Raw genomic sequence first — 72089 nt, 5'->3', positions numbered from 1 at the left:
AATGTACAATTTACCACATATTTATTATAACTTTAGCCATAGCTTGTTGAATTCAATCAGCAGATTGACCAGTACTATAAAGGTCTATTTTTATTTGAGCTGTTACATTAAGGTACATTAATTGATATTAAGCAGCTTATCTTTTGGACTATGTTCATGTTTCTGTTTAATCATATTAATAGTAAGGCTGTCACAAGAGTCTAACAAGTTACTAATGTGACGTATATTTGTTGTGTTGTTTTTTACAATGAGATTGATGTGAGTGACATGACCATGTGTGTGATTACTGTGCTCTGAATAAATGCAAAAAGACCTAAATCAATAAAATATCAACCATTTTTGTCCAGGTCGTGGTTTAAGTAGTAGAGCCTGTCAGCCATTTCAAAGGTATCCAGGGGTTGTGTGTGATGTCATTTGAAGATGTAATTGATTTCCGGAGCAGATCATTAGAGTTGGTGGACTTCAAAAACACGGAAGATGATATTGATAGCAGGGCGTTCAGTACGGAGAAGAAAAAAAACAGAGATAGTTAGACGACGCAACATTGTATCTGTCCCATTATGACGTCTGTGTGTGCATGGGCAGCACCAGTACCTCTGGTTCGTTCAGCCATTCCTATGTGGGAAATGAATGGGGTTTTGGAATAAAAAGCCAAAAATAAGGTTAACTCAGACTTAGAAGATCTGATCCACTGACTATACAAAACATTAAGAACACCTGCTCGAGACTGACCTTGTGAATCAAGGTGGAAGCTATGATCCCTTATTGATGTCACTTGTTATTTCCACTTCAATTCAATGTCGATGAAAGGGAGGGGTCAAGTTAAAGAAGGATTGTGTTGCCATTCAGAGGGTGAATGGGTAAAACCAACTACTTGAGTGCCTTTGAACAACGCATTGAGGCGGTTCTGGGGAGGGGTGCAACTCAATATAAAGGAAGGTGTTCCTAATGTTTTGTACACTCAGTGTACGTTTTGTTTTATGAGATCATATCAGTCAGTTAACATGACCTTTATGAATTATGAAGACTGTGCGCTTTGTGTGCTTGTTTTGATTACATAAATGAAGATCATTTCATAGAACAAAATATATAAGATTTCCTAAGCCTGTCTTTACCACAGACCTTTTTTTCCTGGGTTTAAATGAAACCATGCAACAAAAAACATTTCCCCATAGGCTTTGACTAACGGGCCATGGCGAAGTCAGCTTCTGTTAGTGCCCACAAAAAGACGCCATTTCTATTGCTCTCTCTAGAGGCCATCTCCATTTTTAAGAAGTCAATGTTATTTTCTACTGCTTCTATGAGTTGGTAAACAAACTGAAAGGTTGTATACTGCCCCCTGGAGTGTGTTGTTTGAACAGGTATAAAGCCAAGGTCGGAGATTTACTGCCCCCTGGAGTGTGTTGTTTGAACAGGTATAAAGCCAAGGTCGGAGATTTACTGCCCCCTGCAGTGTGTTGTTTGAACAGGTATAAAGCCAAGGTCGGAGATTTACTGCCCCCTAGAGTGTGCTGTTTGAACAGGTATAAAGCCAAGGTCGGAGATTTACTGCCCCCTAGAGTGTGCTGTTTGAACAGGTATAAAGCCAAGGTCGGAGATTTACTGCCCCCTAGAGTGTGCTGTTTGAACAGGTATAAAGCCAAGGTCGGAGATTTACTGCCATTTACTGCAGTTATGGAATGTTTGCTCAAACTAGTACAATTAATTGTCGGATCCCTCCTGATGACCTGGATGGAATCATGTGTTCCTTCCATAACCCATAGGAAGTCCCACCCAGTTGACTATTTCAAAATGGTCAAAGTCCTTAATGGTGCTGCCCATGCTAAAACAGGCTTTTGGGCAATAATGCCCTCTATTATTCTCTATGGGGGAAAAAGCAGGGTGAATTCGGAATAAGGGGGACACTTTTGCATTTTCTTTTGTAGTCTCTTGACATCTAACCAACATATTAGCCAAACACATGATACATTTCTGAAATCGTCAAGATGTTTTCCTTATCACACACAAAACATTTATATCATATTCACAGGTGGCATGAGTCAAAACCAACCATTTTCAGTTTGCATTTGGTAGACTGGGACAGCAGGTTAGATAAACTGGGACACCATTATTACAGTCCTAATTGTACCCCAATGACAAATATATTCAATTTTGTGTGATTAGGAAACATCTGAGGATTTCAGAATTGTATCATGTGTTGGGCTAATATGTTGGATAGATGTCTGAAGAGGTTACAGGAGACTGAAATTATAAAGAGTGTCCCACTTTTTCTGAATTCACTCCAATAACAGTACTACGATAACAAATGTATAGGATATAGTACTACAATAACCAGAGCCCTGTTTTACCTAAGAGGAGAGGGAGGGCCCCTATTGTAAACTGGATCTCTTTCCTCCACTGGAAAAGCCTCTAAGACTGTCCCATTTTAGCTGCTCCCATGCTGTCCTACTTTAGCTATCAGCTTTGGTTGGTAAAGCAGGACAAAAAAACAAAAAAAAAAAACAACTGAATTTCAAAATTGAAACATAATATTGGCAACTTTTTATGTATTTTGATGCACCAGTACATAGTATGCACATTTACATCACATTATTTATGACAGTTTCATAACCTCAACCACAGATGTTCCATTATATTGACCAGATATTCCATTGGCCACTATGACATTGAAAATCAATGTTTTCAAAAAGGCAGTTGGGGGGGGGGGGGGGTGCAAGATCAGCTGGGACCATTCTAGCCAACGAGAGGCCAGATTCGCGTGTGAACAATCACAGCGGTCAATGGTATCCGGGATCCTTTGGATTTTTCTACCCCCAATAAGGCTGACATTTAAAATGGTTAGCCAGTTAAGGTGACAACCGCTTTGCACTGGACCGTTTGTTTCCGATACCTGGAGGGGGTCGTAAGAAGAGCGGACCAGGCTCTCTTCCAGGTATGCTGACAGTGGCAGACGAACATCTGGGCCGAGGGTATGCTGACTTCCTCTTGCTCAGGGAAGAGCAGAGGCTGGTAACCCAAGGAACACTCAAAAGGGCAAGAGACCAGTGGCCGAGCAAGGAAGTGTGTTGCGGGTGTACTCCACCCACACGAGTTGCTGGCTCCAGGTGGTGGGGGTTGGCAGAGACAAGGCAACGAATAGTCATCTCCAGGTCCTGATTGGCTCACTCCGACTGGCCGTTAGATTGGGTATGAAACCCGGAGGACAGGCTGGCTGATGACCCAATGAGGGTGCAGAACGCCTTCCAGAATTGGGACGTGAACTGAAGACCATGATCGGAGACCATGTTGACCGGAAGTCCATGGATCCGGTAGACATGCTGTACCATGAACTGGACCGTTACCTTGGCTGAGGGTAACTTGGGAAGGGGAATGAAATGGGCGGCTTTGGAAAACCTATCCACTCCATAAGTATGGCGGTGTTGCTATCGGACGGAGGGAGTCCAGGGATATATGGGACCAAGGGTGGTGAGGAACAGAGTGGTTGAAGGAGGCCTGCTGCAACTTGCTGCAGAGTCTCACTCTGTGAGCACACAGTGCAGGCGGCGATGAACGTGGAGATATCAGGAACCATAATGGGCCACTAAAACAGTTGTCGGAGGAAAGCCACGGTCTGGTGGGAGCCGGGAAGGCAGATAAGGATAGAATGAACCCATTCCAGGACCGGGGACCGGGCAGATTCTGGGACAACCAGTTAGCAGCCCCCCCCCCATAGCCCAGTCGATCAGGGGGTTGTGACTCTGGAGCCATGACAATCCCAAAACCACAAGACTCAATGAGCAGAAACTTAATCGACTCACTGGGGTTACCTGACACTCGCAGGTTGATGGGAACCGTATTGTGACCCTACCAATAGATCGTCCGTCAAATGCTCTGGCGTCCATGTGAATGGAGAGGGGTTGTGTGGAGATGCCCAGCTCCGACACCAGGGTAGCATCCATAAAGCTGCCATTGGCCCCAGAGTCCATGAGCACCCAGAGAGATTTAGACGGGTCACCCCACAGCAGGATAGCATGGAGAGGAGTGTGAGTAATAGGAGATGGGAGACTCCCTGTATGGCCCACCAGCGTACTCGTACCTACTGATGAGCCTGGTATTTTACTGGACAGGTGGATATGTAATGTCCTGAAGTACCACAATACAGACAACTTTTGGAGCTCAGTTTGCGTAAACGTTCCTCAGGAGATAATCTAGCCCTGCTCAGTTGCATGGGCTCCGGAAAAGGCGAGGTGACAGTCCTCAATGATTCCCGGGGGAACTCGGGTGACATCAGATTCTCTCTGGAGTGCAGGTGCTGGGGACTTCCTGGATTCTTTGGAGGCGAGGGGGAACCCGTGGACGAGTGCGTGTCTCCGGGAACAGGCCTCTCCTTGCTGCGTTCCCGTAACCGCCCATCGATCCTTATGGTCAGGGCTATGAGGGAGTCGAGGTCCACAGGCAGCTCCCGGGCTGCGAGCTCATCTTCAATTTCCTCAGATAATCCATGAAGGAAGGTGTCAAACACTAGTTGAGTTGTTTAAATGTAATGTTGAGTTCTCTTTGTGTTTTTGTGCATACCCATTAACAAGAGTTCTGTCCGTGGTGCTGAATGCACAGTGTACTTTTCCCTCCGTGAGGTTCATTGCATGTTGAATAATGAAAATACCTACCAAAAGGAGAACATGGATGTGGTTTATTTCTGTGCATCTTAAAAGAAGTAAAATAAGTAGCATGTCTGGACATGATTTACAGTAGATATATCTGTCGCTCATACACATGATGTATAATCCTGTAATATGATTCTGGCCCGCGAAGGCAAATATATATTCTAACGTGGCCCACCATGGAAAATAATTGCACAGGGCTGCTATAGAAGAACAGACTTATCGCCATGCACCTTTCTTTGCATTATAAATTACTTTCCTAGCCAGCACTGTTATGCTATCCAATGATTCTTCAAAGTTTTAAAAGCATTATCACGATCATTCATGGCCTTATTACATGCTTCAGTCCACCGAGGAACTATCCCTCACTGGAGTAGCCAATAAGGCAGCATCTAACATGACTGAATTCACAGAGGCAGCAGTCTTCTACCGACCCTTACATTGACAATTTATGATTCTCCTTCTCACACAGTGTAAAAGGTTTCCCGGTATGCCTGGTCAAATCACCAATTTGTAACCAGTTCCCTTTTCTGAAAACATACGTCAAGATCTATGTTGCACATGACTGGGAAATGATCACTATCTATTGGGGATTCTATCTTCACATTCCACTCACATATTCCAGCAATGGGGGAGGACACTAACGTAAAAATCTAAAAATGACAAAGTACCTCTAGTCACATTTAACCTTCATTTATACTAGCAAGTCCCCTTCGCTCCATAAAACTTTCAACCACTAAACCATTGGCATCTGTGGTATTGCTGCTCCAAAAGCTGAAATCTCATCACCTTCACTGGATTTCACAACTATATCTAATTCAGATACAGAGTTGGGTTTACAAGGATTATAGTAAAAAACAATGTGATATTACCCCCTTCTCTCCACTGCCACACACTTATGTTCTTTGAAACCATGAAACCCTGGTGTTATTTCTGAAGGCTAAATTCAGTGAATATGTCCAGAAAATGGGCCTATGTCATGAAATGGAAAAATAAGATTGAATTTTTGTATTGTTTTATTGCTTATTCCTTCTTTGATAAATGTAGCACACCCTCACCCAGAGATAAAACCAGGAATAATATAATCCAATTAAGTTTAAGCATTTTTCTTGTATACACACCACGTCCGGTAAAACATCTAAATCACGTTTAAACTTCTTATATTCTTGTCAATTGGCTATCAAACTCCTAGCATTCGATTTAAGTGATAATGCCCTTGAATTGACTCAACACAAATCTCGGGTTGCTACCCAAGCCGGCTAGTCGTTTGTTCTATCGGTTCGGTTGCCAGAGTTGTTCAGTCTTTTTATTCTGCATCTATGTACGCGACCCAGTCGTATGTTCTAAATGTTTCATTGCCATACTGGCTGGCAACATTCTTATCCCTTGCTTGCTAGCCTGCCAACTACGGCTAACTTACAGTCACATAAAACAGTGCAGCCAGAATAACAACAGTAGCTGCATTTCCATTTGTTTAAGCTGTTTTCTAGTGACCTTTACTTGGATACATCCATAACAATGAGCTAATAAGGTGTGATTTATCCTGGCATAGAAAATGTGCTCTCTCTTCAGGATATTGTTGTTCAGCGGAGCTAGCCAACAACACAGCCAACACAATCACTTCAAACTGAAGCTGGAAAGACTGGAAACTAGCTGCACTTAGTTTTGTTTGACCTTTTTTTCAATTGAAATGTCTTTATGTCTTTATGTGTATATATATATATATATATATATATATAAAAAATGCCAGGTGATTTATGATTTCGACTAGCTGAGAAACACTGCCTGCCTGTCTGTCTCATCCCGACACGTTAATTATGGGACAGATGGAGATCAAATGTTAATATTGAAACAATGTTTCAAATGTCAGAGAGACAGACAGCAAGGTATATTCAAATCTCTGCTGTTGAAAACTACATTTCATTCTAAAAGAAATGTGAGATCATGTCTAGATGCTTCTTATAGTGGAGATCAAGTTTCTAAATTACCTGGCTGGGCTGATGAGACAGATTGTAGTCAGATGGAACAGAGTAAATAGGCCTTTTAACATCATAGATTTAGCCGGTGGTAACTTGTGGCATGGCAAAATGCATTTATTTAGTAAAACAACATTTTTAATTTAGATGTGTAGTTCCTTGCCTTACTGTGTTGGCAAACGGTTTATAAAATAAACAAGTCACCTCGGGGTTAGTGGTATATGGCCAATATAAAAGAGATGTGCGTTGTTAAGAACAACCCTTAGCGAGGTATATTGGCCATATACCACAGCCCCTCGGGCCTTATTGCTTAAACACGGGACACCATAATACTATTTATTATCCTGATCATCATGTAAACTTTGGTTCAGCATCCAATGTATTATTTCTACTGTAACTTCAGAAATCTCCACAATGTCTTTAGCTGCCTTCACTACTTATTTTACTTGTGCAGCCCTGCTCTTATGCAGAGCAGTCATATTGATTGCCCTACACATGAAGGCCAAGAAGTCTACATGATCTACTACCATGTTTCTCTCTAATCAAGCATTTATGCTCGCATATCACATTAACCAATCGGCTGAGGTTCCACTGCCATCCTCTGAGCAGCCACTAAGTTGTCTGGAGTATTTTGTATACTTGTTATTCACTTTCCGAACAGCCTCAGCATAGCATACATTGTCATTTTGTACTTCTGCGCTTCCGTGGCTTTTGTTGTACTTCACATCCTCCATACGCTGCACTATGTTCTCAGTCACAACATTTCAACTTTAGAGTCAGGCCCACATCTCCCATACTCATGATCCCCACCACACCCTGCACATCTCATTTGACCTTGGCACACATTAGCAACATGCCCCAACCGTTGGCACTTAAAGCACCGAAGTGGAGGCGGCACGTACTCTCTAACCTGATAAGTGAGTGATCCGAGCTGCACCCTATTCGGGCGATTCACCTCAGATTGTAAGAACACAGTTTTAGTGTCCACTCGGACTGCCACTCTTCTTGCTTTTCATCCTCTTCACATCGATAACTTTTCCTCCTTTAGGGCAAGCCTTAACGTCTTCCATGGTCATTTCCAATGGCATCCCATCAATTACTCCTCTCATTTTAATCATAGCACCTTGAATGTGACATTTCACCCGACCCCCATTTAGTGTGTTCAATTTCAAGACATTCTCCTACTGAATTGTACTATTTGCAATGATCAGGACCTTCCCATAACCCATTGGTTTGGCATCCTTAAATCAACCCAATCGCTTCCCTAATTGCTTTCATCAAATGCAAAGGATGGAAGTACCTCCTTACTGGTTCTGGGAACACTACCATGACTGTATAACCTTCTTCTCCAACCTCTTTGTCAAAGAGTGGTCCTGTTCTTTATTGGTCTAGTCTCAACACTACTCATTGTTTCCCCAGAAGTATTCATCAGGGGCACAACTTTCACTTGGGCCTTTTTGAAATTGCATTTTAATTTCTACCCATTTTTATAATTGGAATGTGATACAAAACGGGCAACTGTGTGCTTTAGGACCATGCGGGGGTAGGCTGTTTGGAGTGTTTATCTAACTGAAGAAAACAAAACAAAAAGTTCCCAAACCAAAGTTGCGCCCCTGGTATTAATTTCTTTGTCATGTCATTGCGATCTCTTACTCATGTTACTCCTATTTACAACATATGTAAATAGCTGATCGTCAGTGGTTTTATCATTATCAATAACTTTAATGCTACCATCTGCCTTTTTTTAACCTTTATTTAACTAAGGAAATCAAGAACAAATTGTTATTTTCAATGATGGCCTAGGAGCAAGTAACTGCCTTGTTCAGGGGCAGAACGACACATGTTTACCTTGTCAGCTCAGGGATTCGATCTTGAAACCTTTCGGTTACTAGTCCAACGCTCTAACCACCTGTCGCCCGACCCAAGTACAGTTATGCTAACTAACAAACAAACAAACAAACAAATTACAACTTCTTCACACTTTCTGGATACAACGCCAGCTGAGGAACGCTCTGCTGTCCTTTAAATATGTCACTCATTGCTTCAAGCCACACCCGGCCACACCCAGCAAACGTACCTCAATGTCTGTTCAAGAACGTTGATGAACGTTTTGGGGTAACGTGTCGTTCAGAACAATCCGTCACTCAACGTTGCAGACGTTTAATCAAATATAACGCACCCCAGGATGACCGATGACATTGCGCAAAACATGAACGCGAGTTGAGACGACTACCTGCTCTGGAACGTACCAAAAGTATAGCTGTCAGTGGTTGGTCACATGACTTTCTGAAGCTGGCCGCGCCCTGTAGGGGGCTCGTACAACATTCTGGATGACAGTCAAGAAGGAACCAGGCAGCAGTGTGCCACTGACGTCTAGGACAAGTGAACAGCATCTCTGAACTTATTCTTCCATTATAACATCAGCCCCATCATGGACAAGGACGATTTAATACTGTATGTATATTATCTGACTGTATACCTCGCTAGCTACTACTGTCTATGTAGCTAACGTTAAACCGACTAGCTAGCTAACCATTTAGTTCGTAACGTTATAAAAAAATGCAATCTACCACGAGGACACGTTTATTGCGTTGTTTGTGAATATCATGCTTGATATGTGATATGAGCTAGTTAGTTACCTACCAATGACCACGAGCAGCGGCATTTCTGTCAAATTAAACTATTGATCAGTGATGAAGATTATGTCAGGGTTCATAAATGGAAGCTACTACATAAAGCATTTATGTGACTGGCACCATGATGTTGCTTGAGAAAGATCTCACGATCATTTCACCAGCATCTCATTCAACCGTTGTTCCACTGTGTGCAGCTGATAACAGAAAGACGGACTTATCTTCTGTGATCACCTGCTCCTGTACAGAACACTGTAGTGTGCCCAACATGATACCGTGGGAGGGGAGGAGTAGCCCTACCCCTGATAACTAATTGTTAAAATTAGGAAGAATGTTACCGACTTAATGTGTTGTTATGTGGGTTATGGCTTTTGTTTATATCAATTTCTAAAACATTCATCTTTGCCATTTCATTTCCATTTTTAGCCCTAAAGACTTCCCCAAGCTGAAGAATGATGCATTCCTTCTTGCATGCCGTGGCCAAGAAACCCCTCATGTGCCTGTGTGGTGTATGAGACAGGCTGGACGTTACCTACCAGGTGGGCCTCACACTCTCATTAGTCTCTCTAGACACCCGGGTTGCCTCCCACAATTTTCAAATGTTCTGGCTTAACAAGTCTGTACGTAATAGAATGTCAGTTTGGCATACAGGAACTACATCACTGCCTAGTTTTCTATGTTTACCAATGACCTGCTACTGGCATTAAACACATCATGTGTGTCCATGTATGCTGATGAGTCAACCATATATGCATCAACAACCACAGATAATGAAGTCACTGAAACTCTTAATAAAGAGTTGCAGTCTGTTTAGGAATGGGTGGCCAGTAATAAACCGGTCCTGAACATCTCTAAAACTAGGAGCATTGTATTTGGTTCAAATCATTTGATAAATTCTAGGCCTTAGCTGAATCTGGTAATGCATGGTGTGGCTGTTGAACAACTTGAGGAGACTACATTACTTGGTGTTACCTTAGACTGTAAACTGTCATGGTCAAAATATTTAGATGAAATGGTTGTAAATATGGGAAGAGGTCTCTCTGTAATAAAGACATCACACTCTAAGTTCTGCAGACTCTATTTTTGTCTAATCTTGATTATTGTCCAGTCGTGTGGTCCAGTGCTGCAAGGAAAGACCGAGTTAAGCTGCATCTGGGCCAGGACAGAGCGGCACGTCTTGCTCTCCATTGTAATCAGAGGGCTGATATAAATACTATGCTGCCAGCTTCTCATGACTAAGAGTTGAGGAGAGACTGACTGCATCACTTATTCTTTTTATAAGAAACGTGTTGAACATCCCAAATTGCTCACCAGACATGCCATCATGTGTCTTTTCACATTCCCCAACGTACAGTATTATATAGAGCCATTATTGCATGGAACTCCATTCCATCTCATATTGCTCAAATGAACAGCAAACCTAGTTTAAAAAACACAGAAAGCAACACCTCGTGGCACAACGCCTCTCCCTTATTTGACCTAGATAGTTTGTGTGCATGAATTGATATGTAGGCTACGTGTGCCTTTCCTTTTTTTTATGTAGTTCTGTTCTTGTCTTAATGTTCTGTATTGTGTCATGTTTCATGTTTTATGTGGATCCCAGGAAGAGTAGCTGATGCTTTTGCAAAAGCTAATGTGGATCCTAATAAAATACCAAATCCCTCTTTATCCGCTTCAATAAAATACATAATTGTAGCTAGCGAGATGGAGATCAGAGGTTGTTTTTGCATTTCTCAAGAGGTTAGTTTGCATCAACTACCTTGACTTAAACCACTTTGAATTCGAATTGCAACATTCTGGCATGTCTGCCTCGTGAGTCGTCTGTCCGAGGTGGACCCACCCCTGATTTATTTCTATTTTTTATTGAAGTTGCCAAAAGGGTTTGTCATAGAAACCAGATCCTCGTCACTACTGTTGCCTAGGGTCGTATCTTCACTGGCCTAAGAAACACACATTGAACTAACACTACAAATATCAGGTTTTTGTTGAATGGACCTATCCATCTCTTAGTCTGTTGGTATTCACATGTAAGCTAACCTATTTGTTTGTAGAGTTCCGTGAGTCCAGAGCGGGAAAGGACTTCTTTGCAACATGTCGGTCACCTTCAGCCTGCTGTGAACTCACTCTCCAGGTAATCATTGCCTGTGTTAAACCAGCACGTTTCACTACTAAACATCTTAGCATAGATGGAGAACACTCACTTAATTTCTTCTCCTTACAGCCATTGAGACGTTTCCCATTTGATGCTGCCATCATCTTCTCAGACATCCTGGTTATCCCACAGGTAAGAGATGTCCTGTCTGGGGCAGATCTTTCTTTGCCTTTAGTTCAATCACAAGTGTTGTGCTTCCTCCTCTCTGCATACTAAACAAAGAGAGGACCTTCTTGCCAGCAGGTTATCTATTTGTGTAGTATATTGATAGGAGGAAGCACATAACTCAGAGACAGTATACGTTATGCTTCTAACCGGTGTGTGTGTGTGCCTGCTCTCAGGCCATGGGTATGGATGTCCAGATGGTGGCAGGAAAGGGCCCTACTTTCCCAGAGCCCTTAAAGGAGCCAGAGGACCTGCTGCTCCTGCAGTCCAAGGTGGATGTCAACAAGGAGCTGGATTACGTCTTCAAGGCCATTACACTGACGCGCCACAAACTGGATGGCAAGGTCCCGCTCATCGGCTTCACTGGTGCCCCGGTGAGATGGAACACACACACACACAGTGAGAGAGAACACTTTTCAATACAGAATGTATTGGTTACTTCGATAGTCAAAATACACTTTCTTTTCAGCCTTGTGTCATATCTTGGTGTTCTTAGACTCGAGGCTTCAGTAAAGTGACCCATATCATCATCTGTTTCTCCTGTAGTGGACCCTGATGGCCTATATGATTGAGGGGGGAGGCTCAACAACCCAATCCAAGGCTAAGCGCTGGCTGTACCGTCACCCTGAAGCCAGCCACCAGCTGTTAAAGATGCTGACTGACATCATAGTGGAGTACCTGCTGGGACAGGTGGCTGCTGGAGCACAGGTAAGCAAGGCACCATGGTGGATTGTGTTTCAGCTGTATCTTACTGCTAGCCCAGAGTTCTTGCTCATGGGGAAATGATCAGGTGAATAGAGGGTAGATCAGTTTATTTACAGCACTTAATTGGACATGGAGAAGATGTTCATGAATGGCATGAATGATCTGATAGCTCAATATCTGGGAACTGCTATAATGTTGATTTATTCATGTAGGTTTCTTTTAGGGCCCCTATCATAGACACATTATACAGGAGACACAGTCCTGTCTTGATACATGGCACATTATTGTCCAGTCTGTTCCACCTTCCCTGTGTTTCCCCAGGCCTTGCAGGTGTTTGAGTCCCATGCTGGCTGTCTGGGCCCAGCGGAGTTCCAGGAGTTCTCACTGCCCTACCTCCGAGACATCGCCCGTAAGGTCAAGGACCAGCTGAAGGAGTCAGGCCAGGATGTCCCCATGGTGAGCCCACACAGACTGTCCCTTCTTCATGTTCACACAACACCGACATCCTCATCCTTTTGTTTGTGGATTTCATGTCACTAGATTTTTTCAAGACAAGCTTTTGTTCATCATTATGCTTAAAAAAAGCTTGCTTGTCTTGTGGTGCGATAACATGTGGCCAGTGTATTGTGATATTTCACCAGTAGATGGCACTATACCGTCAAATATTTTCCTCTACAGACTTGTCATCTGGAGTAGTCAGAAATACATTTTAGTTTTTTTTTATGCCTTGAATCATTGTATGGCGTGTCATCGGTCTCCAGTGTTGACATCGGTCAATATTTAACAATTGTTTTGTAATTAGTTTTTCACTGCAGTGTGTCTTTAAAGTTCCCTGGACTGTACTGTATCTCCCTCATGTCCTTTATGTTCTGTCACAGATTGTGTTTGCCAAGGACGGCCACTATGGTCTGGAGGACCTCTCTCAGTCCCACTATGAGGTTGTTGGTTTGGATTGGACCATCGACCCTCGCTCAGCGCGGTAACGAACATTAACCCTTTTCACAGAAATCAGATCACGAGCCATTTCCCTAGACAGTCAGTGACCGAGCCAACATTTGCTAAAGGTATTGTGTCATATGTTGAAATTGGATTGGATTCACACTCTTTTATTAAAGGTTATATTGATCTTGTCAACAATAAAAACAGGTGGTTCGGTCCACTGTTGATTGAACTCCAGGTTAATACACCTTTTGGGATAAAGCCCTTGTCTCTGTGGTTTCAGGGAGCGAACTGGAGGAAAGGTTAGCCTCCAGGGGAACATGGACCCCTGTGCGCTATATGCCCCCAAAGTACGTTTTTTTTGTGATCCAAGAAATATATATTGGCGAAATGTTTCAGTACAAAGGTACTGTACAGTAAAAGCACATTAACCAGCAACTGTTGTTGTTGTGCCAGGCACTTGCTGCTATAACTTACACACGATACAGTGCCTTCAGAAAGTATTCAGACCACTTGACCTCTTTCGCAATTTGTTACGTTACAGACTTATTCTAAATTGGATTAAATAAAACAATTTCCTTAGCAATCTACACACAGTACCCCATAATGACGAAGCGAAAATCGGCTTTTAGAAATGTTTGCAAATGTATTAGAAATACAAAACAGATACCTTATTGACATAAGTATTCAGACCCTTTGCTATGAGACTTGAAATTGAGCTCAGATGCATCTTGTTTCCATTGATCATCCTTGAGATGTTTCTACAACTTGATTGGAGTCTACCTGTGGTCAATTCAATTGATTGGACATGATTTGGAAAGGCACACACCTGTCTATATAAGGTCCCACAGTTGACAGTGCATATCAGAGCAAAAACCAAGCCATGAGGTTGAAGGAATTGTCCGTCGAGCTCTGAGACAAGATTGTGACGAGGCACAGATCTGGGGAAGAGTACCAAAAAATGTCCACAGCATTGAAGGTCCCCAAGAACACATTGGCCTCCATCATTCTTAAATGGAAGAAGTTTGGCACCAACAACACAATTCCAAGAGCTGGCCGCCCGGCCAAACTGAACAGTCGTGGGGAGAAGAGCCTTGATCAGGGAGGTGAACAAGAACCTGATGGTCACTTTGACAGAGCTCTAGAGTTCCTCTGTGGAGATGGGAGAACCTTCATGAAGGACAACCATCTCTGCAGCACTCCACCAATCAGGCCTTTATGGTAGAGTGACCAGACGGAAGCCACTCCTCTGTAAAATGCACATGACAGCCTGCGTGGAGTTTGCCAAAAGGCACCTAAAGACTCTCATACCATGAGAAACAAGATTCTCTGGTCTGATGAAACCAAGATTCAACTCTTTGGCATGAATGCCAAGCAGGACATCTCGAGGAAACCTGGCACCATCCCTACGGTGAAGCATGGTGGTGGCAGCATCATGCTGTGGGGATGTTTTTCAGCGGCATAGACTGGGAGACTAGTCAGGATCGAGGCAGAGATGAGCGGAGCAAAGTACAGAGAGATCCTTGAAAACCTGCTCCAGAGCGCTTAGGACCTCAGACTGGGGTGAAGGTTCACCTTCCAACAGGACAACGACCCTAAGCATAACAGCCAAGACAATGCAGGAGTGGCTTCGGGCAAGTCTCTGAATGTCCTTGAGTGGCCCAGCCAGAGCCAGGACTTGAACCCGATCGAACATCTCTGGTGAGACCTGCAAATAGCTGTGCAGCAACGCTCCACATCCAACCTGACAGAGCTTGAGCGGATCTGCAGAGAAGAATGAGAGAAACTCCCCAAATACAGGTGTGCCAAGCTTGTAGCGTCATACTCAAGAAGACTCAATGCTGTTATTGATGCCAAAGGTGCTTCAACAAAGTACTGAGTAAAGACTCTGAATACCTATCAAAATATGTTATTTCAGGGTTCTTTTGTTTATAAATTAGCAAAAATGTCTGAACATGTTTTTGTCTTATCATTATGGGGTATTGTGTGTTGATTAACGAGGGAAAACATCTATTTAATCAATTTTAGAATAAGGCTGTAACGTAACAAAATGTGTAAAAAGTCAAGGGGTCTGAATACTTTCCGAAGGCACCATACTTTCAAAAGGGATGCTTATTTGTCTCTGTCTATCTCTACCTATGCAGGAGCGTATATCAGAGATAGTGAAGAAGATGCTGGAAGGCTTTGGCACCAGAGGGTACATTGCCAACCTGGGCCACGGGCTGTACCCTGACATGGACCCAGAGAACGTGGGTGCCTTTGTAGAAGCTGTCCACACTCACTCTCGCCACCTCCTCAACCTCAAGTAACACACCCGTCACCTGGCAACATTGACCGCAGTCATCAAACTAGCAGCGAAGCAGCACCCAAAAACCAAAGCAACACTGGCTTGGATTGTAGAGACTATATCATGTATTCACAGTAATCCGATAAACCACCAGGTCTTATCAAGTATGGAATCCCAGGACAGATCAAGACGGATCTTGTCCAATTCTGGATGTTTTTCTCTTTCTGAAGAGAATACTTCATGATCTATAGATAATCCTAAAACAAACGAAACACATTGCCACAGTGCAAGACCTTGTAATATTTCATATTATTCATTTGTACCACTGATCTGTTTTATTCAGATGTAGTGCACCTAAAATTGAAGAAACAAGTGTACCTTATCAAGACAACAGTAGTGAAGGAGATTCAATGTGATTATCCTCAATGGTTGTGAGCTAGCCTCAGTCCAATCGTTGTTGTTTAGACTGTTGTACTGCAATTATGACTGTGACTGATGTACGAAAGCCTAAGCATTAGTGTGTGCATATTTTGCTCTTAGTTTTTTATTCAGTCAAATAAAAATATATTTTAATTGGACCTTTATTTCAAATTAATCAAATAAATTCTATTGGATTTCTATTGGATGTGTTTTGCCTCTGACACACCCTAATCGGGAACTATTGGCTCATCTTATTGTGCCCTCTAGATATTGCGCTCTGCAGTTCACTCCAGGTTTTCTCTAACCAGCAATCTTCCATCTACACATCGACGGCAATACCACTGGTGCTTGCGATTACTATGGAAACCCTTCAATTACAAATGAGATGTAGCGAGGGAGTGGGGGTCGGGTGTGGCTGGCATACTGTACATGACTTTGTTCAAACCAGTTTAGTGCCAGAACTAATCTGTCCGGACTTAATTTGTTTCCACGTTGAACAAACACATTTTTGAAATTGGGAAAAGGCTCTATTTTATTACTGCTTTTGGCTTAAAGGGAAGTGATTATCATTACAGACTGCATTTTACACAAGGCATAAAAGTAGTTAATCCCTATGGGTGTTTGTCTATGAAAGGCAGCTAAGTAGTAGAGAGAAGTAGATCCGTACAAATCCATTTGTTTTTGTTGTTGGAATGGTGGGAATAGGATTCCACAAAAACATTTCGTCACGTGATGTTTTGAGTATTGGACAGTTTTTCTCCTTGTACGTATGCTCCTCTGCGGTAGGTTGAATTGAGCATTTTCCCTACGTATGGTTAAGGTCAGGATTGGGAGAGGGGAAGCTGATCCTCCATCTGAACCTAGAGGAAACTTGGGTGAAACATGGCTTGGGGAAGCGATTCAGGAGGCTCCTGGTTGGATGGACGACACTCAAGCAGCAGCTGTCGTGGCGGCGGTGCTCTCCTTTTCATTTGGACACAGACGACACGTTGTTGTCACAATGCAGGATTAGACTGACCTTGATTGTGTTGTGAGGGGCTGTTGCCTGTAAACCGCTGGGAAAGTAAAGACAAATAAAATATATATTAAGGCCATAGGACTCGAGATGCTGTCACTCAACGCTTCGTTGTTTAAGGACAAATAGCAAGGCTATGGTTTCTTGTTTCTTCTAGAAGTGTGTATATGTTTTGTATGTATTTGTATAAAAGTGTGTGTGTGTGTGTGTTACCTCATGGGGTTTTCAGGCATTATTTTTAATTGCAACAATGAATCTTGTGCTCAAAAAAAGCTCAATCCCCCAAGGTCTCCTTACGAAGAGGACCAGGGGGATGGATTGAGGTGGGGGGACTCAGGCTCAATCTCGCAGCAAATCAGCAGACCTGAAAATCCAATCTTCTCCTGGAGACAGCAGGCTTTACATCATTTGTCAGGGACTGGTACTATCAGAGCTTTATCAGATGGGAGGGTATGGGCTGCCTTTGTGATTGATTTGAAATATTAACATAGGGCAATGGAGAAACTCAAACCAGACTTCTGACTGTATATAGGTGAGGAGTCGCAGGCTGGCACTAATGTTACTGTAGCCGCTGTAGAAAAAGTGAAGACAATATTTCGTGGCAATGCAATGTGATGGTGACACTGTCTCTGCACTGCCCTGTGGATTCCATCTTGGGACCAGTGCTTTTGAAAAGCCACTGCCATGTATAGTTCATTGTGTCAAGGTCACTGTGCCTTGTAAACGGTAGACTAATGCGTAATATACCAAGCAGTGTCAGAGGAAGCCCCTAAAAATTGTCAAAGACTTTAGACTGTTCTCTCTGCTACTGCACAGCAAGCGGTACCAGAGCGCCAAGTCTGAGACTAAAAGGCTCCTGAACAGCTTCTACCCCCAAGTCATAAAAATGCTGAACAGTTCATCAAATGGCCACCCGGGCTATTTACATTGACACCCTTTTGTTGTTGTTGCACCCACTCTATACACACTCCAACACACACTACGGTCACACACACACAAAACACACACATGCATATTGACACCAGACACACACACTTTCACTCTTCACATATGCTGCTGTTAGTCTGTTTATTATATATCCTCATTGCCTAGTTACTTTTACCCCTACCCACATGTACATACTGAATTACCTCGACTACCTCTTACCCCTGCACATTGACTCCTTACTGGTACTCCTTGTATACAGCCTCGTTATTGTATTTATTGTGTCACTATTTCCTTTTTTATTTCTATTTTTCATACTTTTTAACTCTGCATAGTTGGGAAAGGGCTCGTAAGTAAAGTCTACACCTGTTGTATTCAATGACAAATACAATCCGATTTGATTTGAATAGATCCACACTGTTTGAATTGTGCTGTTACACAAAGTGGGCGATGAAAAAAATGATGCTTGTCAGTCAGTCACCCTAGCTTTAGAGACCAGAAAGCCCGAAATAGGTCAGAGTGTATATGTGCTGTTTGCTCCAGTCACATTATCAGTACATGGAGGTAGATGTGTCTGTGTAATCCATCTCCACTATCAGAGGGAGCCTAACTCCCTGTGCTCCAGCCTTGACTCATCCATCACCATCATCTCTATTGTTCGGAAGACACATTTCAGTTGAATGAATTCAGTTGAACAACTGACTAGGTAACCCTCATTCCCTTTCCACAGCTGAGACCACAGGGATCTCCCCCCACACCCCAGCATTTCTCATTATAGAATTCAATCCAATCCAAAATGATGCAAAGAATAGTTTGGAATGGATGGAATCACAGGGCTATTGCAGTTCCCCCCCTTTTCTGTTAGCTCTCCCCCAAACTTCCCCCAAACCTTTCCTCACCCCACTAATCCTCCCTGCCCAGCTCCTCACACACCCAAATGACTGAGGGATTCTGGGAAGTCAGAGTGGCAGAACAAAGCTCTTCAAATCAGCTCCCTGAAGAACGAGATGTCTGATATCGCTGACAGCACAACCTGCCATCCAAGGTGCAGAGAGAGAACTTTTTAACAGACAACTGCCAACCAGTTGGTAACAGAGTGCTCTCAGGGCTTGAGTTTGGGCATATTTGGAGGTGGACTTGACCACCGGGGTAATTTCCTCACCCTGTCGGTCCTTGCTGGGGTCGACCAATCGTCTACTAATGAACATACAGCTCAGCCCTATTGTTCGAACGAAGCACCTGCCTTCAGGACCACATAAGCAATCTGGTGCTCTGTCTGTGCAGTCCAGTGTTCGTCTCACCTCAATGCCTGCTCTCTCTCTCCCCCAGCTGACAGCCTCAGCAGTAACCACACAGCAAGGTGGGGAAGCCAATTACTCATCTGTCTCTTCCATACATGCCACTTCAGCTAAATCAGCCCCCTCTACAGGAACACAAATACTCCCCAATGGAGTCAGGCCCAATCCGCTCCACATTTCATCCACTCTGCTGTGCTGGCCTGCCAGGCAAGGCAGCCGCTCTCTTCCTCTCGCTCTCTGGCTGCTTCTCTCAAGAGTGAACCCGCTCTGTGCTCCCTGTCCAAAACACAACGACGGAGCCCATCTGTGAAGCACTGCCCCCTGGATAATGCAGAGGAGAAGCTGTGTAGTTTGGTCTTCATGGTGTTTGCAGTGTAATAGATTGTCTCCTACAGCAGCAGAAAGCCAGAGGAGGAAAAAAACACAATCCTCTAGAATAGATTATTAGGTTAACAGTACAGCTATTCGAACCGGTCAGTCATCACGTTCAATATCAGTCCGGATCAACCTAAAAGGGATTTATGGAATTCAGTCAGTCCTATTCCATATGTAGGAGGGGGGGGGGGTGAGGTGCAGTAATTGAACAGATTGTGGTAGTGTTGGGGTGTTATATTGAGAATAGAATGTGAATCAGACAGTGGTGAGCCATCTGCTGCGATAATTAATAAGCTCATTTACGGAGGCAATCAATCTGGGCTGGAGATGTGCTGCCTGTCTCTCACATGCACACTTAGGATTCTTTATGACCTGATTCACAGGTTTAGCTCTGTGAATTCCCGAACGATTAAGAATTGCAATGAGCTGAGAAAGTGTCTTAGAGGAGAAATCAGAGCTACACATGAACAGTGATAATTGTATCTGATCCCTTCTCAGAACAGTGTTGTTGTGAAGTCTGGTAAACTACGTGTGGCATTACTAATTGGATAACCTACCTGAAGTGATCCCTTCTTATGTATTATTGATATACTAATTGAGCAACATCTAAGAGAAGCCAGTTCTCAGAGAGCAGCAGGAGTCAATATACGTGTTTCACACTTTATTCATAGAAAAGCACTGAGATTCCAACACAAATTATATAAAATGGTAGTAGCGTTACATAAATAGTAATACATTTTTGTTTGAAAGACATTTGCTCAAGAGGTTGCACAAACAAAAAAGTGTTGATGAACTATACTTTTGTGGCAACAAATACTGGATACCTTTTATATAAATCAGTAGCACAAAGAGGCAACAAACACTTTCCCTTAAATCAAAATCAAACAGTAGATGAACTAGCGAACAAGCTCTACCAGCGATTATTATTTCCTTCTAAATTCTAGGGACAGGTGAAAACACTGGTACAGTTAACACATATAGACAACGAGTATGGGAAAGAAAGAAATTAAGCCAGAGGAGTTTTTTTCTCCATTTTTTTCTTATTTTTTTTTTGCAATGCCGTAGGACCAACTACTTCAGCGATAGGAAAATGCTTGTTGTTTGAAGTGTGTATATAAACAGGCAGCTTTACATTAACCTGCTTGTTTTGTCCTCTCCTGTCCTCTCAGGTTCAAGTAGTGCGGTAGCTAGTGAATGAAAAAACAGAGGATGTTGCAAAAGCGAGAGGAAAAAAACCTATTTTAAAAAGGAATTAAGACCAGCAATGGAAGCAAGGATGGAGCAGAATAACTCAACTGCTCAATAAGGGTTGTAGAGAATGGTTCAGAGCATGGCCGGGGCTTAAAATCATGAAGAAATATAAAGAGAGGATGTTTTGGGGGGGGGGGGGCACACAGACACCCATTCATATTATCTGCCAGTTCCTTCCTTGGTGTAGGGCATGCAGGGTTTTTATTTTCATTTCTTTTGGACTGTTGTTCTCCCTAAACTCTCATTGCCATGTCAGGCCCTGACACAGGTACTTTGAGAAGACACTAAAGGCTTAAGTCCAAAGAAAGTCATCGTACATTGATCGGTCAAAGGCAAAGTCTGTCCCAAATTGCAGCATGTGCAGGCTCGGTACAAATACAAACATGCTGTGTCGTGCCTTGTCTGTCCCCTCTAGGATAGTGGCTAGCCCCCCTCAGACATTCGTCTGGGTGACTCCGGAGAAGGGGACCAAACCATCAAGTGGTTTCTGCATAGTCAGGTTGCTTTCTGTACACAATGGTATGCCTTCTTTTTTCCCCAAATTTAGAAATGACGTGCTTCCTCTTAGAAAAACACGTTGCAAAAACTAAACCAAACATACAAATAAAACATTGAAACAAAAATTCTGAAAAATGTACACAGGAGCACCTGAGAAATGTCTTGAAGTCTTTTAGTCTTACTGTCATCACATTCCCAGCCCACAACAAATTCAAGTATCCCAAAAAACTAAAACATACAGTTATCATAAATAATTATAACTTTACAATTTTCTGAATTGACACTTTTATATTTACAATATCTTAAATGCTTATGCTACTACTTTTTTGTTTTTGTTTCTTGAAGTGATTCCCTGAGAACTGAGTTTAGCATCTCGTCTCTTTTATTTTGTTTTTCGTCATCCTTTCTTGACCATATCGCTTCCAACCCCAACCCCCCATCTGCGGCCCCAGACCACCTGCCGAGCTTGGTAGAGGTGGCAACAATGGAATGTGGAAGCTGACATGGAACGGTTTTCATAGTCTCAATGTGTCTTCTGTCTAATATTCCTATTTTTCGTATATTAAATATAATTATATGCTGTCTATGTCTGTATTAATAGTATTCATTCACACACAGATTATTTTAATGATCGATAAATAATTGCTCAAGCAGACAGAATGGTGTTGAGTACATGAAATGTGTCAATTGCTTGTATAACAATAGTACTACTGCTAAATGTCAAGCGGTCACTGCCATATCAAAAACACTTTCCCACAGGCTCTGAGAGGTTGATACGTATAGTTACGGTTGTATGTGGAATACTAAACACCAACTGTCTACACCAACGCATGTTGTTTGAAAGTACGCGTTCATACACGCTTTGCTATGAAAGATACAAGATGTTTTTCAGCAATGGTATTTCAACATGTATGTTACAACCCCAAATCCCGACAACACCAGGCACTCCACCTCACAGTCTAAGATCCACAGTGGCAGTATCATTCTCAGGCAACAAGGCCAGCCAATCAATCTCGCCATGATCTAATACCAATCTGAAGCAACACGGCTCTCTCTCTCTCTCTCTCTCTGTACGCTTCGCTCTTTTTGAAAGGTACCTTCGCTAGAAATAATACAAGATACCAGACAAATCGATCAGGCTACACCCGAGGAAGGAGGAGAATACATGTGGGAGAGGGTGAGAGGCTTGGTCAAGTCTGAGGACTCTGTATGTGCCTGATGAATCTGGTAGATTTAGACTTAGGGCACTGGGCCATTGGATACACATCCCACCTCCTCCAAACATAGTGCCTTGAAACGAGGCCTTTTAACAGGGAAAGTTTAAAGCTGGTCCTTGGAATACGATCGAGGTATGACAGTAAGTTAACACTATGTGCTTCAGTGTTTCTGGCAGAGATGGGACCAAGTCACAAGTCCTAAGCAAGTCTCAAGTCTTAACCTTAGAGTCAAGTCACAAATAATAATGGGCAAGTTCCACAGCTCAGGTCCCTAATTTTGGGTTTTGAGTCTGTTAATCAATTATTAAGTGGTTTATCCCAATTTCATTGCAACTGCATCAATGAGTTTGGACCCACATGCAATGATGTTTGTGACCTATGAGGCCCTGATGCAGAGGCACACCACCGGTCCCAGAGTGGTGGGGCAGATTATTTTCCCTGGGGCTTGGAGCTTTTCCTAATCTGGTCATCTAACCAGGTATAAATCAGGACCCTGACAGTGGCTGAAAGTGATTCATTAGTAGTTGTAAAAAGGGATTCATATGGAAGTGGGACCATTTCTGTCATTTAGCAGACCATCTTATACAGAGCAATTAGGGTTAAGTGCCTTGTTGAAGGGCACATCAACAGATTTTTCACCTAGTCAGCTCGGGGATTCAAACCAATGACTTTTCAGTTTATGGCCCAACGCGCTTAACCACTAGGCTACCTGCCACCTAGGTATACAGATATGTTCTAAACTGGCCACACGGTTTTAACATTTCTGGAAAAAACACCTGGCCCTAGAGAGGATGAAAACCCTGTCAAACTGCAGCAACCTTGTACTTGTTAATATTAATTTGATTTTACAGCGTTCCTTTACACAGACACAACCACTGCAATTGGACACTAGAACTCACAGGGCTGAGCTTGCTTTATGCAGGTTTGCATCGTATAGGCCTAAGCAGCAACTGCAATTAAAAAGTAACTCACGCAGTATATTTATGTAATCAGTATTGTGTTGTTTGATTCATTTCAGTTAACCATTTTGGATTGAAAAGGTCAAGGTAGCCTAGCCAGCCAGCCCAAGTTTAAATATAGCCTAAACCAAATTTGATCACATTCACATTTGCATAAATAAGCAGGCTATACATAGGCTACATAACTTAACCACTTCGTTTACCCTGGCCAGAGGGCAAAGGGGTACAGGGCGCATTGGCTGTAGCCTATGCAGCTGCGCTTGTTATCAGTAGCCTAGTGGATCAGGCTCATTTTCATCCCATACAGTGTAGGTGTAGGCTGCAGCAACATTTCTGTGAAGAGTTCTTGCTTGTGTATGTCGGGAGTGATGCGTTGTCACGTTTGCTAAATAAATATCGGAGGACAGCGGAGCGGCGCGAGCTTTGCTAGAGGAAGTGCTTTGTGCCCGGCCTGCGCAAACCTGTGATTTCCGTGAATCTGATTGGTCAAGACACATAACCTGCAGCACTCCGATATAAAGGACAGAGAGCCTAACATAGTGGGTGAGATGACAAATCTAGTCTCTCTCGAGTCAAACGGTTGAAGTCCAAGTTAAGTCACGAGTCATAGATGTTCCAGTCGAAGTCGAGTGGCAAGTATTTTTTCTTTTTGTCAAGTCTCAAGTCGCAAAAGGTGTGACTAGAGTAGTACACAAGTCCCAAGTCACGTGACTCAAGTCCACATCTCTGGTTTTTGGAATGACAAGTTCTCTCTCCTTCAAACCCCACTAAGTAACTCCCCACAGCAGACAGCAGACATTCCCTGGCTCAAAACACCCCATACATCATTTGGTTTTTCATTATGTGCCACCTCAACGATTTTATCATCATCATCACAATCTTTTTCATACTAAAACAAACAGTGGTTGCTGCTCACGAGAAAATAAAAAGACAAAAACAAAAACAGACGTACAAAATTTGCCACAAGAGTGACAAAAAAAAGAGAAAATGTATGAAAACTTAAATAAATGAGTAAGTAGTACTAAAAGTAGATCCTTTATTGCCCGTCCTGTTGGGGTTCAGCCGAAGCGTTCCCGTACCAACATCATGAGTTTCTTCTTGCCCTTGTAGATCTGTTTGAGGTTGTCTATAAACTGGGCAAACTGGATGTGTCCGTCCTGGGCCAGTAGGAAGGTCTCTCTGGCCTTACTGAGGAACTCTATGAACTCTCCGTAGTGTCTGGGGCTGATGTGAGTGAGCCGGGAGTGGGTTGTGTTGATGTAGGCGCTGATAGTGGCGTCCAGCAGCTGCCGGAGCGGAGCCTTGTCCGTGGACATGAGCTTCCCAGAGTTCCGTCGCCCGGGGATACCGGCCAGGCCCGGGGCCGTCATGGTGCAGCGACGCAGGATGTCCGAGAGCACGGTGGCGCAGTGCACGCTCTTCACCACCAGGGGGATGATGGCGGCCAGCTCGTTCTTGCCCAGCGAGTGGGAAAGGGCGCAGGCCCAGAGCACGTCGTTGATGGCCGGGTGGGTGTCCTGGTTGTAAGCCAGGTTGAGGTGGGTCATGGCCAGCGAGGCCAGCTTGAAGGCTCGAAGCGGGTAGCCGCGGTGCTCCATGTAGCGGGCGATGGTGAACAGCTGAGAGTACGTCATGCCTGTGGAGGCGGCGTCGATGACGATCTGGTAGGCCGTCTCGAAGGCGATGTGGTCCTTCTCGCAGAGCGTGAGGGCCGAGAGGGCACAGTTCTGGGGGTCCTTCATGGAACACTGCAGGGCCAGGGTCCGGGCGCAGCTTGCCAGCTCCTCTCTCTGGGGGTAGTCCAGGCTGAGGCGCAGGATGGTGTTGTGGGACATGACGGTGGCTGCTACGATGCTGGTGGCCTCGGTGGGGGTGAACAGGGTGTACCAGCTCTGGAGGATGCTCACCAGCGCTCGCAGACCCACCTCTGTGGCACAGGTGACCAGCCAGCGCACCATCTCCCTGCGTCTCCAGTTCAGAGTGGAGAGGGTCATCCTCATCACCTGCAGAGAGAGAGAGAGACACACATTGAGGCATGTTAGAAAAGGCCGACCGTACAGCAATTCAACACTTACCCGCCAGAACATTTCATCCAAGACATCCCTGCGCACATGCACACCCCCCCATGCCCCACACACCAGACCCTACTAGCTATCCCTCAGTACCTGCAGGCCCAGCTCCAGAGCTACATTGAGCAGGGTGATGTCTGGGGGGTTGTCAGACGGAGTGGCGATCTTGAAGGCATCCTGGGCCAGTTTGAAGATGAGGGAGGAGGAGTGGATGTTCTTCTGGATGGCCTCCAGCACCGTCCGCAATCTCAACATATCTCCTGGAGGTACAAACAACACAACATTAGGTCCAAAAACATTTCTCATCCAACGGTTTGTATGTGGTGTTCTGTAGTGGTACAGAAGGGCATAGGGGCGTTTCTCTGATAGTGGTATGGTTGTGCGTTTTGGCTGATGGGGTGTGTCTGTGTGTATGTAAGTAGAGCTGACCTTTGGCTGCGGTGAGCATGGTAGAGGCCAGTTCACACTGCTGAGACTCCAGGTGGCCCAGGGTGAACCAGCGCGGGTAGCGGCTGGGCACCATGCTGATGCCATGGTGGGGGTGACCCAAGTCTCCCGAGGGCGCCATCGACTCTAACACAGGGAGCCTAGAGGGTACAGACAGACAATGAGAGAAGAGAGACAGTGATTAGATGAGTTATGACTACTATGAAAATGTTTTCTATTCAAAATGGGCAACTGGTGGCCCGCACCCCTTTCGTAGGCCCACGGATCAACCCCGACCAAGTTTTTTTTAGGAACTCAGTCAGGGTCTCAACTTACCGCTGAGTTAGAATAGTAGAATACACAATTTGATTGTGCATCAGCAGTTTTTCTCTTGCTATCTCAGTCACCGACAGTCATTAATTAGCCCATGCCAGATTGCATTTCTTTGGTTTATTATTGAATAAATGAGTCTAGCCAGCTATCAACATTTCAAATTATGCCCCCCAAAAGGCTAGGGCTGGCTCTGACTGCATATGTGTGTATGGATGTGGGCATGCAGACCCCCCCCCCCCCCTACAGCATGATTATAGGTATCATCCTCAGATTAACGCTGGCTCATCCAATCTCAAGGCTGTATAGCTGCATTAGTTCTCTGCTCACGAAGTCTACACATGCACCGTGTGTGTGCAGCTCCGAGTCGTGTTATTGATTGTGTATTAGCCGGGACCCTGAGGAGCCTCAGTGGGATAATGACTCTGCAAGGCAAATGGGGATTATGCAGTCATAGGGATTCATCCTTCAAAACAAGGTACAAATAGAGCCCTTTCTCAGACACACGCTGTTGCAGCAAGATAGGAGGATCACACTATTTTGATCATAAAATGTGATCAAATCCTGAATGTTGCAAAATTATATTCAATTCAATATTATTTTACAACTTACAGTACGTTCAACCTTCAGGATTCATATGTTCTGTTTTTGGAATACATGCTAGAAGGTTTTATGGGATCTCACCTCATGGCCTTCAATGCGAGTTTGTAGGCCAGGTCTGCGTCGTGGGGCAGCAAGGCTGAGAGCAGGTACTTGGCAAAGGTGTGCATGGGAACACTCTCCCTGTGGATGACATCACCAAGGCCACTGAAGGGACCTCCTGAACAGAGAAGGACGGACAGACACGATACATCAGAATTGTCCAGCAACATACACACACCGGAACCGGGAATCTTCCCTTTCTGATTTGGCTCCGTTTCTTGGTGAATAGTCAAAGTCTACCGGTTTTAACAAACCATGCCTCAAAGTAACAGCAATATATACCTCTCTCAACCTGATGGGGGCGAGAGCAAACCGGAAACCACACACTCACTGCCCGTTGGGCATTAACCAAATCTCTCGTCCCTAGCAGCGAGACAGATGTCTGCTCTAGGGTTACACAGCTAACGTTCCCCAAAGCCCAAGATGGGGGTGGGCTATAGCATAGCTAGCATGGGGAAAGGGAAGGAAGGGGATAGACGTGGTAAAGGCCAGGGTTGAGATCCATTTTCAGCTGAGTGTTGCGAGGCAGGATCTGTGGAAGGGAGAGAGGTGGGAGAGAGGGATGGGATGGGAGAGCTAAAGAGATAGGGTGAGAGGAAAAGAGGAAGGGAGAAGGGGAGGCAGCAAGCAGGGCAGATAGAAAGAGGGAGACAGAGGGTGAAAGAAGAGAACAGGAGAGTGAGGGAGGATAAGTGAGACAAAGAGAGGTGGAGATTGAAGGGAACAGAAAGGGGATAGAGGATGAAATGAGATGAGCAGAGGACAATAATAAAATGAATCTTGTCTTCATACCTTCCAGTAGGAGGATGGCCTGTTTCCTCAGCGTCTGGACCAGCAGATCATCCAGCTCCATCTCCTGCAGCTTGGCCACGATCTGCTCCTCGTTCCGACACACCTTGTCCTGGGCATAGAGGCCTTCAGGCATCACCCTCTGCTGCCCCATGCCCATCAGGGCCACCTCCAGGGCCAGCGCCAGGTAGGACTCCCCACCATCTGGGCAACCCCACACAGGCACGTGGTGGTATACCGGGGGCTTGTGCTCTCCAGAGTCTGACGAAGAGAGGTTTTTACTTTACAGGGATGGTCATGGAAGTGAGATTCCATTCTATTTTATTAAACCTTTATTCAAACGGTTTGCAATGGCGGTTGAGCAGGATGATGAGATATTGCTAGATGCTAACAATAATCCAAAATGGCTGCCTAGTTTATTTTTATTGGGGGTGGGGCTGAAAGGTGCTGGGTATGGAGAGCAGCTGACAGAGACAGGAGCCTCTCTCTCTAACTCCCAGTCTCCCACACAGGCAGCTGTGGATGCCAGGCAGCACCAGAGAGAGAGAAGTGTCCCTGAGGTCCCGGAAAAACACTAACATCTGCTGACAAGGACTCAGACCCAACCCACGGGAGGCTCACACTTAAATCCCCCTGGCAAATTATTCCTCCCTCTCTACAACAATCCTGTTTATTATGGGGGGGGGTTCAGGATTCTCCAATCGTGCCGCTGGATCAAACAACATCTCTTCTCCAATGGAACGTCCATTGGATGTAAGCCTTGGGCTTCTAGGCTTTTTGGCATGTGTGAGATCAGCTCCAAGGTGGATTTAACCATGTGGAATCCCTTTGCTGCCCGGGTTAGTTCTCATACTGTAACCATGATAGCCTCCATGTTTTCCTCTTTCCACTGTTATGGCTCTGGCTCTTCTGACTAGCTGCAGCTGCTGTTGTTGGTTCTGATGTGTAAAGACCCCTGATTGGTCAGAATTCAAGTTAAACCCTGCCCCCTACCAGATGTTTCCAGCTGCTCACCAGAGTCAAACAAAGGACTGTGAGGATGACCCTATAAATTATAATCCACACACACTCTCCCTCTCTCTCTGTGTCTCTCTAACACACCCTCTCTCTCTGTCTCTCTCTCTAGCCCCCTCACCGTACCACTCGCCAGTATTGTTTCGGCACACAATGCCTCCCTGTAGGTTTGTAAGTATAGGCGGTACCAAATTCCTGATCTGTGTCTGGCTGGGCTATTGGACGTATGGAATGCAAATGGTGATTGATTTTATTCATGTTAAGAGTGAAATCGGTGCTAGTTGCCGTGGCCCCAAATTGTATGGGACTGTTCTATATGGGTGACTTTGCCAGGGGACGGCCTTGATCAGTGGTGGTTGTTGGACTGACCTCATTTTTACCAGTTTGATTGATGAGGACTGTAAATGTTGCCTAGACAGGGCTTGGCCAGATGCGTACCTCCAGTGTCCATAGCGTTGTCGTCCTCCACCCGGCAGGTCTCAGTGAGGGTGGTGAAGAGACAGCCGATGGGATCCAGGGGGTGTCCCACCCAGCCCTCCAGGTTAGTTGTGCTGGTTGTCCCCCTCTGAAGCAGCTCTGACACACACAGGAACACAGCATGGTTACAACAAGATCAAACGCTGTATAAAAAAATCAAACGTATTCGTTCTGTTACGTAGGGCTCAGAGTTTTTCCCTCATCAGGTCACATAACCAGGAAAAACACTGGGACCTACTAATGAGAACAGTGAACTGCCTCCAGGCAGACAGGGGGTGCTACCTTTCTTCTGGTGCTTGTAGATGTCCAGCTGGCGGTGCTGCTGCAGCCGGAGTGTGTTGATGATGGCCACGCCCAACCGCAGCGCCTCGCGGGGGTAACCATGGGAACGCAGGGCATCGACCCGCGCACACGCTGTGGGGACGTGATCTACGACACAAGTCACATGACAGTGGCTCAGCAACAGCACACCCATGCCGGCAGCCTCAGCAGAAGACACCCACTCCCTCTATCCGGGCTTAAGTTGTGCAGAATGAGGACAAATCTTCCCCCAGAAGATGTTTACTCCAGCTCCAGGGTTCAGTGGAAGTGGAATTAAAGGAGGCTTATGACACAAATAATGTGGTGGTGTTACAGATAGGAAAACACACCAGCATCATGGCTTTAACTCCTGCCGGCAGCTGGGCCAGCGTGTGTGCGTGCGTCCGTTATATGCGTCTGTGTACATGGTGTTAATAAATATACTGAGATGGCCTCCCGATATCATCTTGAATGAATATAATATCTAGTGCTGAGAGTGTGTTACTGAGCAGGCCATTTCATTCTCACCTAGCCATAGAGGCAGGCCCTGGGGGTTGAAGAGCAGACTCTCTCCCTCTCTCTGGTAGGCTGGGGACATGTAGTAGTCACAGCTGATGATCCTCTGCAGGTGGCTGTCCTGCCAGTGGAGATCACAGGCCTCCATGGCCCGCGTGAACACTGTCCGTCTGGGCCGGGCCAGGGAGTCTGGAGGGGGGGACACAGGGAGGGACGGAAGGGGAAAGTTAGACCGCAGTCCGTTGGACATACTGTATGGTAACACTCAGCAATGGAGATCTATCGATGAGTACTTTGAGTACAATATACTCAGGATTACTACGGTAACTACAGTCAACTTTCACCACTGTATCAGAATCATGGTTTGGGAAATAAAATGCATTCTAGTGACAGTTTACAGGCCCAGTGTGTGTATATAACAGTATACATGTGTATTCTATATGTATGTGACTCCAGACTGCGACTGACCCTGGGCGAAGTTGCTCTGTGGCAGAGCGTTGGTAATGTTGGGCAACTCACTGCCGTAGTTGCCGTCCTCCAGGGGACAGATGTCCATGTCGCCCCACTTCTTCAGCTGCTTCAGCCAGCCGCTCTTCTCCTCGCTCTTACAGTGCGGGTTCAGCACGATGCACACCCACAGGGCACCTGGGGAAGGATAAAGGTCCAGGGGTAAAGGTCAATGGGCGGAATAACCAATAACGTTTGACTATTTAGGTGTGGAGGAGAGGGTCCATAGATAGATCATGTCCTTCTATGGTAATATTGTGAACGGGTCATAAAAGTTAGCGGTGTATGTTGTGGTCCGGGTTGAACTGTATTACAGTCACATCTTTAAAACAAAGGCACCGGCACGTTAGACAGATCCTTAGTAGTAAAGACTCAGGGAAGGGAACTAGTTTACCCCTCACATCCCTTCCTATCACAAAGGTAACAAATTACCAGTATTCACCCCCTGCTTCTCACTACCTTTTAAACCCTCGTTTCAGAGCACTTTGTTAGCTCACTGCTGACCACACGGACAGCTTCTGGTACTAACAGCCCACGAGAGTGCAGCACGGTTGCTTTAAAGCACCCCCCCCCCCCCCCCCCAACAATAGCACATTCGATTGGCCGCTTCGGTGATCATCCTGTGGCAGTCCTAGCCAATCAGAGAGCCCTGTCCTGTCGCTCCCCGGTAACTAAACATTACCCCTGAGCCAGGGTTCTGCTGTTCAGTTGTGTGTCCCTGAAGAGGGAGAGAGGCAGAGCAAACCTCTCTCTGCTCTGCTGTTGCTCTCCAATGAACCTCCTCAGGATCTGCAGTCATCGACCCCTTTTAAATGCTCCGATCAATACCGGGGAGGTTGAAAACCCCATTGATCCCGGGCCCGTTTCATGCAATCCCAATAGAGGTGAGTGCCTGACCCTAATGTATGCACTGCTGGACTGCTGCACAATCACACCCACTGGCTCCAGCACTGACTGATCCACTGCTATGGCAGCATGCATGGGGGGAGAGAGATCCCTCACACCATGCGTATCATGTTGGCTTTCCAGTTAGGTAACAGTTACATAGCTGTGCTGACTGAAGTGGCGAGGCCACATTCCGTTTGGAATTGCTCTTTGAGCCGAAAGGTTTTTCAGGTGTACCTTTACTACCTGCTACCTAAGCGACTGACCAACTGTGAACGACACACACTGCTTTGGACAAGGGCATATTTTTTTTCAACTGACCCAAATCAAGCAATGAGACAGTTGGTCAGAAACACTTCCTATCAATACCCTCTTCATAATGCATTATGTATGCATTTATAGCCTTCTGCGATGCATTATAATCCACAACATACACGCTAATAGCAACTCACAATCAACAGTGTTACATCATATTACCCCAACTAACCGTTGCCCCCACACATTAACTCTGTACCGGTACCCCCTGTATATAGTCTCCGCTATTGTTATTTTACTGCTGCTCTTTAATTATTTTGTTTACTTTTTTTGTTACTTTTATTTCTTATTTTTAATCATATTTTTCTTAAAACTGCATTGTTGGTTAAGGGCTTGAAAGTAAGCATTTTACTGTAAGGTTGTATTCGGCGCATGTTATAAATAAAATTTGATTTGTTCTGTGCAAATTGGTGCTCTACACTGTATATTTAAGGAAGTGAGAGGGACTTACCCAGTTCGTCCCATAGCTGCCGACACTTGTCTGTCATGCCAGTCCCCTGCTGCCGCCACAGAGAGAGGCGAGGGTCGGCCATGAACTGTTCCGTGATCAGGGTCAACATCCTGGCACCGTTAGAGTCACGCATCCGCAGCATTTCTCGCACCTACAGAAAACATGAATTAATATACAATAAGTCATCCAGCATAGATTTTGATACTGAATATTCATGTATGCAGAGACAGACAGACAGGGCAGACAGACAGACAGGCAGACAGGGCAGACAGACAGACAGGGCAGACAGACAGACAGGCAGACAGGGCAGACGTATGTACCTTGGCAAACATGGAGTTGAGCTGCTTCCCGGAGCCGTAGTACCCTCCCTGGGACAGGAACAGTTTGACCTGCTCCCTGACCTGCTCCTCATCCAGGTGCCAGCAGTTGTCGTCATCAATGCTGGCCCCTGCCGTGGGGTCCGGGGCCCCTGGGAACACAAACAGAAAGAGACAATGTCAGACCAAGGATGAATTAAAAACCACAACTAAAGCTAGCAGGCCCCAAAACATGCATTATATCAATAATCACAGCCAGATGCACCTCCAATCTAACCTCATAATACTCTTGTTCCTCAAATATTCTTCTAATTCAGCAAACAGCTAATATAAAAAACTTAAACAATGTGTGACCCCAGGTATGTAAACCCAGGTATGTAAACCCAGGTATGTAAACCCAGGTATGTGACCCCAGGTATGTAAACCCAGGTATGTAAACCCAGGTAGGTGTCCTTTAGGTAGCACCAACACCCAGTAGAGCCAACTGAAGTCCTGCCAAGTCACTGTTGTATCCGAACGTTCAAATTCCACAATCAAACCCTCAATCAAATCCTGCTTCTTCATTGTCAAGGGGGCTCCCACTTCAACCCACCGACAGCAAACACCAGGAGACTGGGCGATGGACTTCCTTGTTAAGCGGCTGGGGTGGATAAATATTTTGATAGTGATGTGGACAGATAACAAGCTGCAGAGTTCCCCTGTATTCATCCAAAACTGCACCTATTTCTTATATAGTGTACTACTTTTGCCCAGAGTATGGGCCCTGGTCAAAAGTAGTGCGCAATATAGGGAATAGGGTGCCATTTAAGACACAAACTCCGTTTTCCAGACTAGAGGGATAACTGCCTGCTCTGGTGCCGAGCAGTTAGAAACGTTTGAACGCTGACGTCTGACTTTCTTCTTTACTTTCAGAAATGGAAAGCACCAGCAGGCCGGGAGACTCTGGCATCAAACGAGTTGTTTAATGCCTCCGAGTCCTGGCTGCTGCTCTGGTACCGCAATCAGTACTCTGTCAGGACTCTGCCTAAACATCACACCTTGCTCTTCAAGCCCACCAAAGGAAGATTGGGGTAGAAACTAAGGAATGTAAGGGACTGGCAGAGGATCTGGGTAATGGCAATACCTGGTCATCTGGTGGCAGGTATAGAATGTAAAAGCTTGTTGTTCTGTCTAAATTCCTGTGCTAAACATGAATCAACTGTTCACCAAATGCACACTTTATGTGAACATGGGGACCTTAGGTTATGTCCAGCAACTGAAGTCTTGGTGTGGTGTGTCATTCTTACCGTGGACCTGGTTGATCTCAGAATTGGACGAAAGGATCTCGTCGGCTAGTTTCTGGGCAGTAGGCAGCACCTCTGTGTGGTGTGCTGTGATGAGGTACTGGACCAGCTTCTGTAGCTGGTCTCTGTTCATCTGGAACAGGGTCTCTGAGATGGGCAGCCGCAGCTTGACCTGCTCTGACCTCCTGATGCGGTACAGGGACAGGGCCACCACGTGGGCGCAGTAGAAGATGTCTCGGTTGCCGCAGCCGCAGGTGACCGAGGTGATCTTGCAGCGGTCGAAGCTGATGGCCACCTTGTGGGTGACCTCGGGCTCCGACTGGGAGGCGGGCTCCGTGACTGTGCCACTGAGGTGGAAACCTGGAGAGAGAGGGAGCGAAGACCGGAGTCAGCAGACTTAATCAACATTGAAATTACTGCTGTGATTTCACATCTTCCCCTTTAGCAGTACATTCAGCTGAAGAATAGTTGGGACTCAGCACTATAAAAGTCACAAGTCACACAAGTAATGAAGGGGCTGTCAAAACATTCTGGCAATGTACACACAAAGAATCCTGCAAACTAACATGTGATTAAGTTAACCTTTACAAAGAGAGCACCAGTTTGCAAAAGAAAAGAAAAGGTAATCTACCCCCAAAGCACTCTGGGATTGAGCTAGCAGTATCATAATCAGTTCAAGGGAAGCTAGAAGTTCGAGCCACGTAGTACACGGTCTTAAAATAATAAAACGGAGGGCAGGCTACAGCTCATATAAACCACGTTTGTAGATTAGTTAGATGATAAGATGTGTACTACAAAAGGAGTAGATAAGATAGTGAAGGAAAAAGTGGATACTAGTTAAATACGTCTGGACCAGATGAAACTGTTTCTTCACAGGAAATGCTCCTGCCTGCTTGCGAGGTTCTGGCATATTTGAGGTTTTGGAAGTCAGTCAGTCGGTTGTTGAGGGGCAAAGGGTGGGGAGAGGAGAGAGCGCATGCAGCAAGAGGGATGGTAAAGGGGTGTGTGTGTCTGATAGAAAGTCTGGCAGCTCACTTTGACTGGTAAATTATTAATGCTGGAGGGAGGCTCAGAGAGGGGGCTGGGAGAACAGAACTAAATGACTATATCACAGTACCCCACCAAACCATAGCAACCAGGCCTGCTCCCTGAACTTAAACACATTCTATTCATTTCATTTCTATGCTCCCTGACTGCCAGGTGACCCATGATAGCAGATTGAATGTGAATAAAGGGTTGTAGGACCTGAGCCCTGGCTACCCATAGTACACACTGGACATAGGTACACTACACCCCATAGAGTGGTATATAAAAAGCCCAACCTACAAACCTTCAATGTAGAGAGCTCAGCTAACCAAGGCTAACCTAATAAACACCAACCTGTCTGGTGAACTGTAATAGACCTGGAATGCCTAACACACACACGCAAGCTCACTCCCACACGCAAGCTCACAAGCAAGTTCACTCTCACACACAAGATCAGAAATACACAATTAATTCTAGGGTTAGACTAGTGAGACAGGGGAGTAAAGCCTGCCGTTCTCTTGCCAAATCCCACAAAAGCCTTTTCCAGATGAGCTCTTCTGAGAAACAAGCCCCCCTCTTCCCCAGTTCCCTTTTTCTTTGGGGGGGGGGGGGGGTGGTCAACGTCCAATTTACTGCCAAACCCTTTCAGGCTGAGACAAAACCACAGGCCCATCTGATTAAGGAGAGTTTATGGTGATGTCTGTTTTCCTTTTGATAGAAGAAACAGAGAGGGGCCCTATGTGTTGCAAATGACTTGCAGCACAATACAGAGTTCAAAGTCAATTTGGTGAAAGACAAAGACGCATGGAAACCTTGTGGAGAAAATGGCAGACTTGTGTGTTTACTGCGCCCATTTTTCTTCCATTCAGTCATCAAATCTTGTACTGTACAGGTACGGTCTTGGTCTGTTTCCAAGGCAGTCTTGTAAAACTGGTACTGTATATCAATATGACAGAATTGTTTTTATTGTACCTTTATTTAACTAGGCAAGATCAGTTAAGAACAAATTCTTATTTTCAATGACGGCCTAGGAACAGTGGGTTAACTGCCTGTTCAGGGGCAGAACGACAGATTTGTACCTTGTCAGCTCGGGGGTTTGAACTTGCAACCTTCCGGTTACTAGTCTAACCACTAGGCTACCCTGCCGCCCCAAAAACAAGGGAAACAAGGGAACAAACTAGAAAACTAGTAAGATGTGGGATAAGGGTCATTACACGGTAACAGAGTTATGCTGAGACTCAGAATCTTCACTTTAAAATGTGTCAAACAAAAAACAATGACTGCAAAATTAATCTAGAAAACTCTACGCACAAGGCCTACTTGGTAACAATTTCCACAGATTAATAATTTTTAAAAATCTAAATAAATTGTTGAAGAACAGTCAGTAGACGCAAATGGAGAATTATAGTTTCTGGAATAATCCTTATCCAATATATGTAATATGTTATCAGGTTGTTGTTCAATAGTCAGCTCATGTCATTTTATGTATTTAGCCAGGATAGTCCACTCACCCCACCTAATAAATGTATCAATTTATGAAACAATCCAAACAATCCAATCCAAAAAGGTTTCTCAACTCTGTTGCTGCTCACCACCATGTTCCTCTATGGCAGCTTGCTCTGTGTGATGTAACAGTGAGCCAATAAAGTGGACGATACAGAGGAGATAGAGGTGACTACTGTGTTCTAAATCAGAGAGAGGTGGTAACACAGGCACGCGACTGTAGATGACGATACCATCCTTACTCGAACTCCACAATGGAAAGAGAAGACGTGCACTGTATATGATGCCGCTCATACTACCTCCATCCTTACCGTTCCACTAATCCGATGACATAGTACATGTACACTCAGTACCAGGGAGAAGCCTTGTGCCATACACCTCTGAGGATATCTCAAAGGGATCTAGCCCCCAGTCTACAGAGAGGGAAGAACCGCTGCACTGAAAGGTTGTTTCCAAAAGTGATCTTGTAAATTGAAACACATATGTAGGGTACTGTCTTTTCTGTATGGTAATAATAATGATTGTATTCGTAAAGTGGTTTCTTGCATCGTACAACACAATACAATGCAATTTACAGTCACCTATTTAGCCCACGATGTTACAGACCAAGTAAAAAATCATGAATTAATATCAAGCCCTTCATAATGTAAAAACGTTTTTAAAAGTCTCATGCAATGTAGGCCTGTACTGAACACCACATATAGGTTACTGTAGGCTATATCATAGAAGTCAAAAGCTATTTCCATGTGAAAATGTTATGTGATTTGCTCCATTGGTTTTGTTGGTAGGTCTACTTTATGCTCAAATAGCCACAATAGCCTATTACTGGAACATTGCCACAACAATGTGCTACCTATGCATATGTAGTCAGACCGAGGAGCCTCGCTCACCTCTGCGGTCAGTCACTGTATGTAGAGTGGCTGCAGACTGCAGTATGGGACCTGTGTTCGGTGTAAGGGTGACTATGAGGCCCTATCTCCGTGCTGCAGCGTAGTGTGGGTCTGAATCTGACAGTTGCTGCAGTGCCACAGCCTGCTGCTGGTTAAAGAGGGGCAGGCTGGGTAAGGTGGCTCCTCATCTCCTTTCACAGTGTTCCCTACAGTAGAGAGCCAGGCATCTGCCGCTGATGGACATGAAGGGCCCTCCTCGTCTTTCAGCCAGGGGCTCCCGTTTCCCCCCAGTCACCCCAACCCCCGCCCTGTCTTTTGTTGGCCGGCCGTGTCGCTGAATGTGATCCTGCAGTCCCTTTCTGCTGCTCTTTTCTTTTCGGTCTTTCTCTAGAAGCTCAAGGCAATACAATCCCCCTCTTCGTTGAACCCTGCTTCCTTCCGCATGGTGTGTGTATCCTTTCCGGGCCTGGTCTAGAACCTGCAAACAGTGATGCTCTTCTCGATGAGGGAGGGGTGTCTGGGTGTCCTGAGGAGGAGGAGGGTCTGGGTGTCGTCAGCAGGTGGTATGGAGGTGTCAGTTCAGTCACAATGCAAGATGCTGCTGCTGTTGCTGGGAGGGATGGTGGGAGGGATGGTGGGAGGGATGGAAGTAGGGATGGAAGGAGGGATGTGGGAGGGAAGGAGAGATGGTGAGAGGGATGGTGGGAGGGATGGTGAGATGGTTGGAGGATGGGGGGGGTGGTGGGGGGGGGTGTGGGAGGGATGGTGAGATGGTTGGAGGGATGGAGGGATGGAGGCATAGAGGGATGGATGGATGGATGGATGGATGGTGGGAGGGATGATCAACACAACACTCTGCCACAGCTAATATGGGTCAGGCCAGCACTCCACTCACTCTGTGGCAACTCTCAATTGTCTCCAGGAAGAGTCCAAGAAGGTTGCCATGGCCAGCCGGGCATAGAGGAGGAGAGGACAGCTGATTGGGGAGGGGGAGGATGGACCATGTGGCAAACACGGCTGGCTTATTTATCGTACACAAGAAGCTGTGTGTCAGAGACCGGGTCAGGGGTAGCGGACGCCAGAGACCAGGTCAGGGGTAGCGGACGCCAGAGACCAGGTCAGGGGTAGCGGACGCCAGAGACCAGGTCAGGGGTAGCGGACGCCAGAGACCGGGTCAGGGGTAGCGGACGCCAGGGGCCGGGTCAGGGGTAGCGGACGCCAGGGGCCGGGTCAGGGGTAGCGGACGCCAGGGGCCGGGTCAGGGGTAGCGGACGCCAGGGGCCGGGTCAGGGGTAGCGGACGCCAGAGACCGGGTCAGGGGTAGAGGACGCCAGGGGCCGGGTCAGGGGTAGCGGACGCCAGGGGCCGGGTCAGGGGTAGCGGACGCCAGGGGCCGGGTCAGGGGTAGCGGACGCCAGAGACCGGGTCAGGGGTAGAGGACGCCAGACACCGGGTCAGGGGTAGCGGACGCCAGACACCGGGTCAGGGGTAGCGGACGCCAGAGACCAGGTCAGGAGTAGCGGACGCCAGAGACCAGGTCAGGGGTAGCGGACGCCAGGGGCCGGGTCAGGGGTAGCGGACGCCAGAGACCAGGTCAGGAGTAGCGGACGCCAGACACCGGGTCAGGGGTAGCGGACGCCAGGGGCCGGGTCAGGGGTAGCGGACGCCAGGGGCCGGGTCAGGGGTAGCGGACGCCAGAGACCGGGTCAGGGGTAGAGGACGCCAGAGACCAGGTCAGGGGTAGCGGACGCCAGAGACCGGGTCAGGGGTAGCAGACGCCAGACACCGGGTCAGGGGTAGCGGACGCCAGAGACCAGGTCAGGAGTAGCGGACGCCAGACACCGGGTCAGGGGTAGCGGACGCCAGAGACCGGGTCAGGGGTAGCGGACGCCAGAGACCGGGTCAGGGTTGGCGGACGCCAGGGGCCGGGTCAGGGGTAGCAGACGCCAGGGGCCGGGTCAGGGGTAGCGGACGCCAGGGGCCGGGTCAGGGGTAGCGGACGCCAGGGGCCGGGTCAGGGGTAGCGGACGCCAGGGGCCGGGTCAGGGGTAGCGGACGCCAGGGGCCGGGTCAGGGGTAGCGGACGCCAGGGGCCGGGTCAGGGGTAGCGGACGCCAGGGGCCAGGTCAGGGGTAGCGGACGCCAGGGGCCGGGTCAGGGGTAGCGGGCGCCAGAGACCGGGTCAGGGGTAGCGGACGCCAGATGAATCAGTGTGTCGCCAGTTCTAGTCACAGCAGCACTAACCACAGTAGGGGGCTCTTGACACTGCAGTATAAAACACTTCCCATCGGGAGGCCAGCTCTGAAGGAGGCCAGCTCTGAAAGAGGCCAGCTCGGAATCAGCTATAGGGGTCAGATCTAAAAGCAGCAGCTGAAGCTCCCTTGTCTCTTCTCCAGACCACTACTTAACACTCTGGGGCTGTGATGTCACACATTAAGAGGTCCCTATCCTTCTCACAGCGCTGGCTTTGTTCACCCTGACAGAGATATGCAAAACCATCGTCACAACCATTAGATATAGCATTTCCCCCCAGTTATTCCCCATACTGTTGTAATCAAGGGGCCAGGGTAAAGCCCCTAAACAGATGAATTTCTAACAAAGGTGAAATTAATGTTTGGTTCTGGGAGCCCTGCCAGCCCCACAAAGCTGATTTGATCCTGAGCAGAAGCACATGGCCGTCTGTCTCTGGGGAAGAGCTGTGCGGTGGGGGAGGAGCCTGGATGGATGCAGCATGCATGGATGCTACATGAACAATATGACTGAGCCAGGGGAGGGGGGGGGGGTTGTTTCAGTAGGCTTACTCTTACTCTACACCATCCTGTCCGTCCGTCCTCCATCCATCCATAGCACCAAGTGACTGGGTTTATGCCTACATTATATAGGTATAAGTAGGAGTTAGGAGGAGAGAGGCAGTAAGACATTGAGACATTTGAGTCCAGCTCATTGATCCGTCTGCTGCAGTGTCTAATAGTCATAATAATTAATCTGGGGTTGATGCTTCTAATGCAGCTCCTCCAGCCTGGACCAATTTACTCTGCTGAGGCTGAGTCCACCAACCATCTGTCTACTGTAGCAATGGCTTCCTAGATGCAGTGGTGAGGTTGGGGTTATATGTGTAGGCCTTCCATAGCCGGTGAGTGGGAAGAGCTGAGGATAGGAGAGAGAACCCCTTCATTCATTTGCTCCCTCCTCTCCTCCCTCCCTCCCTCGTTCACCGCTCCACTCCCTCACTGGGCCTGCACCATCTGCCACTCCGCCGGCCCGCCCACGTGGGCCCCACCAGCCAATCAGAAGGAAGCCCCTCCCCGCTTCTAAACCATTAACCTTTAATCAGCCATGGAGGCTGAGCTGGAGATCTGTATGCAAAGGAAGGCAGGGAGCTGGACCAACACAGCACGCACAGTACAGCCTCCACAGCCTAGGACCCCCCCCCTCTCTCTCTCTGCCCATTCCACCCAAACTACAGCCACATACCAGTCCAACTTCCATCTGTTCCAGCAGCATGGAGGTTAACACAGCAACCCAGTCCACCTTCCATCTGTTCCAGCAGCATGGAGGTTAACACAGCACCCCAGTCCACCTTCCATCTGTTCCAGCAGCATGGAGGTTAACACAGCACCCCAGTCCCCCTTCCATCTGTTTCAGCAGCTTGGAGGTTAACACAGCACCCCAGTCCCCCTTCCATCTGTTCTAGCAGAATGGAGGTTAACACAGCACCCCAGTCCACCTTCCATCTGTTTCAGCAGCTTGGAGGTTAACACAGCACCTCAGTCCACCTTCCATCTGTTTCAGCAGCTTGGAGGTTAACACAGCACCCCAGTCCCCCTTCCATCTGTTCCAGCAGCATGGAGGTTAACACAGCACCCCAGTCCCCCTTCCATCTGTTTCAGCAGCTTGGAGGTTAACACAGCACCCCAGTCCACCTTCCATCTGTTCCAGCAGCATGGAGGTTAACACAGCACCCCAGTCCACCTTCCATCTGTTTCAGCAGCTTGGAGGTTAACACAGCACCCCAGTCCCCCTTCCATCTGTTTCAGCAGCTTGGAGGTTAACACAGCACCCCAGTCCACCTTCCATCTGTTTCAGCAGCTTGGAGGTTAACACAGCACCCCAGTCCCCCTTCCATCTGTTTCAGCAGCTTGGAGGTTAACACAGCACCCCAGTCCACCTTCCATCTGTTTCAGCAGCATGGAGGTTAACACAGCACCCCAGTCCACCTTCCATCTGTTTCAGCAGCATGGAGGTTAACACAGCACCCCAGTCCACCTTCCATCTGTTCCAGCAGCTTGGAGGTTAACACAGCACCCCAGTCCCCCTTCCATCTGTTCCAGCAGCTTGGAGGTTAACACAGCACCCCAGTCCCCCTTCCATCTGTTCCAGCAGCATGGAGGTTAACACAGCACCCCAGTCCCCCTTCCATCTGTTCCAGCAGCATGGAGGTTAACACAGCACCCCAGTCCCCCTTCCATCTGTTCCAGCAGCTTGGAGGTTAACACAGCACCCCAGTCCACCTTCCATCTGTTCCAGCAGCTTGGAGGTTAACACAGCACCCCAGTCCCCCTTCCATCTGTTTCAGCAGCTTGGAGGTTAACACAGCACCCCAGTCCACCTTCCATCTGTTCCAGCAGCTTGGAGGTTAACACAGCACCCCAGTCCCCCTTCCATCTGTTTCAGCAGCTTGGAGGTTAACACAGCACCCCAGTCCCCCTTCCATCTGTTCCAGCAGCTTGGAGGTTAACACAGCACCCCTGCCTCTCACCCATCTATCTCTACACAACAGACATGCATATGCACAGACACAGCAGTGCATTCAGCATCACACAAGGCCCAGGGCCCGCTGATCTGATAAAGGCCTGATTGATTCATTTGTGATTTCCTAACGGCGCCATCATGGCCCCAGCACTGGGAGCCATTTGTCACGATCACATTCAATTGATTTCTGATTCGCTTGAATTCTATGCGACGGCATAGAGGGGGGAAAAGCTTTAATCAACTCCCTTTCACTGGGCCTCCCTTAAAACACAGGCACGGACGTCTACGGAACTGTAAGAGAAGATGTACCAGCCAATTTCCCATGATGTGTTTTGAGCTTGTAGGCCTGTCGTTGAGTTGGAGGGGGGGGGGGGGGTGATACAAATCTGAGCTATAGCTTGCAACGCCGCACTGGGGAAGATCAAAACAATCATTTAGCACCCGGTGCAAACCAGACGTGGCTGAAGTGTCTTTGTTCTGCTGCTGATCATTCATAGATTCAGGCGGGAGACCAGTCTTAGTGGAAGAGATAAATATGAACGAGAGAGTGAGAGAGAGCAGGCTGAAAGGAGAAGATGAATCGTAGCACGTTGGGACGGGCCGTAATCACATACAGATGTCCTGCTTGAGATAAAAGAACGCCAGCTCTTCAAATGGAGGCTGACAGAATGGGAGGGGGATATCCCCTCGTTGTTATTTGGGCTCAAGGTCTTCATGGCTGCCATACTAAAAGCAGAGCTGAGAAAGCATATTCCGTTTCCCTGATCAATTCAAGACATTGTAGGAGGCAACGGTGAGTGCTCCGTGTGCGTGGAAGGTACACTTAAATCCCCTTGAATGGCGCTGTGCAATGTGTAGCAGAGAAAACAAATGCAGAATATCCAATGTTCCTCACAAACAAAACACCTGGGCTGTTCCAGTCAGGCCTTGGTTGATGTGTAGAGGAAACTATCCAGCCTTCTCCTCTCTCCTGTGTGCGAGCAAACCTCTTACCCAAGGCTAAACAAAAAGATTGAGATCTGGGGTTTCGCTGCTCTTGTTTGCGTGCCTTGCATTGTTCCTTGGCCTTGTGTGTCGAGGGAGGAGCTGCAGGTAGAGGGTTAGCTGCTAGCTGAGGGGCAGCCAGGGTGCATAAGAGAAGCTGACAGCTCCCAAAGGTCACCAGGCTGCATTTATCCCCCAATTACTGACAGATCAGGTCAGCTCCTCAATGCCTAGCGATGCTCTTATCAACCCCCTCTAGTCTCTCTACAGCCATGGCCTCTAATGCACCCATCTAACACTGGTCTTTCATTATGTGTGCCCTTAAAATGTACAGATTCCTGTTTAATATGCAAGCAACCATCTGCCACTGTCTTTTTGCGATTGACAAGGAGCAGTCAGGGCAGCAAAATGCCCCGTGAGGCGTTTGTTCTTGAAGCACGGTCGGCAGTGCTTGATAAGTGCGCATTAAGAGGCTTATATTTCATAAAACTCACAAAAGCAAAAAAAATGATGCCGTCGTCGATGAGAAGTGTGCAAAGAATAGCAAGTGGCTAAAGAGAAACAGGCTCTGAAGTTAGCATTTGTTCTGTTGACAAAGAGAAAAATGTGTAGCGCAAATCTAATCGCCACTTTTGGCATAACTTATTAACCCCTTCAGTTGTAAACCAGTCTCAGATGGAAAGAAACAAAAACAATGAATCTTCAAGGAAGAAAAATCAGCTTTTAAAGTCTGAAGACACTGTGAGCTTGTCAGACACAAACCTCCTCCTACCCCCACAAACCAAACCATTGCCATAATGTGGAAGCTATGAGTAAATGTACAGCTGAGGCGAGATGAACTGACATCTCCATTGGTCCATTAACAAGATAGCAATCCCTGATCTGCAATTGGGCTTCTGGTTGACTTCATTAAATGCTCATCAAGCCAAGCTAAGCATCTGGACCAGTAAAAAACAGAGGTCCTGACACAAAGGATGGGGCATGACGTGAAGCCTCGTCTAGCATGTATTCTGATGCTGCTTGGGACCCTGAAGGTGTGTTGTATTCTGTAAAGACAGGCTTCAGATCAGCTGAAGCAAAGGCAATGTAATGGCGGCAACTGAAATGACCACTCTTCCCCTCCCCTCTTCCAACTCCCAAACTCCTCATTATCTAGGCCTAGCCCCCCTCCTCCCTTCCAAACTCCTCATTATCTAGGCCTATCCCCCCTCCTCCCTTCCTCCTCCCTCCCAAACTCCTCATTATCTAGGCCTATCCCCCCTCCTCCCTTCCTCCTCCCTCCCAAACTCCTCATTATCTAGGCCTATCCCCTCCTCCTCCAACTCCCAAACTCCTCATTATCTAGGCCCTATCCCCCCCCTCCTCCCTCCCAAACTCCTCATTATCTAGGCCTATCCCCCCTCCTCCCTTCCTCCTCCCTCCCAAACTCCTCATTATCTAGGCCTATCCCCCCTCCTCCTCCAACTCCCAAACTCCTCCTTCTCAAGGACTATCCCCTCTACTTTTGTTTCAGGGGACTGCCTTGCCTTGTGAGCTGGTATGCACCCTGAAAAAGCCCAATGATGTGCTAGCGCCCCGCTCCCCTCCGCATGCACACAGTACAGCCGTGACCTGCTTTATTCACCCGGAACCGGCTGCCCACTGGGCCCAGGATTCACAGGAGCTCTTTGTTCTCGCCGGGTCTGTCTAGGCCTCAGGCAAGGGCCTGGCTCACCACAAAGCTTAAACAGCGGTTAGCAGGCGTCAGCTTGGAAGCAGGTTCCTGGACACCACTGCCGCTGCCGCTGAGATGCTGCATGCAGAAGAAAGATGAGGATGAAGAGGAGGTGGAGAAAGAGAGAGGAGGAGATGTGTGGAGAACAGAAATGAGATCCGGAGACAACAGGGGGTGCCATACGGCATTGATGGCGCTCGGAACACACTCGCTCCCGGTTACCGAGCACTGCGGTGAAACAGGATGTTATTTAGTCAGAGGGTGAGACAGGCTCTCTCAGCGCTGGCTCTGGCTGGGACCTTTGAATGGGTAGTGTGTTCTAAGGAGTGTTAGGATTGGAATAGGCTCCTCCAAAAGACAGACAGAATCCCAAGTCCCTGGTTAGATTACATCACCCATGTTATTCCTTTCTTTCAATCCCTGAACCACAACAGCATTGCCATGTAGGAGAAATGCTATAACTGTGGCCGTGGCAAAGTAGCCATTTCAACAATGTAATGGTCATTTCACAGTCCCTCTAAACTGAATTTGTATCTTTGTGATATTTGCCACTGGATTCAGTAAGTGAAATATCAGTCTCTCTCTCCAGCAGAAAACCCAAACATGTGGCGTTCATATTATAAAGATTATAACAGGGGATTTGTCTTTGCTGTCAGTTTATTTCAGAGCACAAAAACAAGTGAACTCAATAACCTGGGGGACGGGATAGAACTGACACCAGCCCATTCAGACCCGCACCAAATAACGTCACGCGTTCACACATGCGCATGCAGACAGAATAAAAGGCTCAGTAAACAATACCGCACAATGCACTTTGGCTCTGTTCTGTTTACAAAGAAAAGGCCTTATCGCTAGAGAGCCATTCATTCACATGGCCCTGACACTCTGAAAAAGAGCAGCTCACCAGTGACAGCCCCTCTAAGGAAAGTACTGACGGACGCAAAGCTAGCCCGCTCAATGGGCCCAAAAGCTAGCCCCCTCAATGGATCCAAAGCTAGCCCGCTCAATGGGCCCAAAGCTAGCCCGCTCAATGGGCCCAAAGCTAGCCCGCTCAATGGACCCAAAGCTAGCCCGCTCAATGGGTCCAAAGCTAGCCCGCTCAATGGGCCCAAAGCTAGCCCGCTCAATGGGCCCAAAGCTAGCCCGCTCAATGGGCCCAAAGCTAGCCCCCTCAATGGACCCAAAGCTAGCCCCCTCAATGGACCCACAGCTAGCCCGCTCAATGGACCCACAGCTAGCCCGCTCAATGGATCCAAAGCAAGCCCGCTCAATGGGCCCAAAGCTAGCCCGCTCAATGGACCCAAAGCTAGCCCGCTCAATGGACCCAAAGCTAGCCTGCTCAATGGACCCAAAGCTAGCCCCCTCAAATGGACCCAAAGCTAGCCCCCTCAATGGACCCACAGCTAGCCCGCTCAATGGACCCACAGCTAGCCCCCTCAATGGACCCAAAGCTAGCCCGCTCAATGGACGCAAAGCTAGCCCGCGCAATGGACCCAAAGCTAGCCCCCTCAAATGGACCCAAAGCTAGCCCCCTCAATGGACCCAAAGCTAGCCCCCTCAATGGACCCAAAGCTAGCCCGCTCAATGGACCCAAAGCTAGCCCGCTCAATGGACCCAAAGCTAGCCCGCTCAATGGACCCAAAGCTAGCCCCCTCAAATGGACCCAAAGCTAGCCCCTCAATGGACCCAAAGCTAGCCCCTCAATGGACCCAAAGCTAGCCCGCTCAATGGACCCAAAGCTAGCCCGCTCAATGGACCCAAAGCTAGCCCGCTCAATGGACCCAAAGCTAGCCAGCTCAATGGACCCAAAGCTAGCCCGCTCAATGGACCCAAAGCTAGCCCGCTCAATGGACCCAAAGCTAGCCCGCTCAATGGACCCAAAGCTAGCCCATTCAATGGACCCAAAGCTAGCCCGCTCAATGGACCCAAAGCTAGCCCGCTCAATGGACCCGAAGCTAGCCCGCTCAATGGACCCAAAGCTAGCCCCCTCAAATGGACCCAAAGCTAGCCCCCTCAATGGACCCAAAGCTAGCCCCCTCAATGGACCCAAAGCTAGCCCCCTCAATGGACCCAAAGCTAGCCCGCTCAATGGACCCAAAGCTAGCCCGCTCAATGGACGCAAAGCTAGCCCGCGCAATGGACCCAAAGCTAGCCCCCTCAAATGGACCCAAAGCTAGCCCCCTCAATGGACCCAAAGCTAGCCCCCTCAAATGGACCCAAAGCTAGCCCCCTCAATGGACCCAAAGCTAGCCCCCTCAATGGACCCAAAGCTAGCCCGCTCAATGGACCCAAAGCTAGCCCGCTCAATGGACCCAAAGCTAGCCCGCTCAATGGACCCAAAGCTAGCCCGCTCAATGGACCCAAAGCTAGCCCGCTCAATGGACCCACCGGGCCACCATTCTAAAGTACCAGATTCCACACAGACAGAAGGAACATCATTAGTAGAAACTAGCCTGCATGGAAACAACGTAGTTCTCGGTCTCACAATAAGCTACCAGGCACGTGAGCCTGAGCCGTAATAGGAGCGTTGTATGAACCCAGGGTGGTATGTTCCCTTGTTCTGCTTACTATTTCTTTCTCTTCCTCTCGTTCCACATAGATGGCTCTGCATTGTATGCCATGTCTATGGGTAAATACAAGCTTTCCATGGCGCTCCATTCAGGGTAGACAGAGGCCATGTCATCGGGGTGGCAGATCAGAGAGTCGGGGGGCGGTATATGCCTTCAGTGCCCTTTAGGCTGCGATGCCTGTATTGATAGACACACCCCCCAAGAACAATCAAAACAATAAGCCAGATAAGTTGTCTTTCTCCACTGGCCTGAGACTAAACCAACAATGATGCAAGCTTCACAATTCTGGATGTGTAGACAATGGGTTCCAGTAAAAACAAGCATGGCCAGTGTGGAAATCCAAGAGCTGATCTGTGCGTGTCATGCTGCAGTGCCGGAGAGAACCGGAAACACCAACTATCATTAGACAAGCTCGAACTCTTACATGTGAGTAATTCAAATATACACTCCACTACATACACCTATTACCTACCATTCGCTCCACAGCTTTCCCCCCTGTACTCCTATGCTTCTCATTTAAGCTCTACTTGAAGAGAATGGACATTGATACAAGTGCTTTAAAAATGACCTGTGCCTTCATTCCAGCAGGAGCGTTTGAGTAGCTTTTGGACCAGCCGTAGCGTTCTCTCACAAAGAGAGCTTGATTAATAAGCACGGCTCCTTTTCTGGAGAGCGACAGAAAGGGAAAGGCCATCTGAAAGGCACTTAAAGACAAATGATGTAGATTTAAACACGGCTTTGGTCACCGGGGATGCTGTGGTGAATATTCATAAAGCAGCACTCCAGACTGGTTAAATAGCCTCACCTATGAGAGGTCACCACAGAGAGACAGCCAGCAAATCAACTTCTCTGATTTGGCTTGAACCCTCCTCCTCTCTTTTCCTGACATTCGGTCTCTTTAGCGTGTAATAACCTTCTGTGCCTAAAGGCCCATAACTATCCTACTGCGGTGAATAAAGATGTTTTCCATGCAGAGTCACACAGACCCAGACTTAAACCCAATGGTAAAGGGCAGTGACAACAGCTGAGGACTCGCTCGTTTTTTTTTTTTTTTTTTTTACATAGATCCAATAAATGAGCTACTTTCTGATTGGATACTATGTGTCATTCTATGCTAGTAATAACCTGAACTAGCTTCAGCCGGTGGCAACTTTGTTTTCTTTCAGGTGCCATTAACCACAGTGGCACAGTCATCTCAACTACATGGCTTAGTTTTAACACAGGGCTGTTCTGTTCACCTCCTCCCAGTCCCTCCCTCTTCACATTAAGGTCGCTGCCTTCACAAAAAGACACCAAGCCCTAACAACAACGTACGCTGTGGACTGGGCAAGCGCCAGTTGGACCCGCCTGACTTGGCACACGCCGGTGATCGTCCTTGGGGGAGTTAGCTGTTAGCTGGGGGATACAGCGAAGCAGAAAAGCCTGATTTCAACAGGGTCCATACTCAAACTACTTTCTCTTCCTTCCTTGTGAGAAGTGGGGATGGTTTTCAAATATGTTTTCTTTCTTCTTTTTTTCTTCACCAAAGTGGATAAATGGGAGGAATGGGCAAAAGAAAAGCTCTAGGCTGGCTAGCTGCCCTCTCCCACCTTGTTATTAAAACATTGTTTTTTACCTGATTACAGACCTGACTAGGACCGGGCAGGCTGTTAGACAAACACTGGCCACTCCAGTAACAACAAACACCTCTATTAGTACTACAGTACACTACCAGCACCAGGCAATTAAACGCACGTACACACAGACACACACAGACAGACAGACAGACAGACACACAGACAGACACACACATTTAGTTGAGGGCCGGGCACCCTTCTACTATGTATCTCTCTCTCAAATCTCAGCTTAGAGCTTCTTCCTGTATCGGCAGGCAGCGACCGGCCACGCTACACTGCTCAGCCTAAACCCACACATGGAAGAGGATCATACACCACTATGCTCAGGAATGTGGATGTGAATGTGGATTGTGAAACCCCCTTTATGCTGTGGGGTATCGAAAGCCAGGAAGCTCCCCCTTGAATTGTTTCTGTCTGTTCAGACATATCGCCTGGAGAGGAGAGCCAGGGAAGGGGAGGGCTACTATGTGAAATGAGGGGGAGAAAGCCGATCCCACAACTAGATTAAACGTAGGTATTTTGCAAAAATAATTAACTCATGGAGGAGGAAGCAAAAAAATAATTTGCTCAAGGGGGAGGGAGAGAAAGTCTTGGAACTCCCACACCACATGGGTGTGGTAATGAAAGTTTCCCCCATAGCCCTCCAGAATATTAAATCATGGGTATGGTTGTAGAAGTGGGCAGCTGCCTATCAATTTAGCCTGGATACAGACAGAGAGCAGGAGAGAGGCTCCGTTCCTTACTCAGCAGGAGCTGTCTGCCAAGGCACAGTGGAGTCAGGCAGGGGGTAGAGGGGATGCAGGGTGGTGGCACACCCCCTACCCAGGGCCACGTGCCAAACACAATGACCCACGGAGCTGCCAGGGCACTGTGTATGCTGGGCTGGGCTGGGCTGGACTGGGCTGGGCGTGTGTGTGTGTGTGTGCGTGCGTGTAGGAATGTGCATGTTTGCATTCCAAAGAGGCATGCTGCCTCCCTTGCCACAGCAACAGCAAGAGGAGAGTTTGGACTTTGCTGAAACAGAGGGAGGAAGGGAAGGAGGGAGCGAGCGAGGAGACAGGGCGGACCGAAGAGGGAGGGGAAAGCGACATCAATAGATGAAACTGGGCACTGAGCCAAGCTCCGGCATTACAATACAAAGAAGAAAAAAACTGAAAATTTAAGGAGAGAGAGAAAGAGAGAGAGAAAGAGAAGGGCAGGGCAAGGAAGGAGAACGGGACAAGAGGCAGTGTGCTAGTCTGTCGTGTATCTGGGTGTGAGGCCAATTCTATTATCACTAGTCGGAGGGTAAAGGAAGGAGCGTCGTCCGGGTTTGTCCGGTGTAGGTCATCATTGTAAATAAGAATTTGTTCTTAACTGACTTGCCTAGTTAAATAAAGGTTAACACAATCAAATAATAACACAGCCAGAGGCCACGACTGGGATAAGAACAAGAGAATCACGAGGAGGAAAAGCTGTTGATATTCTGTAAAAGAAGAAAATACTTCCTTCCTTCGAACAGTGCAGAGTGCAACATTCTAAACTTCCTCGCAACACAACATAATGCTTTGCAGTATTTTCAACCAAACTCCCTTGTGAAAGCACAGCGAAGATAATCAGCTCAGCCCATCTCCATGCTCCACCAGGCAGACAGACAGTTAGCCTCATGCTCCAGTAACAAGGTGTTGCAGTAGCTATTAATTGGCTGCTCCTCCCCCGTGCCAGGCATTAGCAGGCGGGGAGCAGGCAGCGAGCAGGCGGGGAGCAGTGCTAGCCAGACTGGGTTTCATTAGCCTAGCCTCTGCAGTACCTGACATCATAACAAAGGGGTTGACTACAGCTGCCTGCCAGGCATGGGTAGCAGCACACAGAACTAGATTAGAGGCAGGTGGGGTTAGTAGATCACGGAGGGGCTCTATCTGCTGCAATCAGGACAACTCTGGCTGACACACTGAAGACACATAGATGCACGAGCATGTGCACACACACGGACGCATTCCACAGGCCCAACTAAAACCAGTTTAACTAGTTTAAAACCTCGCCGTGTTGTCCCTCTCCCCCTTTCTGGACAGACAGACGGACGGAGGGCGAGTGCTGTTCAAATCACTAGACTCCGACACGTATCGACATATAGATTTGGAGGACAATTAGCCGGCCTACAACTGGGCCCTTCAGCAACTCAGCCCAAACAAAGAGAATCTAACTAGGCCTTCTTAGAATGGGCCAATATCTAAGATTAAGCATTATCCAGAGAAGTGCAAAGCACCCGCCAAAAATAGGTGACATTGCATGACTATTTGGGTTGGGCATTGTGTTGATAACATTATCAGGCCTCACTCTGTCTACTAGGTCGGCCTATTCTTTGACCGTATGGCTAATCAGCCACAAGCAGGGGCTGACGTCCTATATCCTGAAATGATATGCATTGGAGCTGGCAAACACAGAGGGCTAGTATCCAAGCCGCGCTAGAAGGATTACACTTGGCCCAATGAGAAAGCTTGTCTCCTCCCACACTCCTAAAGGAAGGAGGAGATCTCGTCTCGTGGCTGGCAGCTCAAGTCCCATCTGGCCTGTACACACACCCACACACAGGAGACTCTTCCATCTTCTATAGCACTGGCCTCATTTAGTAGCCACACACACACACACACACACACACACACACACACACACACACACACACACACACACACACACACACACACACACACACACACACACACACACACACACACACACACACACACACACACACACACACACTGTCTGCAGGAGGGAGCTTCACTGTTACAGTGGTAGGAGGGGAGGGACTCTCTACACATACCCAAATACTAAGAAGACTAATCCTGTTATACACGTCCTAATAAGAAATGAATGAATGAAAAGCCAGCTTCTTCACAGAAGGGGAGCAGGCAGCAGTGGGGCTGGGGTTGGGCTAAGTGGGCCCAGGGGGTTGGGGTACAGTCATTGGTGGCCAGGCAACTTTAGCAACCCAGTGTGCTCTAGGTCTAAGTCTAATTTGTGCAGTTGTTCCTTTAAAGTGGCCCCGGGGCCTCTGGGAAGGTTCTAATCAGTGTGTGAAGGCAGATCCATCAGATATGCTAATCAGAGATCTTACCTGAACAAATACCCTCAAGAGCAGTCTCATCCATCTTAATTGGGAGAGGGCTTGTTAATAATGCAGGCTAGGCAGGGAGGGAGGGGAGGCTGAGGGGCGCTCTGCAGATATTAATAGAGGGATTTGATGAGAGGGGGATTTTTTTCATCCAATCATCAAGGACAGAACACAAATCAGGCAGGGAAAAAAAGCCCCCCCGGGGACAAATTCCTGGGTGCACTTCAGAGTGGCTGTGACCTAGCGGTCTGTTGAAAGACTTTCTAGTTCTGTAACTACCTGAAATCCACAATAGTCATATCATGAAACAATAGTAGCCTTATGTCTAAAAATGGAGACTGGAGTTGAATGCTCATTGGGATGACTAACTGGTGAAGGTGGAAAACAGCCAAGCAGCATCAAAAGGCCAGTTAGTAAATCTCCACTGTTATGTTATAAACCATTGACATGACTTTAATAGGTATCCAGTGCTCCATAACTGGAGTGAGACTGTATACTTTGACGTTGGGGCTGGCACAAAGGCCTCTAGGTTTGCAAACTGGGGGAACTTGAGAGGCAGGCGACCATTGTAGGAGCTCAATTGACTTCAAAGCTCAGAGAGTGTTTATGACACATGTGCGCCATTTGAGGCGGGTTTAACCCCTATGGCGCGTGAGGACCCGAGGGAGAGCAGGGAGACAGGGAGGGACAACCCCTTTTCCCCCAGAAAGACATGACCAGGAGGACTACTGGGAATACGAGAGAGGCTAAGAGATTAACTCACACGTTAGCTTTGTCTTACTTCTACCTCAGGTATAGCGTCCACTGTCAGACAGTGTTACTGAATGGAAATATGAGCTGGTTGTATAGTCTTCTATGTCAAAGACATTCTTTAAAGCTTGAATCACTAACCAAGGCTAGCAGTAGCAGGACAGCCCTCTTTTTACTAGTGCTGGCCTCAAAGTCACCTAGCAACAGAGAAAGACTATTCTACTGTACTTTACTAGGTCAATTCCAGTAGTAATGAGGAGAGACGAGGTTAGTAGCACAATTAGCTAGGTGTTTGGCTGGCCCAATTATGTTGGACTTGACAGAAAGGCAGGGAGGGAGGAAAGGGTTGGGACTGGACAATTGAGCAGGTCTGATGGTAGTTCTCGGAGCAGATGTTTCAAAGCACCACTACTGGTCTCCAGACTGCATTACCCAGGGGAGTTCCCAGCGTGTCTGCTGTGGATAGCATGGCACAAAGCGGAGGAAGACTGTTCTGACACACCAAAGGACACCACACTATAAAACAGGACGGGATTATGTCCATAATTAGACAAAACATATGTGTTGTTGTTTTGCTTGTTGAAGCGTGTTAATGAGGAGATGAACAACTTAGAATTGAGCATAATAATCGCCTTGTTTCCTCAAGTGTATGGGTATGTGTGACAAATAGGGACAAAAGTAGACGGAAAACAGGTGAAATCACAAGGAAACCACATAGGGAGTCATGCTTAATGGCTTCCGTTAATATGGTCAGAATAATCTTTAAAATGCTTTTCACAGAAGACAATTAATTGGAAACATATCATTCTGAAAGCAGGAAAGAAGTGAAAATAACCCCTCATCAACTCTAACTGACACCATTATGCCCAAGTTGAGGTCCAACATCCCCATCAGGGTGCAAAGGCCCCTGCTACCTCTAATGGCAGAGTGATGGACAGAATAAAGGAGGTGACTAGGGATGGAAGATGAGAGGACAAAAGGGCCAGGCTGAGGGCTGTGGTGTGGAGAGGCTCTAAAGAGACAGACAGAGAGTCAGGCAGGGGCCTTCCTTCTCCTCTCCGTGTTGGGCAGGGTCAGTAATGACAGCCTGAGACTCCAATCAAACTGAATTATCCAGGAAAGGCCTCTTCAATCACTCACTGATTTACTTGACGTTTTTTCCCTTTTTTTCTGTCTCACTCTCCCCTTTTCACAGCCCCCAGAATCAAGAGATGATGAAAGGTAGTGGTCATGAATATTTCCGTCAATGTTTTTCTTCTCTCTCTTTCAGTGTGAAACCTCGTCTCCTCAGCCCCATGTAGCCATGGTCGGTCAGGGAGGGACACCTGTTTTCAGCCAGGTTCAGATGTGTGTGTGTGTGTGTGTGTGATGAGCAAGGGCACAGCCATAGCCTTTCATCAGCCAGCCTTTGTGTGGCTCTAGGATAATGCGGCATTTACTGTTGATGAAAACAAATGGTGTACGGGGCTGCCAGATTGGATCACTTGAGTATACTGAATGTACTGCCATAGAAATCTATCATTCTAAACCCCAACGTACTACCATAGAAATCTATCATTCTAAACCTCAATGTACTGCCATAGAAATCTATCATTCTGCTATGTTCTCTGTATAGATCCAGTTTCCATGAGGACTAATATCACATTTGAGTCAAAGTAATAGTTTATCATTTGACATAAAGGTAAGAGATTGGTACGAGTTAAGAGATTGCGGAACAATTGTAAAAACACACACACACACACAACTTTCAACGTGAAGGGCGTATCTGGCCTTCACAGCATCAGAGGGAGTCGTAAAAAGGGAAATGATTGGTTCAGACATGGTGTCTGAATTGACATTAATGCAGTCTCTTTATCACTGCAATACTATTGTCATCCAGCCAGCATGAAATATGTTCCAGAGCTCACAGCCTGGTCCCTTCATCAAGCCATGTGTCTACCTGTCAGAAACCTTACAGATTACGACCCACCACTACCCCTATGGCTCAAGAGGATATGAAAGACTGTATTAGGAGAGAGGGAACTTCAGAAATAAAGTGCCTTTGAGGGAATCTGATCGCATAATGTTTAATTGCTTCTTTCACCCGTTGTGCTTTAATCCTATTGTTGCAGCAGGCAGTTCCATCCCCAAGATAACGCACAACACTTTCAACACTGATCTACACGTCTCAGACACACACACACTGACTGCTTCTGTCTGCTGCCGCAGCACAAAAGGTGCTTAGCGTGCCACGCCCCTCTTTTCTGAGGCAAAATGAAACTAGGTGAAAATGTGAATTTTAAATCAATAGTGGTGGTGGGGAAACACAGTGGGATTGCGACTGTGTGTGTGTGTGTGTGTGTGTGTGTGTGTGGGGGGGGACAAAAGAGACAGGGAAGGGGACGTCCAATATATGATGCCAGAGAGAAGATATCGCTTCCTTTCTACCCTCAACCCCACCACAGCAACAGTGTCAACAGAGCAAGTTGGACTACTGTATTTAGCTCGCCACTTACACGCCCTGAAAACACTAAAACTAACATGCCATTCAGTGCTCACGTGGCACCATTGATTCAAACGGCCTGCCTGGCCTAATTGTTGAAATGTTTCTACAGCTGTGAGTAACTACTAATGGTAGATATTAACCACAAAAATCCATATTTGAAATTTCAATAAGTGCCTGTTGAGGAGTGCTGATGAATGATTGACCAGTCAGTCGCGCCGGCCTGGCTACCTCTGCATTACTTACTGCATAAACCTTACCTGTGGGTTACCTGTCAGTCAATAACTGGGCTTTAATGTATATGCAGAATATAATGTAAATTATAAACTGGATGGTTTGAACCCTGAATGCTGATTGGCTGACCACCGTGGTATATCAGAAGGGTATGACAAAACTTTTATTTCTACTGCTCCAATTACATTGGTAACCAGTTTATAATAGCAGTAAGGCACCTCGGGGGTTTGTGGTATATGGCCAATATGCCATGGCTAAGGGCTGTGTCCAGGCACTCCACAATGTGTCATACCTAAGACCAGCCGTGGTATATTGGCTATATACACCACACCTCCTCGGGCCTTATTGCTTAAATGTAGTAACCATGCTTATAAACAGCCTTACTACTGCATTATAATAATTATGTGCTCAGTAAGAGGAGTTTAGGGATTGAGGTGGTGGTAGTGGGTGTGGGCATTACAGACCCGAGGCTTTTAGGAGCTTTATCTCTGAAGGGAGTCATGCTCTGGAGATAGCGGGGCCTCTGCCCAGCCCACTGATCTACAGCAGCCAAGGTCAGGCAGCCATTCCTACTAACAGCTCCACAGTGGCCCAGTATGGGGAAGGCTGGAGCTCTAGGGCGCTGGGGCGGAGCCCAACTGATCCTGTTACACCATGACAACTATCAGAATCCCCTCCATTGAACCACACACACATACACACACACACACACACACACACATACACACACACACTCACCCGGGTGGAGGAGAGGGAGTATGTTCTCAAGTACCGGTTCGGTATAAATGACAGGGGAATACCAGTACCATTTATAAATGTCCAGAGGAGTCACTATAATGTACTTCCTGAGCTGAGCTTATACAGCCAACTTTGTGGTGGTTTGGTTTCATAATGGGGGTGGGGACTGTACTTCATCTGAAATGGTTGGACTGAACCAAGCCAATGGCTCCGTCTGAAACAGCACACTATTCCCTATATAAAGTACTACTTTTGACCAGGACATATAGGCCCTGGTAAAAGGAGTGTACTACATAGGGAATCAGGTGCTATTTCTAACACATCCAGTAAGTTCCACCACTGTCTCCTTCCACTGCCGGGCATCAGTCAGAGGCCATGTTGGATTACATTTCCAGACTGCACCGCAGCACCTTTGTTTTGGAGACGAGTGACCGGGCGAGGCCGGGAAGTTGAAGGGGAGGAGGTGCAACTTTGGGTTAGGGGGTGGTAAAAGAGAGCGAGGGGACTAGGGGTCCAGACAAAGCCCCGCAGATGTTTCCCACATTAATCATGTTGCGGGGTGGGGAAAGAGGGGCGAGCGGAGAGGGGAGCTGGCTGTCCTGTCCACTCTCTCCCTCTGCATGTTGGTGTGTCTGTCTGCTGCTGCACTTTGCATGGTGTGGTACTTCCTCCCTCCTGTGCAGAGTCTCAGGGTGAGCTGGGGAAGCCTAATGAGGCGTCTCTGTTGCCAGCTTCCTTCGCCGGGGCACTTTAGCTGTTTTTGTCATCACTTGTGGGGGAGGTGACAGGTTGCTTATTTACTCTGCCTTTCATATTTGCCTTTTAGGTATTCTTCCCTCCCTCCCCCTTCCCTCTCTCCCCCTTCCCTCTCTCCCTCTTCCCTCCCTCCCCCTTCTCTCTCTCCTCCTTCTCTCCCTCCCCCTTCTCTCTCCCTCCCCCTTCTCTCTCTCTCCTCCTTCTCTCCCTCCCCCTTCTCTCTCTCCTACCCCCCCCCTCCCACCCCACCTTCTCTTACTCCCCCTTCTCTCACTCCTCCTCTGCCCTCCACCCCTTTTTCTGCAGTCATCTGTTCAGTCAGATGCCTGCCTGCGAGAACCAAGTGCCTAATGGGCCAAATCAGCAGAGCCACTGCAGGGAAACACAGGCCTGTCATTAGCCCATATTGAAAAAGAGAGCCGGTAGGCAGAAGAGAGAGTGAGAGAGGCAAGTGTTTAGCTTGAGGAGGCTATTAATATTTAATAGGGAGTGCCATTTTTCTAAGCAAAAACATGAACTGGCTTTAACTACTCTGAATCACCTAGACCTAGATATTCACTCCCCCGTCTCTGGCTTCGACCTAAAAACTGACAACAGAGCGATGCTAGCAGACTCTAAAGCTCTACGATAATAGGCTTGTTTTCATCTGTAAAACACCTCCCTCACATGAACACCTATGAATTCAGAGAGGACACGGTCGGCTTGGACAAATTACCATTAAACTCAAGACCACAGAGGTGGAATCCACACAATTCACATTGCCATTTTATGCTCTTTTCTCTCGCTTAACTATCGGCAATTGTAATGCTGAAGCACTTAAGAGACATTTCCTATGACAACTGGAAAAGGCTTTACAGAACATCATGCTGATGCGCTCCACAATGAATTGCTATGGGCTGCAGTTTCTGTCTTGTTTATAGTAATAGCACTGCATTGTCAAGAACCTCAGTGCACCACATGTGACCATTGCAATAGTAACTGCCTGTTTTGTAAGACATAATGTTAAAGGGAAACTGTCTGTTTCTAATCAAAATCGGTTCAAATTACTACAAATAGCATTACTCATTGCCTTTCAGGTCTGGGGGGAAATGGTTTCATTTCTACTGAAAGGTTGAAGAGTTAGAACTGTAACAGCCCTAGGTCTGTGACATTGACATTTGTGTAAATCTGTATGAGTTCAATCACTTTTTGCCAGAATCACTTTAGATTTAAACAAAACTTTCCGTACACATTTGCTCATGGAAAGATGTTCAGAAAGGGGCTTCCTGGACCTGAATGCCAAAACATTCAGGAGATGGCTCAAAGCTGACCCATTTTGCATATCATACCATAAGGCCTCCATGTCTTCCTCACTGGAAAATATAAAATGCTTGAGTATGATATCATTTAAAAGCTTAAAAACTGTTATAATTTCAAGATTGAAAAACATATATACAAATTGACTTTTTTTTTTTTTTTTTTTACATTTAACCGAAATGATCTAAAAAGTGTATTTATTTTTTCCGTGTGTTAACGAACATGTGCTGGAATTAGAAAGCATAGTTGTGAATGAGAGAACCGACGGGCCAAGATCATCAACGCCATCAAATTTGATTTTTTTTAATCATGGCTACGTGAAGCAAATCGACTGCTTGTGCATTGTTACATCTGCAATTGTGAAATGTATAGTTAAAAAGTGTCTATTTAGTGTAGTATAGTGCCAATAATACATATTTGAAAACAATAATGATATGCCTACCGGTGTTGATTTCGATCACAGGCATATAGCCTCGGCAGGCTATGGCTGGGAAACTCAATGAAGTCCAATTTCAAGAGAGAATACTGTTATGTAGAAAGAATGAGACTAGTTACATTCTTTATAAACTGCTCGGGTGTATTAGGTGGCTCCTATAGGACTTGTATTGTTTTTTTCACCTTTATTTACCCAGGTAGGCCAGTTGAGAACAAGTTCTCATTTACAACTGTGACCTGGCCAAGATAAAGCAAAGCAGTGCGACACAAACAACACAGAGTTAACAACACAGAGTTACACATGGAATAAACAAACATACAGTCAATAACACAATAAAAAAGTCCATATACAGTGTGTGCAAATGGAGGTAGGGCAATAAATAGGCCATAGTGGTGAAATAATTACAATTTAGCATTAACATTGGAGTGGTAGATGTGCAGAAGATGAATGTGTAAGTAGAGATACTGGGGTGCAAAGGAGCAAAAAAACAAACAATATGGGGATGAGGTAGTTGGGTGGGCTATTTACAGATGGGCTGTGTACAGGTGCAATGATCGGTAAACTGCTCTGACAGCTGATGTTTAAAGTTAGTGAGGGAGATATAAGACTCCAGCTTCAGTGATTTTTGCGATTCGTTCCAGTCACTGGCAGCAGAGAACTGGAAGGAAAGGCGACCAAAGGAGGACTTGGCTTTGGGGGTGACCAGTGAAATATACCTGCTGGAGCGCGTGTTACGGGCGAGTCAAAATGAACACAACAATAATTCACAAGGGCTACATAGTGAACATAACAAATACAACTATTTATCACTGGTGGGAAAAGTACCCAATTGTCATACTTGAGTAAAAGTATAGATACTTTTACTTCTATTAACATAAGGAGAAGTCTAAAAGTATTTGGTTTTAAATATACTTAAGTATCAAAAGTAAATGTAAAATGCACAAATATACTTAAGTATCAAAAGTAGAAGTAAAAGTATACATCATTTCAGATTCCTTATATTAAGCAAAGCAGACAGCATCATTTTCTTATTTTTAAAATGTACGGATAGTCAGGGGCACACCCCAACACTCGGACATTATTTACAAAAGATGCATTTGTGTTTGGTGAGTCCGCCAAACCATAGGCCGTAGGGATGACCACGCGTTCTCTTAATATATGTGTCAATTTCACAATTTCCCTGTCCTGCTAAGCATTCAAAATGTAACGAGTTCTTTGGGTTGTCGGGGAAAATGTCAAGTACCATATTTTCTTCAGGAATGTAGTGAAGTAAAAGTTGTGAAAAATATAAGCAGTAAAGTACAGATACCCCAAAGAACTAAACTCTAAATGATTTTACTGAAGTACTTTGCAGAGTTCACAGGCTTTTAGATCATTGATGTTTAAGATTACAAAACAACAACAAAAAAATTACCTTTTTCCCCAATAAATTATCAAACAGCCCTGTTTGTAAGCTTTTAAAATATATAAAATCTCAGCTGTTTATCTTTTCCAGTGATGAAGATATGGATTCCTCATGGTATGGTGAGGCATGCAAAATTGGTCAACATTGAGCAGCTTTATCACATTAATGTTTTGGCATTCAGGCCCGAAAAGCCCCTTTCTGGGCACTTCTACAATGTCAATAGGTATGGAAGGTTTCGTTCAAATCAAAAGGGGTGCTGTCAAAAAGTGATTGAATTCAAATGGATTTACCCATTTGCTCTTCCTCACAGAACAAACAATGGTGACTGAACACAGCTCTAATGGACAGAGTTAAAAGGTCAAATCTAATTGGCTGAGAAAATCCTTGATGCTCATCTTGCAATCTGTACCTCATCCCAGGCATGCGCCCCAAATGGCACCCTATACCCTACATAGTGCACTACTTTCGACCAGGGGCCATAATCAAAAGTAGTGCACTATATAGAGTATAGGGCACCATTTGGGGCGCATACCTCAGTCTCTAGAGCAATCAAAGTACAGAGACAGGGCCATAGTTTATCATTTATATGGACAGCCATTAGTAGAGATATCCTTGAACCATACCTTCAGCTTCCAGTAAAGACAACTAATTCAATCAATGGGGGGGATTTCAATAAGAAGCAATGAGGGGAATACTGACATTAAACTCAGGCGGAATCTAATAAAAAAAAGCCCAGACAGACAAATGGGCATCAAGTGGCTTTGGAAAACAAAATGTGTGCAAATGTGACCACTACTTTGTGGCCATACCATGCATGGAATCTGTTCATTTTGATCAATATTCAGTAGAAACAGATGTAGCACATTCATTCAGTGAAACACTGGAAATGGATTGAGTCAATAAAATTAAGCAAGGATCTTAAAGTGCACCAAAAGCTAAAACATCTTAGCAACAATCTCTGTCCCATCAGAAATGTGCTAAGTGGCGGCAGGTAGCCTAGTGGTTAGAGCGTTGGGCCAGTAACCGAAAGGTTGCTGGGTCAAATCCCTGAGCTGACAAGGTAAAAATATGTCATTCTGCCCAGTTAACCCATTGTTCACCTGTAGGCTGACATTGTAAATAAGAATTTGTTCTTAACTGGGAGCACAAGCTTCTTAACTGACTTAAAGGTTTTTTAAAAAGTGTTTCACACATAGTTGACTGCACAGAGGCCTGTGTCGCTCCTTTTTCTTTGTGTCTTTTACCCTTTGGCAGGAGAGTTGACCCTTTCTTCAATACATTATCCTTCCCTGCAGTCCAGACAGAGAAAATTAAGTTTCCATGTGAACTGGCCACAAAACCCCCCAGCAAAACAAAAACTCAGCTGGATAAAAGGCTTGTATGGGAGAGGCTGGTTGCTCTGTGGCTGCATTTCCTCCTCTCCCAGTTTTATGCTTCATTCCCAGCTCAGATGCCACACTCTACGGCAAAATGTGAAGACTGGGACAGAAAGGAAGGCATTGGGATTTTTTTTGCTTGGCTAAGCACAATCTTATAGCAGCCCAGGATATGAGTTGATAATGTCTCCCTACTCTCGATTCAATTTAATTGTGTATCCCAACTGCTTTTTCCATTCCTTGGCTTTTTGTTACCCCTGGTGTTCTTTTGCATTTGTTAGGCAATTACAACCAAATGAGGCCACAATAGACCTGTCTGAGGGCTTACTCTTTCAAGTCGAGCAGCTTTCCCTGTATGCTCATCTTACAATGACAGTGATACACCCCAGCCAAACGTGAATACAAAATAAAAATCCACATCAAACATTATTACACATTTGTCTCTCGTCCAGGAACGGGCAGGAAACCTTTTGGCTCCATGTAGATATAATAAAAGGTGGCCGGCGGTTGAGGTTGAAAGGAGCTCAATAATCATCTCTAAACTGGTCACAATGAGTCACATTGCAGCAGCGGCAGTCACCTTGTGATAACTGTACAATTACATACCTGCTGGTGTGAGAACAAACAGTTTACCATAGAGGCATGACTACTTCAATAGGAACTTTTACAGTTATTTTCTCGAGCCTGTGTTTTGTATTTGATCAGGGAACAGTGCATGTGTGCCACTACGGCAAGCTGTCAGCTCCAATAAAACACATAAAGGCGGCATGTTTAGTGACTGACACACGACACATCAGCAGGTATGTGCATGGGGCCCGGCCACAGCAGCCAGAGAGGAGTGGAGAAGAGGTGATATCTAAACCTTACCCCTGGCTAGGAGGTAGAGCCAGTCTACCAATGTGGTGGAAGCTACAAATCAGTGACAGACAGTGGAATGAATAACCCCCTTGCTACCTGTAGCTCCATGTTCTACCACGCTTACACAAGTCAGGCCAGTAAAGCCTATAACAGCTTTTACCCCCAAGACAGTAGACTGCTAAACAATTAATAAAATGGCTACCTGGGCTATTTGCATTGACCCCTTTTTTTACGCTGCTGCTACTCACTGTTTATTATCTATGCGTAGTCACTTTATCCCTACCTACATACACATTACCTCGACTAACCTATAACCCCTGTACATAGCCTCAAATGTTGGTATTTTTAGTGTGTTACTTTTTTTAGCAAATATTTTTGTACTTACTTTTTTTTAATGCAGCATTGTTGGTTAAGGGCTTGTAAAGTAAGCATTTCCGGTAAGGTCTACCTGTTGTATTCAGCGCACGTGACAAATAAAATGTGATTTGATTTGAAGACACGTGGGATCTGTGCTGAGCAGTGTGTATTACTGATAAAGTCAATCAGAGGGTATCGCCAGGCAGGCGGTGTGCATCAACAGCAAAGGCAAGGCCGCTTCTTATTGATTTTTAGTATGTGAGAATGTACAGAGCCCAAGGTAAATCGTTGCTATGAAACCACTACAGATAACATGTGTTAATTGAGAGGGGTGGAATGTGGATGGTGCTGCGGCTGGTTATCATTTAGATCCACTGTAACACATTGGAAACAAGAAGCAGTGCTGGGGGCCCTGGGGGAGAATATATGTGGCATGTAAGAGGATAGCTATAGTCAACATGGTCCCTCTTCTACATGGTCTGTACTCCGTGTCAGACACTACAGCTCACATAACACATTCCTACAACTTCATAACAACATTGTGTAGGCCTAGCTACTATAGAGTCTGTGTGTGTGTTCACCTTTCTCTATCAGAATGAACATTTGTGCTCTCCCCTGATTAAAGCATTTATATACTTAAGCCCCACCTCCCCCCCTCCCCAGACCAAATTAATTTCCTCCTTTGACAGAGACAGAAAAGGCTTTTAATGACTGTGTCCTTCAAACCTGAGACTGCTAATAACTGTAAAGAGCAGATTTGTTTTACTGATTTTCTTTGAAACTTGCATGCATGGAATTAATTGTCTTGATTAAATATTGTCTGCCTGGGCGTTGAGAGACGGCTCAGAATTAGTGGTCCCTTGTTAAACTTGTATAGGTTCTGAGTAAGATTTGGCCCAGAATACAAAGATGACAGTTAACACGCTGGGAAGACAAAGGGCTTCAGATATATGGGGCTAACTATGAGTAGTGACATCACTGAGGAGCAACAAATTAATATCTGCCTCAAAACCGACAAGAACTAGAAACATTAGGGCACTATAGAATAGGTGTCTGCATCTAAAACAAATAATGGATACTATATAGCTAAGTAATACATCCAATATGACAGGCACCGATTTACAAACTTGACTGTAAGAGAACCATGTCCATCAAACAACGCAGGCACTATGGGCTCATCATTAGTAAAATGGGTAGAGTTTCCATTTTGTAGAAGGGAAGTAGAAGTGCCAAAATGTAACAGAAACTGCAGAAACTTTGCTTCGCCTCGTTCCCTCCCCCTTTTCGTGATGTCCATTTGTGATCTTGTCTCATCACTGCAACTCCCCAACGAGCTCGGGAGGTGAAGGTCGAGTTGTGCGTCCTCCAAAACATGACCCTTCCAAACGGTGCTTCTTAACACCTGCCCGCTTAAACCGGAAGCTGCGCCAACGTGTCGGCGGAAACACTGTTCAACTGACGACTGAAGTCAGCCTGCAGCGCCCGTCCCACCACAAGGAGTCACTAGAGCACGATGAGCCAAGTAAAGCCCCCAAGGACAAACCCTCCCCTAACCTGGACGAAGCTGGGCCAATTGTGCGCCGCCCTAAGGGACTCCCGGTCACGGCCAGTTGTGTCACAGCCTGGGATCAAACCCAGGTCCGTAGTGATGCCTCAAGCACCGCGATGCAGTGCGCCACCCGGGATGCCCAGCGTCTCTAGTTTTTATTTTCGCACACCCAAAGGACTCTACACACTCACACACACTGACACTCCAACACACACATAACATGCACACACATTTATACTGATTCTACACACATGCACTCACATACAATTTTCATTTACGCTGCTTCTCTGTTTTTCCATGCATCCCGATGCCTAGCCACCTCACCCATATACATACAGTATCTACCACTCGGTATCCCTGCACATTGTAAATATGGTATTGGAACTGAACCTGTATATAGCTTTACTTTCTTGTGTACTTATTTTTATTTCGTGTGTGTTTATTGTTCTACCTTGTGTTATTTTTAGTACTACACTGATATTGATTACTGTATTGTGGGGTTTAGAGTTTGCAACAAAGGCATTTCACGGTACTTGTGCGTGTGACATTAAAACTTGAAGTCAGTGAAGCTTCAAAGGGGACCTATTAGGGCTTTATGCAACAACATGGTGAGGTAGAGAGAGGACCGTGCTTATAGCATTCACCACCCCACCACACACCCTCCCTCCTCCCCCTTCTGTGAACAAGTGCTTTTTCTACAGCTGGGTAACAAAGCATGACCCAATAATCCTGAAGCCTGACTCAAAGCTGGAACCTCCCCTCTGAGGACTTTATCAGACTGCCTGGCGTGGGGGGCGATGAGGAGGCTGCTTAGGCATGTGCGGGGGATGGGGGGGGGGATTACACACACACACACACACACAACTATCTGTGATTATTCTAATTATGACTAAAGCCCTGACTGAGTAGATTATGAGCACAGGCCAATATATGCAATATGATGAGTTTACATGCAATAAGGGACTTTACCGTGAACCATACAAAGGCATGTATCTGGGCCAAACTGTTACTCTTGTCATCAGCTAAACACACCTATACTAACTCATTTCTCAAATACAAACACTGATCATTTATTTTGTGAGCCTTTGCATGCAAACTATCCTGACTGCAGAGGAGTTTGCGCCCATTAACACAAATAAAAACATGAAATGCACTGAGTAAGGACTTTGGGGCTTACTGTTGCAGCATGGGAATAACAATTCTGGGGAGAAAGAGTGGTGGGCCAGCCAGACATGAGGCATCGCAGAGAGCTTGCAACAGGTCTGCTCCTGTCCTTGACAGTTGGCTAAACGTCTCAAGGCAGGTAACAAGGTTTTGGATTACTATGAGTTGCATGTTCTGTCTGAGCCATCAAACAAGCAAGGAAGAAGTCAGAAGAAATCCCAGTCGTCAAAGCTAGACTAACTGAGGATACTAAAAGGCAAAACAAAAATGGTCTGTGTTCCACGGAAGACATGTTTCTCCAAAGCTTCATATAAGCGGTTAGTATATAAACAGCCAACATGCCCCGCAAGTCGAGGCCTGGAGAACCAGGAACACTCTATGAAAAATCTATGTAAGTTTTGGTTTATACAGGGAACTGGTTAGGTCTGGCAGTCACATAGAGCAAGTAGAAAACTATCCTAAATATTTTGTAGACATAAGCAACCCTCATCTGTAGCTGGTTATTACCATAGAAATGCATGCACTTCGTAGAAAGATTTGGTGCTGTAAACACTGTTAAAGTTAAGGTACCCCAAATATGTTGGGCATAGATTAGAAACAAATAGATAATGTTAGAGAGACAAAAAGCACACAAAAACAAAAAAAATCTGTCATAATCTGTCATAGAAATCACATTTACCTGCATTCCATTTGGTTAATAAAAAGGTAAACACAGGCCTGTATTGACCTTGAGGGGAAAATAATGATTTACTGCTAACTCTGTTAAGTGTCTCACATTATAGCTTATTATAAAATGCCAAATCAGACTCCACCGTGCTGATATTGGTTGTGTTTTCACACTCTGCCACACATTTCCTTAGAGAAATCCCTCGAGTTCACAAATTGTCAGTCTCTTGTTGGACACACATTGTCTGCATAATTTAAGTGATTATTTATTTCTATAGGCTATCATTTTTCTTTATACCTGGATGAACATTAGGCTTTATTAGAATTATTAGAATGGAATATTAATATGTTGTGTTTTTATTATTGTCAAGTAATACTGTACATAAACAATATGAAATCAAAGCATTTCCACATAGTTTATAGCAGATCATCTATTGGCCAATAAAAACGTGGTTTATTATTTTTCCAGTCCTCAGGATGTGTAAACCCACATGTTTATTGGGCTTAGTCCCTAAAACACATTTCAATCAAATCCTCCATTGGTTTAGATTATAATGATCAATTCTTCATAATTTACATGTTATAATGGCAGACACATGAATTAAACAATATTTCGTTGGAGAGAGGAGCCTCTGGAGTGTACCTTTGTCTAAAATAACCAGTGGTTGCCATTCTGCAGTGATCGCCTTGGAAATGCGAGACGGATATCGATCATCTCAACTGGAAAGCTATTGTGTAGTAGTGGGGACTACAAATTTCCCGCTTCCCAGCACAAATATTATTTTGTGAAATTACAAATGGTACAATTTTAATGAATACTTCCAAACTTGGGTCCAATGCGTGGTTTACACTGCGTAAATATTTCCCGTAGACCTACTATTGGCTATGAGTCCTTTGTCCTGTCCAACGAGCAAATAAACAAAAGATATAGGATTTGAATCGAGTCGGCTTACGTTGGTTTAATTATAATAAGATATCCAATACGCGTATTTGTCTTTCACATAAACTACACTCTATCACAAATAAAGACATATAATCGAGTTGTAACATATGGAGTGTAAAACTGCCGCTAACAGAGATACGTTATGAACCCCCCACCAGCGCAAGGAAAGGGTAGGTAGCCTTCCATAGCCCTTGACGAGGGAGGAAAAAAAGTGCTGAAATGTTGCCAGCACATAGCTGGGTCGGCTCAATCGACTCAACAACGTAATGTGAAGCGAGTCAATGCTATATCGAGGCTATGGATATGTTACTCCGTTTTAAATCGTGTGCGTAAAACCACAAAAATAGTTACAACTTAACGAACGGCTATAATATCAACTGACAGCCCTTTAATTTCTTAACAGCTGAGCTGATACAGATCAACGTATCCGGCTTCCTAATGAAACAGAGTAGCCTAGCCAGCCATCTGAATTTAATGTAGGCTAGATCACTCCGTTCACTTAATTCGATCCGAACCAAATTAATGTCGGCTTATGCTAAAACTGCTTCAACATAGACCAGTTTTTCCATACTTTTGTTTTCATGGAAAAACTTATACCATTACTAAATGCCAGCCTACCCTTCCTTGATCGAGTTAGGGCTTAGGGGCACAGACTAATTTGAAAAGCCGTGTAAGAGGAGAAGAGGGACAGGGGCAAAGTGCTGTGATTGTTCCACTTACCGACTTGTAAGACATTTTCCACACAACCAGTCTCTAAAAGCCGAATGCCCCGACGGAAAGGCAGTCCATCTCCGGTGCCCGTTGCCCCCGTCGTACTGGTAACCCCTCCAGGGACAGCCCCGGATCCAGCGGGAGCCCCTGTTCCTACCGCCGGACCCTCTTCGCCGGCGACGCGGCACTGAAACGACGAATACATACATATTTCCCTTTCGTTCCTCGGAAAAGACCAGTACACTATACGGCGCTGTACTGGCTCTGGGATCCGCTCGAAGCGCTCCTCCACCCTCTCAAAGGCCCATTTCTCCGCTACAGCCTTTGCCGCACAGTCCAATAGAGATTCCGGGCAGCGAAACCGAGAGTTCGGAAAACCTGGACCAGGCCCTGGACCAGGCCCTCGGGGAGCCGGGCGCAAGCACAGTCGCTTGCTGGCCGGGGGTAAAGATAGATGAAGCGGCGGCTGAGGCGGTAGCTCTCCACGTCCCTCCGCCATGACGACCAGATAAACACTGAGGACCTGCGACCTGCTTCAGAATCGCACAATCGGGAGGAGGTCGTCACAAGTTACCACAGCCACAAAGTTATAAACCCCGCCCATTTATACAATTTATCTTCTTAAATGTGATTTTAACCCTAACCCTAACATTAACCACACTGCTAACCATATGCCGAACCCTAACCTTTAATTAAGGCCAAAAAAAGTCATGTTTGTTTTTCAGATTTTTCACGATAGCCAATTTTTACTTTGTGGCTGAGCTATCTAGTGGAAACTGGAGAAGGGGTCTGGGTGTTGAGGGGTTTAACGTCACCATCAATAACAAACACTCCCCAATCACATGGCAATACCGCACTGACAACGCACCACTGCTACTCCCCTCTTTATATATGTGTGTGTGTGTGTGTGTGTGTGTGTGTGTGTGTGTGTGTGTGTGTGTGTGTGTGTGTGTGTGTGTGTGTGTGTGTGTGTGTGTGTGTGTGTGTGTGTGTGTGTGTGTGTGTGTGTGTGTGTGCGTGTGTGTGTGCGTGTGTGTGGTTGTTGTCCTACATTATGTGGACCCTAATGTTCTAACAATTCACCCAAATGTCCTGAAAAGGTAGGAAAACAGTAACTTTTTTGAATGGCAGGACTTGTTTCAGGTCTTGAATTGGTTCAAATGCTATGTTAAGCTTAAGGGTTCGGTTTAGGGTTTTGGGGTTAAGGTTAGGGTTTTTGGGGTGAAGCTTAGGTTAAAAGTTAGGGGTAGGTTTAGAGGTTAGGGAAAATATGATTTGTAATGCTCAAGTGTGTGTATTTATCTACTCTGCAACTCTTAAATAATAATAATAATATATCCCATTTAGCAGACGCTTTTGTCCAAAGCGACTTACAAGTCGGCTGGGGCCACTACTTTTACATATGGGTGGTCCCAGCGGGAATCGAACCCACGACGCTTGGCGTTGCAAGCGCCATGCTCTACCGACTGAGCCACACACATCTTTACTCACCTCAACTTTAACCTTGACCTATAAAGTGGAAAAGATGACGATATTTTTTCAAATTTGTCTTAAATAAATCATTTCAAAAAAATCTGAAATAAACATGACATGGAAATAAAATGAACACATCCAAGTAGTAAAAACCCTTCCCTCCATTAAATCCATACCTTTACTGACTGAGATTAATTACCAAGACACTAACTGGAAAATTCAATCCACACCATTTACTTCAATGTTTCCAATCCAGCAAATATATATCCTCATAATTCTCATTCATTATCAGATCTTGGGAATTGGGAGTCCTTATTCACAAACACTCACAGACATGTCATGACAGAGGAGAGGATAACACAATGTTAAGTGATTTAATTAAAAAATATCAACATACACCAAGATATGTCAAATACCAATTTTGTATCAAATTGACACATTATAAGTCATACAGTACGTGTTGTGAGAAATGTAAAAAAATAACATATGTAGTCTAATAACTTTTTAGCAGACTATCATCATTTTAGCACTTGGATCATTTTTAGCACTTCTGCACTATTTTCTTTGAAAATGGAAAAACCTGGGGTCGTTCTACTTCAAAAAGCACGAGAAAGAGGATTTCGACACACTGAAATCGTTTATGTATTTAGGAACAGATACGATTAGCATTCCTAAAACATTATTTTGTTGAAATATAATTTGATCTCTGAGAAATTAAGCTAACCGATAGTACCCAAAGTGGCCATTTATATTTATAGAATTCAGATAATATTAAATATATATTCTACCCAACATCCAATTTGGACCAAACTTATTCCTACCAACGAGTAAAACATGAGGAATCCCTTCCAAAATAGTAAAAAAAAAACACCTGGACCCCACACCCAATGCCAATCCCACCCCAACAACCATTATACAGTATTAGCTATGTTTGACACGTAGTATGAAGCTCTGACTTGGAGTATTGCTTCTTCATACTATGTAATGTATTGCCTGTGATGCTGGTATTTTCCCCCCCCACTGTTCTGAGAAATTAGTCATTGAAGTCGCTTGCATTATTTACTATAAAGTAGTGTTAAAGTACCAGGTTTTGACCACTAGTTGCCACTGTTCCTGCTATACTGCCACGCTGTTTTATTTATTTTGCTGGTCTCTTCTGTTTATTAAATAGATTAAACATTTCCTTTGCAACTTTGGATAGAATGTATTGTATTTATATAGAATTTTTTTTTCTATTTGTATTGTGAATAGTGACATTAAACCCTTTACCATTGAAGACCATTAGAGACCATAACATTGAAACCATTAGAACTGCTGTGGCCTAATGGTTTGCTTGTTCAGCAGGAATGGTCTAACAGTAATCCAGACCTTTTTTAAGGGAATAAACCACACACAAAGGGGCAATTGCCTGGACACAGATTAAGTGTAAAAGAAGGACAAAATGATTTGCTTTCATGGAGGACTTGCTTGAATTGTGAGGATGATCACACAATTTATTTTCGTCATGAGCCAAATATATTGGTTTTCTACCCAAAGTTGCAAATAAAATGTTGTGATCTATTTAATAAGCATAAGAGACTGGCAACATTGATAAAATAGTGTGGCAGTATAGCAGGAACAGTGGCATCTAGTGGTCAAAACCTGGTACTTTCACACTACTTTATGGCAAATATTGCAAGAAACTTCAATTACTAATTTCTCGGAATAGGGAGAGAAAAAAAACAGTATTAGATCCACATGGAATACATTACATAGTATGGAAAAGCAATACTTCAAGCCACAGCTTCATACTACTTGTCAAAGAGCGTCTGCCAAATGACTTAAATGATAGTCAAACAAAGAACTTGTACTGTAAACGGGTATCAAAACTTGGGTCCAAATTGGATGTTGGGTACTATATTTATTGAATATTATCTGAACCCGATAAATTAAAATGCCCAATTTGGGTGTAATCAATTAGCTTAATTTATCAGAGATAAAATTCAAATTCAACAAAATAATGTAAGGAATGCCAATAATGCCTGTTTCTAACTACAGAAAGGCTTGCTGAAATGACATTGAACAAATCCCTGGTCAGAATAAACATGGTATATAATAAGAATGTCCTGAATAAGTAAGCACATTTTCTTCAGTAACAAAGCTTAAATCAGCCAGTGTCTCTGATCAATCATGCAGTCCTCATTTAGAGACAGTGACAAACGTTGTCGATGCTCGATTACACCCAGGCTGAGTGACTGAATGGTATTTGCTCCAATTAACATTGTTATGAATAATTAATACTAGGGGGATTCACAAACTTTACACACACATTAAGGCTGTGTGCGTTTGGGAGATTCACCTTTCTGGTTCATTTCTCTTTTAGCTTGGCATAATTATATACTTTTTTCTTTCTTTCTTTCATGCTAGTCAGGACTATCCCAGGATGGCTAGGAGAATAGGGAACAGGGAATCATGAATTTACAGTTCGGTTATTATCGATCAACCACCTATTTTGTCATTCTGTCTACGTGAAAAATAACGCACCTATTTTGGTTCATACATATTTGAAGTCACTCTAATACTATTTTCAACCATTTTCTTGTTCAGCCCGCCTTTCCGAAAATGTTTTTACGTAAAACTGTGAAAGTCGTAATGTTATTATTCATCAATGTCGGTGATGAAAAGCACAGTGTAGATGTCCTTGGGTCCTTTTCAGTTCCCTCTTTTTCCAGACCTTGAATAATGTAAAAACATAAAACTTATCACAGGGTTGCGAGAGATCAGTCAGGCCTCTCTGTGAAAAGGGAGGGACAATTATTTTATTTTGAAGAAGATATTCTCATTTAGGACTCTTTTAGCCAGCAACTCAATGTCTGTTGCCAGGTAAAAGCAACTCCTCTCCTCCCTGCATGCCACCCCCTGACTGGTTGTG

The 72089-nt window shown here is 45.8% G+C and overlaps 3 protein-coding genes across 4 annotated transcripts in view; 2 read left to right on the top strand and 1 right to left on the bottom strand.

The window, feature by feature from the left end:
• Window positions 1–338, top strand: part of LOC135558714 (tyrosine-protein kinase Lyn-like) — a 15615-nt gene extending 15277 nt beyond the window's left edge. The window contains exon 13 of the mRNA XM_064992770.1: window positions 1–338. This exon is cut by the window's left edge and continues 576 nt beyond it. The gene's annotated coding sequence lies outside the window, so the exon portion shown is untranslated.
• Window positions 339–8870: 8532 nt separating this feature from the next.
• On the top strand, window positions 8871–16075 carry LOC135558713 (uroporphyrinogen decarboxylase-like). The gene is made up of 10 exons (XM_064992769.1): window positions 8871–9070; window positions 9676–9788; window positions 11301–11380; window positions 11471–11533; window positions 11743–11940; window positions 12113–12274; window positions 12593–12727; window positions 13150–13250; window positions 13494–13560; window positions 15355–16075. The coding sequence occupies exons 1-10, from the start codon at window positions 9048–9050 to the stop codon at window positions 15517–15519; spliced, it is 1107 nt and encodes a 368-aa protein (XP_064848841.1). The 5' UTR covers window positions 8871–9047; the 3' UTR covers window positions 15520–16075.
• A 4100-nt stretch (window positions 16076–20175) lies between these two features.
• On the bottom strand, window positions 20176–68229 carry LOC135558712 (zinc finger SWIM domain-containing protein 5-like). Of its 2 annotated transcripts, none has more exons than XM_064992767.1 (13): window positions 67715–68229; window positions 33839–34195; window positions 32556–32704; window positions 32236–32386; window positions 30546–30722; window positions 30090–30266; window positions 29544–29690; window positions 29223–29360; window positions 27774–28031; window positions 26964–27099; window positions 25953–26110; window positions 25620–25783; window positions 20176–25457 (listed from the first exon to the last, which is right to left on the bottom strand). In XM_064992767.1, the coding sequence occupies exons 1-13, from the start codon at window positions 68202–68204 to the stop codon at window positions 24513–24515; spliced, it is 3447 nt and encodes a 1148-aa protein (XP_064848839.1). In that variant the 5' UTR covers window positions 68205–68229; the 3' UTR covers window positions 20176–24512. The 2 variants fall into 2 exon arrangements, with proteins under 2 accessions (XP_064848839.1, XP_064848840.1); XM_064992768.1 differs by having other exon boundaries at window positions 30597–30722.
• Window positions 68230–72089: the final 3860 nt, after the last annotated feature.

The sequence above is a fragment of the Oncorhynchus masou genome, chromosome 17 (assembly GCF_036934945.1).
Source record: "Oncorhynchus masou masou isolate Uvic2021 chromosome 17, UVic_Omas_1.1, whole genome shotgun sequence".
NCBI lineage: Eukaryota > Metazoa > Chordata > Actinopteri > Salmoniformes > Salmonidae > Oncorhynchus > Oncorhynchus masou.
This window is presented reverse-complemented; position numbering and strand designations above follow the sequence as displayed.

Excerpts from the sequence above, each read along its gene's own strand:
- LOC135558713 (XM_064992769.1), top strand. The coding sequence starts at position 9,048 with ATGGACAAGGACGATTTAATACT. Across the intron at positions 9,071-9,675 it reads GACAAGGACGATTTAATACT|CCCTAAAGACTTCCCCAAGC; the intron begins GTATGTATATTA and ends TTCCATTTTTAG. Across the intron at positions 9,789-11,300 it reads GGCTGGACGTTACCTACCAG|AGTTCCGTGAGTCCAGAGCG; the intron begins GTGGGCCTCACA and ends ATTTGTTTGTAG.
- LOC135558712 (XM_064992767.1), bottom strand. The coding sequence starts at position 68,204 with ATGGCGGAGGGACGTGGAGAGCTACCGCCTCAGCCGCCGCTTCATCTA. Across the intron at positions 34,196-67,714 it reads GGAAAATGTCTTACAAGTCG|GTTTCCACCTCAGTGGCACA; the intron begins GTAAGTGGAACA and ends CTCTCTCTCCAG. Across the intron at positions 26,111-26,963 it reads CTCGCATTGAAGGCCATGAG|GCTCCCTGTGTTAGAGTCGA; the intron begins GTGAGATCCCAT and ends TGTACCCTCTAG.